Raw genomic sequence first — 72,089 nt, 5'->3', positions numbered from 1 at the left:
TATATATATATATATATATATATATATATATATATATATATATATATATATATATATATATATATATATATATATATATAACACATATAACTTAACTATATTAATATTTCTATATATATAAAAAGAAAATATATAAATAAATAATGAAACTTATAATTTATTAAATATATAAATTACATCACTAATAATAATACATACAATTGTTCGATTTCAATTACGTGTGTTAATATATATACAAATGATATAGGTTCGTGAATCCGAAGCCAACCTGCATTGTTCAGTTTCGTCGTATGAATATTTTTACTACAAAATATTGTAGAGTGAGTTTCATTACTCCCTTTTTAAATGCTTTTACAATATATATTTTTGGGACTGAGAATATATGCACTTTTATAAATGTTTTACGAAATAGACACAAGTAATAGAAACTAGATTATATGGTTGAATGATCGAAGCCGAATATGCCCCTTTTGCTTGGTAACCTAAGAATTAGTAAACCAGTCTACTAATTGACGTAAATCCTAAAGATAGATCTATTGAGCCCAACAAACCCCATCCGTTGTAGCGGATGCTTTAGTACTTCGATGTTGTTTTATCATGTCCGATGGATGTCCCGGAATGATAGGGGATATTCTTATATGCATCTTGTTAATGTCGATTACCAGGTGTTCAATCCATATGAATGATTATTTTTGTCTCTATGCATGGGACGTATTTTTATGAGAAATGGAAATGAAAATCTTGTGGTCTATTAAAATGATGAAAATGATCGATTATGATAAACTAATGAACTCACCAACCTTTTGGTTGACACTTGAAAGCATGTTTATTCTCAGGTATGAAAGAAATCTTCCGCTGTGGATTTGATCATTTTAGAGATATTACTTGGAGTTATTCATGACATATTTCAAAAGACGTTGCATTCGAGTCGTTGAGTTCATCAAGATTATTACTAAGTCAATTATAGTTGGATATATTATGAAATGGTATGCATGCCGTCAACTTTCGATGTAATGAAAGTTTGTCTTTTAAAAACGAATGCAATGTTTGTAAAATGTATCATATAGAGGTCAAGTACCTCGCGATGTAACCAAATGTAATGTATTCGTCCAGATGGATTAGGACGGGTCCTTTCATTCTTAACTCGTTATAATACATATTAGCCATACATATTTTCATATTCATATTTTATATTTATAATTCATGACTGTTAAACTCTTTTGTTTACAGATATATCTTAATCGTTTACTTTTCTTTTTTTTCTCCGGCGAGTCTTTCTTCCTCCTTCATTGTTGTTTTATTTTAATTCACTCTTACTATCTACACCTTCTTTCCCTTTCTTCTCAGGTACTAAACTCTTCAACTGTAACGACCCGGATTTTTCCGTAATTATAAATATGAGATTAATATTTACATACATAAATGTTTCCAACATGTTAAGCAATCAAACTTGTTAAGACTTGAATAACTGAATCGGATTTTATGTAAACGTTTAACCACCCAGTTCGTTCGACGATTCACGAATGTCATAACTTGTAAAATGATATAATGGGATATATATGGACATATGTATATATCTAACTTGATAAAATAATATTTAAGTACCTCATTAAGTATATTAACAATGAGTTAAATACATAAAATGAGACTACTAACTTAAGGGTTTCGAAACAATATATATATATATATATATATATATATATATATATATATATATATATATATATATATATATATATAACGATTAACGACGAAATAACAACTTAATTAAAATGTATATATATGTATTAATACACTTTTGAAAGACTTAAATACATATATCAAAATACTTATACTTAACAAAGATAGTTATAATTGTATTCCCATTCGTTTTCATCAAGAATTTTACTCGTATTCATACGGTATTTTCACCCGTATTATACCCAGCTTCTAGATGTACATACTATTGGTATATACACATAATGATCAGCTCTTAGCAGCCCTAAATGATTTAGGAAACATGTGGGAACCATAATCTAACAACTAGTATGACTTATGTACATGAAAAACAAAACTGGAAACCTTATAATTGTGTAACATCCCAACCCGTTAACCAACCAAATACGCGTAAAAAAAAAATTTTGTATACTCAGTGTAGTGCGCGGCGCGCACAACCCTCTGTGCGCGGCGCGCACAGAGGCCTGGACAGTTCTGATCAACTTGTTCGTTTCACGCGAAAAGATCTTCGACTTCCCGACACAATTAGACCAAACGGTTTTCACAACACATTATAATAAGTAAAACTAACACGTTTTGATAATAAACAAGTTTTACGACACCGGGTCCACATCGGCCCGTTTTACGAGTTAAGTACGAAATACAATTTTCGACCCCAGTTTCTAACACAAAATAAAAGCCGAGCATGGCGATTGGGGATACGCTACCCAATCCTAATCCAAATCCAAAGCAAGTCCACTAATCCTCGCGCTCACCCGAGCCACCGTCTCCAAAGCAAATCTATAAAAAAGGTAAATAACGAGAGGGTAAGCTAACGCTTAGTGAATGCAATAAATATACATATACATATATAATATACCTACTTGCATACACTTACACAAATACCTCATACACGCTAGCAAGTTACATAGCATACCTTCGCAAGTATAACTCTAAATTCTTCAAGACCACAAGCTAGCACCACAACAACATATATATAACTCGAATAATATAAAATGTTACAATACAACACGTCACCATGGTTAACCGATTACACAAGGGAATGGTACTTCGAATTTCCCACCGGTATTCATAACAACCGTTAGTGTACAACGAAATATATCACTAATTCCTAGGCCATTCGGACAACGAAATATCCGTTCAAAGCAATCGTCAGTATACAACGAAATATATCACGAACTCTTGGTCGGATTGGACAACGAAATGTCCATCGTTAGTGTACAACAAAATATATCACTAACTCTTGGGCAATTTGGACAACGAAATATCCATCGTTAGTGTACAATGAAATATATCACTAACTCTTGGGCAATTTAGACAACGAAATATCCATCGTTAGTGTACAACGAAATATATCACTAACTTTGGTGGTATAGACAACGCATACCCGGCCCCTCCCCCGCCCTAAAAATAGATACATTATATACGCACATGTATAATCATTCCACTCACCTTGTTGCCTAGATGAAATGCTACCGAATAATCCGCAACTCGCCGATGAAATGTACCTATTCCATCATCACAATTACAACAACACACTTAGTGTGGATTTACAAACCAACTCAATTCGACCCTTAGTGCAAATTCGACCAATTGCACTTACAAACCCAAAACGCGCCCAAACTAACCAATAATCACTAACACAAGTGAAAATGGTCTTATTATGCCAATTGAATCCAATCTTAAGTGTTAAACACTTATCATTCTCAAAATCAACCAAAACCCCAATTTTGACTCATTTCCAAAATTAGTCTTTCAAATACACAAAATGGGTTCTAACACTTCCATAATCACTAATCCTAGTGATTAAACCCAAATACAAGTCGTAATCTTGGCCAGTTTGTTCACCAACACAAAATCCACCAACAACAACCAATAACCCAATTACTAGCATCAATAAACTCACTTCATGAGTTTAAATGGGTTTCCTAACAATTTTAAGTTCAAACCCTAACTTTGAATATCAAATCAAACAATGAAATTCGGAGTTAGAACTTACCACAACAACCAAAACGTAGCTAGGAACGAGGTGAACAACTTTAAAACCCGAGACTTAGATCAATTCAAGCTCCTTCTTCTCCAAAACCCCAAATCTCTCTCTAGACTTCTCTCTCTCTAAGAATGGATGAGAGTGATGAATGGATGTGAAAATGATCCAAAGTTGGATCCAAACCAACTGATAAAGCTCACAGATCCGGCCTCAAGTGAAATGACTAAATTGCCCTTCATTAAACTCAAAATTAGAAAAAGTAGAATTCTGTCGCTGGGCAAGTGCGCTGAGTGCACACCTAAAGGGTGCGCGGCTCGGACTACAGTGCTGAACCGATTCTGACCTTTTTGATTTATACCACGCTTCACCCATTATACGCACATCATTTTAACTCTAAGTACCATAAATATTTGGGTGTTACAACTCTCCCCCACTTAGAATCGATCACGTCCTCGTGATCCTCGTCACTTAACCGTCCGGATCTACACTCCATGGTCCTCAACATAATTCCAAATTCGATCTCCACCACATTACGCATTAATCCGAAGATTATTCCAATAACTAAAAACACACTTGTACGCGTTCCGAATGAAATGTCCCGTTCTTATTGATTAAAAACGTTCCATATTAATTGATTTCGTTGCGAGGTTTTGACCTCTATATGAGACGTTTTTCAAAGACTGCATTCATTTTAAAACAAACCATAACCTTTATTTCATCAATAAAGGTTTAAAAAGCTTTACGTAGATTATCAAATAATGATAATCTAAAATATCCTGTTTACACACGACCATTACATAATGGTTTACAATACAAATATGTTACAACAAAATAAGTTTCTTAAATGCAGTTTTTACACAATATCATACAAGCATGGACTCCAAATCTCGTCCTTATTTAAGTATGCAACAGCGGAAGCTCTTAATAATCACCTGAGAATAAACATGCTTAAAACGTCAACAAAAATGTTGGTGAGTTATAGGTTTAACCTATATATATCAAATCATAATAATAGACCACAAGATTTCATATTTCAATACACATCCCATACATAGAGATAAAAATCATTCATATGGTGAACACCTGGTAACCGACTTTAACAGGATGCATATATAAGAATATCCCCATCATTCCGGGACACCCTTCGGATATGATATAAATTTCGAAGTACTAAAGCATCCGGTACTTTGGATGGGGTTTGTTAGGCCCAATAGATCTATCTTTAGGATTTGCGTCAATTAGGGTGTCTGTTCCCTAATTCTTAGATTACCAGACTTAATAAAAAGGGGCATATTCGATTTCAATAATTCAACCATAGAATGTAGTTTCACGTACTTGTGTCTATTTTGTAAATCATTTATAAAACCTGCATGTATTCTCATCCCAAAAATATTAGATTTTAAAAGTGGGACTATAACTCACTTTCACAGATTTTTACTGCGTCGGGAAGTAAGACTTGGCCACTGGTTGATTCACGAACCTATAACAATATATACATATATATCAAAGTATGTTCAAAATATATTTACAACACTTTTAATACATTTTGATATTTTAAGTTTATTAAGTCAGCTGTCCTCATTAGTAACCTACAACTAGTTGTCCACAGTTAGATGTACAGAAATAAATCGATAAATATTATCTTGAATCAATCCACGACCCAGTGTATACATATCTCAGTATTGATCACAACTCAAACTATATATATTTTGGAATCAACCTCAACCCTGTATAGCTAACTCCAACATTCACATATAGAGTGTCTATGGTTGTTCCGAAATATATATAGATGTGTCGACATGATAGGTCGAAACATTGTATACGTGTCTATGGTATCTCAAGATTACATAATATACAATACAAGTTGATTAAGTTATGGTTGGAATAGATTTGTTACCAATTTTCACGTAGCTAAAATGAGAAAAATTATCCAATCTTGTTTTACCCATAACTTCTTCATTTTAAATCCGTTTTGAGTGAATCAAATTGCTATGGTTTCATATTGAACTCTATTTTATGAATCTAAACAGAAAAAGTATAGGTTTATAGTCGGAAAAATAAGTTACAAGTCGTTTTTGTAAAGGTAGTCATTTCAGTCGAAAGAACGACGTCTAGATGGCCATTTTAGAAAACATACTTCCACTTTGAGTTTAACCATGATTTTTGGATATAGTTTCATGTTCATAATAAAAATCATTTTCCCAGAATAACAACTTTTAAATCAAAGTTTATCATAGTTTTTAATTAACTAACCCAAAACAGCCCGCGGTGTTACTACGACGGCGTAAATCCGGTTTTACGGTGTTTTTCGTGTTTCCAGGTTTTAAATCATTAAGTTAGCATATCATATATATATATAGAACATGTGTATAGTTGATTTTAAAAGTCAAGTTAGAAGGATTAACTTTTGTTTGCGAACAAGTTTAGAATTAACTAAACTATGTTCTAGTGATTACAAGTTTAAACCTTCGAATAAGATAGCTTTATATGTATGAATCGAATGATGTTATGAACATCATTACTACCTTAAGTTCCTTGGATAAACCTACTGAAAAAGAGAAAAATGGATCTAGCTTCAACGGATCCTTGGATGGCTCGAAGTTCTTGAAGCAGAATCATGACACGAAAACAAGTTCAAGTAAGATCATCACTTGAAATAAGATTGTTATAGTTACAGAAATTGAACCAAAGTTTGAATATGATTATTACCTTGTATTAGAATGATAACCTACTATAAGAAACAAATATTTCTTGAGGTTGGATGATCACCTTACAAGATTGGAAGTGACCTAGCAAACTTGAAAGTATTCTTGATTTTATGTAACTAGAACTTGTAGAATTTATGAAGAACACTTAGAACTTGAAGATAGAACTTGAGAGAGATCAATTAGATGAAGAAAATTGAAGAATGAAAGTGTTTGTAGGTGTTTTTGGTCGTTGGTGTATGGATTAGATATAAAGGATATGTAATTTTGTTTTCATGTAAATAAGTCATGAATGATTACTCATATTTTTGTAATTTTATGAGATATTTCATGCTAGTTGCCAAATGATGGTTCCCACATGTGTTAGGTGACTCACATGGGCTGCTAAGAGCTGATCATTGGAGTGTATATACCAATAGTACATACATCTAAAAGCTGTGTATTGTACGAGTACGAATACGGGTGCATACGAGTAGAATTGTTGATGAAACTGAACGAGGATGTAATTGTAAGCATTTTTGTTAAGTAGAAGTATTTTGATAAGTGTATTGAAGTCTTTCAAAAGTGTATAAATACATATTAAAACACTACATGTATATACATTTTAACTGAGTCGTTAAGTCATCGTTAGTCGTTACATGTAAATGTTGTTTTGAAACCTTTAGGTTAACGATCTTGTTGAATGTTGTTAACCCATTGTTTATTATAACAAATTAGATGTTAAATTGTTATATTATCATGATATTATGATATATAATATATCTTAGTATGATGTATATACAGTCAAATGTCGTTACAACGATAATCGTTACATATATGTCTCGTTTCGAAATCATTAAGTTAGTAGTCTTATTTTTACATATGTATTTCATTGTTAATACACTTAATAATATATTTACTTATAATTTAACATAATTAACCAAGTGTATCAATATCTTAATATGATTCATATGTACCTAGTAAGACGTTGTTATAACGATAATCGTTATATATATCGTTTTCGAGTTTCTTAAATTAATAGTCTCATTTTTATGTATATAACTCATTGTTAAAATAGCTAATGAGATACATACTTATAATAAAATCATGTTAACTATATATATAACCATATATATGTCATCGTATAGTTTTTACAAGTTTTAACGTTCGTGAATCACCGGTCCACTTGGGTGGTCAATTGTCTATATGAAACCTATTTCAATTAATCAAGTCTTAACAAGTTTAATTGCTTAACATGTTGGAAACACTTAATCATGTAAATAACAATTTCATTTAATATATATATATATAAACATGGAAAAGTTCGGGTCACTACAGTACCTACCCGTTAAATAAATTTCGTCCCGAAATTTTAAGCAGTTGGAGGTGTTGACGTATCTTCTGGAAATAAATGCGGGTATTTCTTCTTCATCTGATCTTCTCATTCCCAGGTGAACTCGGGTTCTCTACGAGCATTCCATCGAACCTTAACAATTGGTATCTTGTTTTGATTAAGTCTTTTAACCTCACGATCCATTATTTTGACGGGTTCTTCGATAAATTGAAGTTTTTCGTTGATTTGGATTTCATCTAACGGAATAGTGAGATCTTCTTTAGCAAAAAATTTCTTCAAATTCGAGACATGGAAAGTGTTATGTACAGCCGCGAGTTGTTGAGGTAACTCAAGTCGGTAAGCTACTGGTCCGACACGATCAATAATCTTGAATGGTCCAATATACCTTGGATTTAATTTCCCTCGTTTACCAAATCGAACAACGCCTTTCCAAGGTGCAACTTTAAGCATGACCATCTCTCCAATTTCAAATTCTATATCTTTTCTTTTAATGTCAGCGTAGCTCTTTTGTCGACTCTGGGCGGTTTTCAATCTTTGTTGAATTTGGATGATTTTTTCGGTAGTTTCTTGAATTATCTCCGGACCCGTAATCTGTCTATCCCCCACTTCACTCCAACAAATCAGAGACCTGCACTTTCTACCATAAAGTGCTTCAAACGGCGCCATCTCAATGCTTGAATGGTAGCTGTTGTTATAGGAAAATTCTGCTAACGGTAGATGTCGATCCCAACTGTTTCCGAAATCAATAACACAAGCTCGTAGCATGTCTTCAAGCGTTTGTATCGTCCTTTCGCTCTGCCCATCAGTTTGTGAATGATAGGCAGTACTCATGTCTAGACGAGTTCCTAATGCTTGCTGTAATGTCTGCCAGAATCTTGAAATAAATCTGCCATCCCTATCAGAGATAATAGAGATTGGTATTCCATGTCTGGAGACGACTTCCTTCAAATACAGTCGTGCTAACTTCTCCATCTTGTCATCTTCTCTTATTGGCAGGAAGTGTGCTGATTTGGTGAGACGATCAACTATTACCCAAATAGTATCAAAACCACTTGCAGTCCTTAGCAATTTAGTGATGAAATCCATGGTAATGTTTTCCCATTTCCATTCCGGGATTTCGGGTTGTTGAAGTAGACCTTATGGTTTCTGATGCTCAGCTTTGACCTTAGAACACATCAAGCATTCTCCTACGTATTTAGCAACATCGGCTTTCATACCCGGCCACCAAAAATGTTTCTTAAGATCCTTGTACATCTTCCCCGTTCCAGGATGTATTGAGTATCTGGTTTTATGAGCTTCTTTAAGTACCATTTCTGTCATATCTCCAATTTTTGGTACCTAAATTCTTTCAGCCCTATACCTGGTTTCGTGTTGAGGAATATTAAGATGCTTCTCCGATCCTTTGGGTATTTCATCCTTTAAATTTCCCTCTTTTAAAACTCCTTGTTGCGCCTCCTTTATTTGAGTAGTAAGGTTATTGTGAATCATTATATTCATAGATTTTACTCGAATGGGTTCTCTGTCCTTCCTGCTCAAGGTGTCGACTACCACATTTGCCTTCCCCGGGTGGTAACGAATCTCAAAGTCGTAATCATTCAACAATTCAATCCACCTACGCTGCCTCATATTCAGTTGTTTCTGATTAAATATGTGTTGAAGACTTTTGTGGTCGGTATATATAATACTTTTGACCCCATATAAGTAGTGCCTCCAAGTCTTTAATGCAAAAACAACCGCGCCTAATTCCAAATCATGCGTCGTATAATTTTCCTAATGAATCTTCAATTGTCTAGACGCATAAGCAATCACCTTCGTTCGTTGCATTAATACACAACCGAGACCTTGCTTTGATGCATCACAATAAATTACAAAATCATCATTCCCTTCAGGCAATGACAATATAGGGGCCGTAGTTAGCTTTTTCTTCAATAACTAAAATGCTTTCTCATGTTCATCCTTCCATTCAAATTTCTTCCCTTTATGCGTTAATGCAGTCAAGGGTTTTGCTATTCTGGAAAAGTCTTGGATGAACCTTCTGTAGTAACCAGCTAGTCCTAAAAACTGGCGTATGTGTTTCGGAGTTTCGGGGTTTCCCACTTTTCAACAGTTTCTATCATTGCCGGATCCACCTTAATACCTTTTTTGTTCACTATGTGACCGAGGAATTGAACTTCTTCCAACCAAAATGCACACTTTGAAAATTTAGCGTACAATTCTTCCTTCCTCAATACTTCTAACACCTTCCTCAAATGTTCACCGTGTTCTTGGTCATTCTTTGAGTAAATAAGTATGTCATCAATGAAAACAATGACAAACTTGTCAAGGTATGGTCCACACACTCGGTTTATAAGGTCCATGAACACAGCTGGTGCATTAGTTAAACCAAACGGCATGACCATAAACTCGTAATAACCGTAACGTGTTCTGAAAGCAGTCTTTGGAATATCATCTTCTTTCACTCGCATTTGATGATACCCGGAACGTAAGTCAATCTTTGAATAAACAGACGAGCCTTGTAGTTGATCAAATAAGTCGTCGATTCTCGATAGTGGGTAGCGGTTCTTGTTGGTAAGTTTGTTCAACTCTCGGTAGTCGATACACAACCTGAATGTACCATCTTTCTTCTTGACAAACAAAACAGGAGCTCCCCACGGTGATGTGCTTGGTCGAATGAAACCACGCTCTAAAAGTTCTTGTAATTGGCTTTGCAGTTCTTTCATCTCGCTGGGTGCTAGTCTGTAAGGAGCACGAGCTATTGGTGCAGCTCCTGGTACAAGATCTATTTGAAATTCAACAGATCGATGTGGAGGTAATCCCGGTAATTCTTTCAGAAATACATCGGGAAATTCTTTTGCAATGGGAACATCATTGATGCTCTTTTCTTCAGTTTGTACTTTCTCGACGTGTGCTAGAACAGCATAGCAACCTTTTCTTATTAGTTTTTGTGCCTTCAAATTACAAATAAGATGTAGCTTCGTGTTGCCCTTTTCTCCGTACACCATTAAGGGTTTTCCTTTTTCTCGTATAATGCGAATTGCATTTTTGTAACAAACGATCTCTGCTTTCACTTCTTTCAACCAGTCCATACCGATTATCACATCAAAACTCCCTAACTCTACTGGTATCAAATCAATCTTAAATGTTTCGCTAACCAGTTTAATTTCTCGATTCCGACATATATTATCTGCTGAAATTAATTTACCATTTGCTAATTCGAGTAAAAATTTACTATCCAAAGGCGTCAATGGAAAACTTAATTTAGCACAAAAATCTCTACTCATATAGCTTCTATCTGCACCTGAATCAAATAAAACGTAAGCAGATTTATTGTCAATAAGAAACGTACCCGTAACAAGCTCCGGGTCTTCCTGTGCCTCTGCCGCATTAATATTGAAAACTCTTCCACGGTCTTGTCCATTCGTGTTCTCCTGGTTTGGGCAATTTCTAATAATGTGGCCCGGTTTTCCACATTTATAACAAACTACATTGCATAACTTGCTCCGACACTACTTGCTCCGCCATTACTCGTTCTGACACCATTTGTTCCTTTCATTCTGTTAACCCCTGGTCCATAGACCTCACACTTCACCGCGCTATGACCATTTCGTTCACACTTGTTTCAAAATTTGGTGCAGAACCCCGAGTGATACTTTTCACACCTTTGGCATAGCTGCTTCTGATTGTTGTTGTTGTTGCGGTTGTTATTGTTGTTGGGATGATTGTTGTAGTTATTGTTGTTGTTGTTGTTGTTGTTGTTGTTGTTGTTGTTGTTGTTGGGCCGTTTGTTGTAGTTGCGATTAATGTTGCGATTGTTGGGATAATTGTTGCGATTATTATTGTAATTGCTGTTGTTGTTGTATTGGTGATTCTTATCACCGTTTTCCTCCCACTTTCTTTTGACTTGCTTTACATTGGCCTCTTCAGCAGTCTGTTCTTTAATTCTTTCTTCAATCTGGTTCACTAGTTTGTGAGCCATTCTACATGCCTATTGTATGGAGGCGGGCTCGTGTGAACTTATATCTTCTTGGATTCTTTCCGATAATCCTTTCACAAACGCGTCGATCTTCTCTTCCTCATCTTCGAACGCTTCCGGACACAATAGGCACAATTCTGTGAATCGTCTTTCGTACGTAGTAATATCACATCCTTGGGTTCGTAACCCTCTAAGTTCTGTCTTGAGCTTATTGACCTCGGTTCTGGGACGGTACTTCTCATTCATCAAGTTCTTGAATGCTGACCACGGTAGTGCGTAAGCATCATCTTGTCCCACTTGCTCTAGATAGGTATTCCACCATGTTAACGTAGAACCTGTGAAAGTATGTGTAGCGTACTTAACTTTGTCCTCTTCAGTACACTTACTTATGGCAAACACCAATTCGACCTTCTCGGTCTACCGTTTCAATCCGATTGGTCCTTCGGTTCCATCAAATTCCAAAGGTTTGCAAGCAGTGAATTCTTTGTAGGTGCATCCTACACGATTTCTTGTACTGCTAGATCCAAGGTTATTGTTGGTATGTAGCGCAGCCTGTACTGCGGCTATGTTTGTAGCAAGAAAGGCACGAAATTCCTCTTCGCTCATATTCAAGGTTTGTCGAGTAGTCGGCGCCATTTATCTCAAATAGTCAAATGAAACAAGTTAATCATACAGAATATTAAGAGTAGTCAATAGTATCTCGTAGCATAATATGAACTCATTTATAAAAGCTTTTTCTTCATATTAGCATTTTATAAGTTTAAATTCGGGTAGTACCTACCCGTTAAGTTCATACTTAGTAGCTAATATACAATTCAACTACTACAATTCTATATGAAAAACTGATTATAATAATATTTTGCGTTCAAACTTTTACACAATATTTTACAAACTTACAATACCGCTTATTTTACATATAGCATGAAATATAGCACACAATAAATTTGATACAAGATGGTTGAAAAGATAATTCTAGCTAGTACACAAGTCGTTCAGCAAAGGCAATAAAGACACGTAATTCATACGTCCAGAAACAAGTCATGCATTCTGGTTTTACTAGGATTACTTTCCATCCTTGGTCTTGTGGAACATAACCGTTATGGCCGTTGATAAGACAGCGTGTTGTAACGTCGTCAAAGGGACGAGGGTTACGTAATGTCCAACAGTCCCGTAACAATCTAAAAACCTCATTTCTTACCCCAATTACCGACTCCGTCACTTGTGGGAACGTTTTGTTTAATAGTTGTAGCCCGATGTTCTTGTTCTCACTTTAGTGAGAAGCGAACATTACTAATCCGTAAGCATAACATGCTTCTTTATGTTGCATGTTAGCCGCTTTTTCTAAATCACGAAGTCCAATATTCGGATATATTGAGTCAAAATAATTTCTTAACCCATTGCGTAAAATAGCATTTGGGTTCCCCGCAATATATGCGTCAAAGTAAACACATCGTAACTTATGGATTTCCCAATGTGATATCCCCCATCTTTCGAATGAAAGCCTTTTATAAACCAAGGCATTCTTGGAACATTCTTCGAATGTCTTACAAACTGATCTCGCCTTAAATAGTTGTGCCGAAGAATTCTGACCGACTCTAGACAAGATTTCATCAATCATGTCTCCGGGTAGGTCTCTTAAAATATTGGGTTGTCTATCCATTTTGTGTTTTTATACTGTAAAATAGACAAGAGTTAGATTCATAAAAAAAATACTTATTAATACAAGCAATTTTTACATATATCATAAAGCATAAGCACACTATATTACATATATTACACCACACAAATACAACTATCTTATTTCGACTTGCTTGTTTCTTCTTCTTCAGTTTTGGTTCGTTTTGCCAAGTTTCTAGGGATATATGATGTTCCCCTAATACGAGCCGTCGTTTTCCACATTGGTTTAGAAAAACCTGGTGGTTTAGAGGTTCCCGGGTCATTGTTACAACTTAAGGACTTCGGGGGTTGACGATACATATAAAGTTCATCGGGGTTGGAATTAGATTTCTCTATTTTTATGCCCTTTCCCTTATTATTTTCTTTTGCCTTTTTAAATTCAGTTGGGGTAATTTCTATAACATCATCGGAATCCTCGTCGGGATCCGATTCATCGGAGAATTGGTAATCCTTCCAATATTTTGCTTCCTTGGCGGAAACACCGTTGACCATAATTAACTTTGGTCGGTTGGTTGAGGATTTTCTTCTACTTAACCGTTTTATTATTTCCCCCACTGGTTCTTCTTTCGGTTCCGATTCTTCTTCCGGTTCCGATTCTTCTTCCGGTTCCGACTCTTCTTCCGGTTCCTCTTCGGGAACTTGTGAATCAGTCCACAAATTATTCCAATTTACATTTGACTCTTCATTATTATTAAGTGAGTTAATGGGACTTGTTCTAGAGGTAGACATCTATCACATAATATCAAACACGTTAAGAGATTAATATATCACATAATATTCACATGTTAAAAATATATAGTTTCCAACAAAATTTGTTAAGCAATCATTTTTCAAGTAAACACGGTCGAAGTCCAGACTCACTAATGCATCCTAACAAACTCGATAAGACACACTAATGCAAATTTCTGGTTCTCTAAGACCAACGCTCGGATACCAACTGAAATGTCCCGTTCTTATTGATTAAAAACGTTCCATATTAATTGATTTCGTTGCGAGGTTTTGACCTCTATATGAGACGTTTTTCAAAGACTGCATTCATTTTAAAACAAACCATAACCTTTATTTCATCAATAAAGGTTTAAAAAGCTTTACGTAGATTATCAAATAATGATAATCTAAAATATCCTGTTTACACACGACCATTACATAATGGTTTACAATACAAATATGTTACAACAAAATAAGTTTCTTGAATGCAGTTTTTACACAATATCATACAAGCATGGACTCCAAATCTCGTCCTTATTTAAGTATCCGACAGCGGAAGCTCTTAATAATCACCTGAGAATAAACATCCTTAAAACGTCAACAAAAATGTTGATGAGTTATAAGTTTAACCTATATATATATCAAATCATAATAATAGACCACAAGATTTCATATTTCAATACACATCCCATACATAGAGATAAAAATCATTCATATGGTGAACACCTGGTAACCGACTTTAACAAGATGCATATATAAGAATATCCCCATCATTCCGGGACACCATTCGGATATGATATAAATTTCGAAGTACTAAAGCATCCGGTACTTTGGATGGGGTTTGTTAGGCCCAATAGATCTATCTTTAGGATTCACGTCAATTAGGGTGTCTGTTCCCTAATTCTTAGATTACCAGACTTAATAAAAAGGGGCATATTCGATTTCGATAATTCAACCATAGAATGTAGTTTCACGTACTTGTGTCTATTTTGTAAATCATTTATAAAACCTGCATGTATTCTCATCCCAAAAATATTATATTTTAAAAGTGGGACTATAACTCACTTTCACAGATTTTTACTTCGTCGGGAAGTAAGACTTGGCCACTGGTTGATTCACGAACCTATAACAATATATACATATATATCAAAGTATGTTCAAAATATATTTACAACACTTTTAATACGTTTTGATGTTTTAAGTTTATTAAGTCAGCTGTCCTCGTTAGTAACCTACAACTAGTTGTCCACAGTTAGATGTACAGAAATAAATCGATAAATATTATCTTGAATCAATCCACGACCCAGTGTATACGTATCTCAGTATTGATCACAACTCAAACTATATATATTTTGGAATCAACCTCAACCCTGTATAGCTAACTCCAACATTCACATATAGAGTGTCTATGGTTGTTCCGAAATATATATAGATGTGTCGACATGATAGGTCGAAACATTGTATACGTGTCTATAGTATCTCAAGATTACATAATATACAATACAAGTTGATTAAGTTATGGTTGGAATAGATTTGTTACCAATTTTTACGTAGCTAAAATGAGAAAAATTATCCAATCTTGTTTTACCCATAACTTCTTCATTTTAAATCCGTTCTGAGTGTGGTTTCATATTGAACTCTATTTTATGAATCTAAACAGAAAAAGTATAGGTTTATAGTCGGAAAAATAAGTTACAAGTCGTTTTTGTAAAGGTAGTCATTTCAGTCGAAAGAACGACGTCTAGATGACCATTTTAGAAAACATACTTCCACTTTGAGTTTAACCATGATTTTTGGATATAGTTTCATGTTCATAATAAAAATCATTTTCTCAGAATAACAACTTTTAAATCAAAGTTTATCATAGTTTTTAATTAACTAACCCAAAACAGCCCGCGGTGTTACTACGACGGCGTAAATCTGGTTTTACGGTGTTTTTCATGTTTCCAGGTTTTAAATCATTAAGTTAGCATATCATATAGATATAGAACATGTGTATAGTTGATTTTAAAAGTCAAGTTAGAAGGATTAACTTTTGTTTGCGAACAAGTTTAGAATTAACTAAACTATGTTCTAGTGATTACAAGTTTAAACCTTCGAATAAGATAGCTTTATATGTATGAATTGAATGATGTTATGACCATCATTACTACCTTAAGTTCCTTGGATAAACCTACTGAAAAAGAGAAAAATGGATCTAGCTTCAACAGATCCTTGGATGGCTCGAAGTTCTTGAAGCAGAATCATGACACGAAAACAAGTTCAAGTAAGATCATCACTTGAAATAAGATTGTTATAGTTATAGAAATTGAACCAAAGTTTGAAATGATTATTACCATGTATTAGAATGATAACCTACTATAAGAAACAAATATTTCTTGAGGTTGGATGATCACCTTACAAGATTGGAAGTGAGCTAGCAAACTTGAAAGTATTCTTGATTTTATGTAACTAGAACTTGTAGAATTTATGAAGAACACTTAGAACTTGAAGATAGAACTTGAGAGAGATCAATTAGATGAAGAAAATTGAAGAATGAAAGTGTTTGTAGGTGTTTTTGGTCGTTGGTGTATGGATTAGATATAAAGGATATGTAATTTTGTTTTTATGTAAATAAGTCATGAATGATTACTCATATTTTTGTAATTTTATGAGATATTTCATGCTAGTTTCCAAATGATGGTTCCCACATGTGTTAGGCGACTCACATGGGCTGCTAAGAGCTGATCATTGGAGTGTATATACCAATAGTACATACATCTAAAAGCTGTATATTGTACGAGTACGAATACGGGTGCATACTAGTAGAATTGTTGATGAAATTGAACGAGGATGTAATTGTAAGCATTTTTGTTAAGTAGAAGTATTTTGATAAGTGTATTGAAGTATTTCAAAAGTGTATAAATACATATTAAAACACTACATGTATATACATTTTAACTGAGTCGTTAAGTCATCGTTAGTCGTTACATGTAAATGTTGTTTTGAAACCTTTAGGTTAACGATCTCGTTGAATGTTGTTAACCCATTGTTTATTATAACAAATGAGATGTTAAATTGTTATATTATCATGATATTATGATATATAATATATCTTAGTATGATGTATATACAGTTAAATGTCGTTACAACGATAATCGTTACATATATGTCTCGTTTCGAAATCATTAAGTTAGTAGTCTTATTTTTACATATGTATTTCATTGTTAATACACTTAATAATATATTTACTTATCATTTAACATAATTAACCAAGTGTATCAATATCTTAATATGATTCATATGTACCTACTAAGACGTTGTTATAACGATAATCGTTATATATATCATTTTCGAGTTTCTTAAATTAATAGTCTCATTTTTATGTATATAACTCATTGTTAAAATACCTAATGAGATACATACTTATAATAAAATCATGTTAACTATATATATAACCATATATATGTCATCGTATAGTTTTTACAAGTTTTAACGTTCGTGAATCACCGGTCCACTTGGGTGGTCAATTGTCTATATGAAACCTATTTCAATTAATCAAGTCTTAACAAGTTTGATTGCTTAACATGTTGGAAACACTTAATCATGTAAATAACAATTTCATTTAATATATATAAACATGGAAAAGTTCGGGTCACTACACCGAAACGTGCAATACATACAACATCCGAAATCCATAACGATCACTTGGAATACGCGAGACCGCCACGTACTCTTCCAACTTCTCTAGGCAATCCTTCTCTAAGAGTCACCATTAATAAACAAATCGTCACCCACGATCTATTAAAATTCACAAATCCAAGCATAAGAATTTGTTAAATCCCTCCAATCGGGAAAACTCAACCGATCTCGTACCGAGATATCAATCCCTGGACGTACTCTCACCAAGTACAATGCTAAGAACAACCAAGTCTTAACCTAAGGTCAACGACCCAAACGATGAACACCAAGCAAAAACGAGTCCTTACGGATAACACTTACCCCTAGCATCCCCCGTAGTGCGCAAACACGGCTAGTACGCAACTATCGTACATCGTAAGCAAGCGACCAAAACCGCTAACGTCCAAATCGACTAAGGCATCACATGTTCAAATCATGTGAGTAAAACATGGCTATTACTCACAATCATACGCACAAACACGGCTATGTGTATAAATATGGAATGTGGACAACACATGAATGGTACTCCCATTCTGATATGGTTATACCACGATTAACCAATAATACAAGGGAATGGTACTTCGGATTTCCCATCGGTGTTCCCAACAACCGTTAGTGTACAACGAAATATAACACTAACCCCCGAGGTGTTCCAAAATGGCTATGCAACACTATTACCAACGTGTGAGTAAAAATCGGCTATTATTCACCACCATGTGCACAAAATGGCTATGTGCACAATTCATACGGTCAATTAACATCATAAACCTACAAGTAACGGTTCTTTCCGAAAACCGCTCACCATCAATCACAACCAAGAGTGGTTAGCTAAGAGCTAATCCTTCCGGATATCACTCATCACCTATCGCTAGTCAAGCGCGGTCAACCTAGAGATAACCCCAAATAAACACATACACGTCAGCACCTCGTAGTACACAATAATGGCTATCGTGTAACTACCACCCAAAGTATACGATAATGAGGCATCGTACCCTTTCTCAAAGTCCCATTATGCTATTTCCAAAGGTAACCAAACGGCTAACACAATCGAGCCAAGAACCACCCATATTGCGCATAGGCACAACAATAATTCCCTAGAAGAGAATCCGGCACGCACATCCCTTAACCGAGGGATCTTACCTTGCTCGTCGAACGCGTAAATTATCTCCTAATGAGATTTACCACATCACCACCTCGGTGATAATTTAAATCCAAAAACCATAAGTACAATTTATTCCAAATCGTACTTTTACCACAATCGACCAATGTAGGTCTCAACACTAGCTTCGAATCCCTACGAGCATCGTCTAAATATCACTACAATAGAACACCTTCGTGCGAGAGTACAAACTCCCCCACTTAGAACTCCGCTCCGTAACCACATCACCGAACAATAGCATCCCGTGGAACGACCACTTATCAACATACACAACCAATATCCTCATTGGTCATAGTCCTCGAATTCTCATGGATTCGTTTTCAACAATAAATCCCGATGATAAACACATGCTCACTCTCACGGAAGGAGTGACCACTAATCCAACAACTAATGCGCCATTTGCATTATCATAACCCCTAAAAGAGAGACGAGGTACACCCGTCTTGCATAGTTCCTAATACGCACGTCATCAAACCTTGCTCCAACTTTGAGCATACGAAGGTTTTTAACCTATCCTTAAACACTTCAAACGAAGAGTTTACCACAAATTTCGCAACTTAAACCTTGCAATGCTCCGGTTGCTCTAGCTTGTCAAATTTCCACCTAGTCACTCATGTACTTAAGGGTTACTCCCCAGTGCCCTAAGTACAATGTAACCGCAACACCATCGGAGTCGATCACCACGCTAGTAGGTATGAAAGAGGCACCTAACGTTGCGTCCCGTAGATTCCATTACTAACATTCATCTAGGCCAAACACTTGATCTCAATGGTTCGTCCACCCGACGAACCTCATGGTTCATCAACTTCAACACGAAAGCGAGCAAACTCTAACATTCGAACACCAAAGCCCATTTCCATGGCTTGGTAGAAATGCTTTCCGAAACATTAAGGAATACTTGGTTGCACCAAGTCTTACGCCCTTCGCCCGACAACCAAACGTCACTATAGGGTACTTCCATTAGGAACTTCACCCATAACAATAAAACGCGCAACACAACGCACTCAACAAAACCGTACACATCGGCACACAATAAATATTCAAAGGACATATTTATTAAAAACGAAAAGTGCCTTAACGTCCCCTTACGGCATTTGCCGCCGCCAACTCGAGACAATCCGGCTTGCAATGTCCCTCTTTATGACAATAGTAGCACATTCCGTCATCACTTCTCGGTATCGTGCACTCCCATAGCTTGTGGCCCCTAACACCACAATTGAAACATCTAGGCGCACGAGAACTCGTAATTCCTTTCTCTACATTTCCCATGCTCACACTTGCACCCTTAGCCTTCTTACTTGGAGCACCATACGAATCAACCCTTCTCTTACTCGAAGGTTCACCAATTATCGATCGCGAATGCGATTCAAAGCCCCTAGTCACGGTGAATAACTCCGCGAACGAGTTCACTTGACCAATGCTAATTTTGTTCCGCAAGTCATCATTCAAAGCTCGACAGAAATCTTCCATCAACATACGATCATTCCCAATATACTCCGGGCAAACACGAGCCTTTGCCATAAAGGTCGTCTTGAGAGTATTCAAATCCATAGAACCTTGTTGCATATTTCGTAACTCATTACGCAAGTCCAACAAATCCGCTCGAGTCCGGAACTCCTCGAAGAATTCCTTCTTAAAATCGTCCCACGATAACCCCTTAAATGCTTCACCGCCAACAATATCAATCTTACCATCCAACCACTCCCTTGCCCTACCCCGCAACAAGCTAGTAGCGAGTCTCGTCCTCTTCTTGGGAGGGCAATCAATAGAACGAAAACACCCTTTGGCATCCGAGATCCATGTTGTGCTTATCAAAGGATCCGGTTTCCCGTCATATATCGGAGGTTTAGTCTTCATGAAGCTCTTACGACAACGCTCCATTTCACCATTACTTTGAAAATCGGAATACATCCTACCCATTTGCTCCACAACGGTGGCCGCAACTCTAGCATTAAACTCAACGTCGTTCGTCTCGATCCCATTTCCCGTCACCATTTTAAGAAATGCAAAGATTAGATCATGAACGTATAGAACCATACATGCAACGTCGCCCCATCTTGCTCAATAATCGTCTTACATAACTTGTTAGACACGATTTGCACCCGTATTAATGATAGCTAGTCACTAATACGCGAACACGTCGCATCTACTCGTTAGTACCACGACCATCTTGCTCGATGATTTTCTCAAACACAAACATAAACACAAAACAACGCATTAGTATATTAATAACATCCGCATATTAATATAAACGTTAGTCCACCTATAAACTAGTTCACTAACCAATTTCTCTTTTCGACCCGTAATCCTACAAGTCCCGCAACAATTTCGCACACATAAAAGTCTAAGTCTAGGCACATATCTCAAGTCACCTAAATCCCTTAGACCATGCTCTGATACCACTTGTAACATCCCAACCCGTTAACCAACCAAATACGCGTAAAAAAAAATTTGTATACTCAGTGTAGTGCGCGGCGCGCACAGAGGCCTGGACAGTTCTGATCAACTTGTTCGTTTCACGTGAAAAGATCTTCGACTTCCCGACACAATTAGACCAAATGGTTTTCACAACACATTATAATAAGTAAAACTAACACGTTTTGATAATAAACAAGTTTTACGACACCGGGTCCACATCGGCCCGTTTTACGAGTTAAGTACGAAATACAATTTTCGACCCCAGTTTCTAAGACAAAATAAAAGCCGAGCATGGCGATTAGGGATACGCTACCCAATCCTAATCCAAATCCAAAGCAAGTCCACTAATCCCCGCGCTCACCCGAGCCACCGTCTCCAAAGCAAATCTATAAAAAAGGTAAACAACGAGAGGGTAAGCTAACGCTTAGTGAATGCAATAAATATACATGTACATATATAATATACCTACTTACATACACTTACACAAATACCTCATACACGCTAGCAAGTTACATAGCATACCTTCGCAAGTATAACTCTAAATTCTTCAAGACCACAAGCTAGCACCACAACAACATATATATAACTCGAATAATATAAAATGTTACAATACAACACGTCACCATGGTTAACCGATTACACAAGGGAATGGTACTTCGAATTTCCCACCGGTATTCATAACAACCGTTAGTATACAACGAAATATATCACTAATCCCTAGGCCATTCGGACAACGAAATATCCGTTCAAAGCAATCGTTAGTGTACAACGAAATATATCACGAACTCTTGGTCGGATTGGACAACGAAATGTCCATCGTTAGTGTACAACGAAATATATCACTAACTCTTGGGCAATTTGGACAACGAAATATCCATCGTTAGTGTACAACGAAATATATCACTAACTCTTGGGCAATTTGGACAACGAAATATCCATCGTTAGTGTACAACGAAATATATCACTAACTTTGGTGGTATAGACAACGCATACCCGTCCCCTCCCCCGCCCTACAAATAGATACATTATATACGCACATGTATAATCATTCCACTCACCTTGTTGCCTTGATGAAATGCTACCGAATAATCCGCAACTCGCCGATGAAATGTACCTATTCCATCATCACAATTACAACAACACACTTAGTGTGGATTTACAAACCAACTCAATTCGACCCTTAGTGCAAATTCGACCAATTGCACTTACAAACCCAAAACGCGCCCAAACTAACCAATAATCACTAACACAAGTGAAAATGGTCTTATTATGCCAATTGAACCCAATCTTAAGTGTTAAACACTTATCATTCTCAAAATCAACCAAAACCCCAATTTTGACTCATTTCCAAAATTAGTCTTTCAAATACACAAAATGGGTTCTAACACTTCCATAATCACTAATCCTAGTGATTAAACCCAAATACAAGTCCTAATCATGGCCAGTTTGTTCACCAACCCAAAATCCACCAACAACAACCAATAACTCGATTACTAGCATCAATAAACTCACTTCATGAGTTTAAATGGGTTTCCTAACAATTTTAAGTTCAAACCCTAACTTTGAATATCAAATCAAACAATGAAATTCGGAGTTAGAACTTACCACAACAACCAAAACGTAGTTAGGAATGAGGTGAACAACTTTAAAACCCGAGACTTAGATCAATTCAAGCTCCTTCTTCTCCAAAACCCCAAATCTCTCTCTAGACTTCTCTCTCTCTAAGAATGGATGAGAGTGATGAATGGATGTGAAAATGATCCAAAGTTAGATCCAAACCAACTGATAAAGCTCACAGATCCGGCCTCAAGTGAAATGACCAAATTGCCCTTCATTAAACTCAAAATTAGAAAAAGTAGAATTCTGTCGCTGGGCAAATGCGCTGAGCGCACACCTAAAGGGTGCGCGGCTCGCACTACAGTGCTGAACCGATTCTGACCTTTTTGATTTATACCACGCTTCACCCATTATACGCACATCATTTTAACTCTAAGTACCATAAATATTTGGGTGTTACAAATTGACTACATGCTCCACGTTTTTTTATCACATAACCAACACTTGCATTTTTCAATTTTAATTCATCCATCTGATCTCTCTCTTGTTCTATCTTCATGTTCTAAGTGTTCTTCATCATCTCCATCAAAAACTAGATCAAAATCCAAGCTTTAATCATCATAAAAACAAGTATTCAAGAACACTTTGAAAATCCTTTCAAGTTTGCAAGATTACTTTCAAGCTTTCTAATCCATTCCAAGTAATCATCCTAGATCAAGAAATATTTGTTAATCTCAGTAGGTTTTTATTTTAAATCAAAGGTAAGAATCATATTCAAACTTTGATCCAATTTCTATAAACACAACTATCTTAATTTATGTGGTAAACTTACATGAACTTGTTTTCATTCCATGATTCTACTTCAAGAGTTTCCATGCCATCAAAGATCCTTTCAAGCTCAAGATTATTTTCTATTTTTACAGTAGGTTTACCTTCTAAACTTGAAGTAGTAACCTTGTTCATAATCTTGTTTGATTCATAATCATATAACTATCTTATTCGGTGTATATAACCGGTAATTACTAAAACGTAGTTTAGTTAATTCTAAACTTGTTTGCAAATAAACTTAATCCTTATAACTTGACTTTTAAAAACACTTGAACACATGTAACATATCTATATGATATGCTAACATAAGGATTTAAAACATGTAAACACGAAGAACACCGTAAAACTGAACTTACGCCGTCGTAGTGAAATCGGGGGCTGTTTTGGGTTGGATATTTAAAACCTATCATAAACTTTGAATTTAAAGTTTGTTTTCTCGGAAAATGTTATTTCGTATGAACATGATAATATATCTAAAAATCATGGTTAAACTCAAAGTAGAAGTATGTTTTTCAAAATAGTCATCAAAATGGCGTTTTTACGACAAAAATGACTACCTCTTTCTAAGTTGAAATTGTAATCTGTAACTCCGACTATAAACCACCATTTTTACAGTTTAGTTTTAGAAAATGGAGTTCATTACAAAATCATAGTAATTTGATTCACTCAAAACCGATTTGTAATGAAGAAATTATGGGCAAAACAATATTGGTTAGAAATGGCTAAATTGACTACGGGATTTAATTAACAAAATTTATACTAACCATATCCTAGCTAATTTTTCCTATATCCTACATGTATTTAAACATGTCATGAGTATTTTCTTGTAATATACCAGTCTTGGTTAATTTCGAGACAATATAATATAATCTTGATTAGTTAAGACAATAGTTATACAATACGTTCGGATAGATCGTAAGACACCATGTACACAATACTTTTGGGTTAATTCTAAGACAATACGCGTACCTTGGGTCATGATTGAGTCTATAACAATACGTATACAATACGTCTTGATTAAATTCTAAGATCATATATTGGACTATTGAATTATTGGACTACTAACGTTGGACTACTAACGATGGACTACTAACTTGACAACTTAAATAATCACACATGATTGAAAATATGATTGAAAAAATGATTCACGAACCTATAACAATTATATATATATATATATATATATATATATATATATATATATATATATATATATATATATATATATATATATATATATATATATATATATATATATATATATATATATAATTGTTATAGGTTCGTGAATCGTTTCGAGGCCAAATCTAATTTTCAACAAATTGAAAATCGTATCAAGTGAGTTATAGTCCCATTTTTACTATCTAATATTTTTGGAATGAGAATACATGCAGTTTTATAAATGATTTACAAAATAGACACAAGTACTTGAAATTACATTCCATGATTGAATTATTATACCGGATATCACCCTTTTTGCTTGGTAACCTAAGAATTAGTGAACTGGCCACTAATTGACGCGAATCCTGAAGATAGATCTATTGGGCCTAACAAACTCCATACATGTTATGGATGCTTTAGTACTTCGATTGTTATTATACAGATGAGTGTTCCTTTATGTTTGGGTATATTCTAGATGCATTTTGTTAATGTCGGTTACCTTACAAACTGGTTTATTTTCTAAAAACCCATTTTCAATGCGTTCATTACCATTGAACGTAAAATCCTAGGAATTCACCTGGAATTCATTAGGTCACCTGAACCAAATCGAGTGTCAACCGTAAGAACGGTGGTTGCATAGCATGGTCGAAGACAGGACCTTGTGCCAGACCGAAAAATTATAGGGTGATCTTTACTATTGCTCCTACAAAGGATAGTAACTGCATCCGACACGTTTTTGACCATAATTATCTGCATGTCATTAGACATTGCCTTAACAGTTGCTTGTTCATCGCTTTCCTTTACAACCGGACGGTAGTTTATTGAAAGGTAATATACGGGACAAGTAAACTGGACGTGTGCTTTCCTAATACAAGGTTAGCAAGTGGGTGACACAAAACCACAAGTTTTGAGCTAAAATTTTAAAATCTGAAACTCACAAAACCCACAAAAATATTTTACAAACATCGATGGTGGGTCAAATCAGAAAACTTATCTAGGGTAAAAGCTAGAATGAATTTTCAAAAGATCAAATGTTTTCATAAAGATCCAATTTCCTTAAAGGATCTAAATTTTCATAGTCATGTGGGACTGTAAACCACATCGTTACTATCATTGTTTATACCGTCGTATCAAAATCACTTATGTATAAAGTGTGAGAATAAAAAAGTGATTCGAGTGAAGTGTGATTTAATTTCAAGTTCTGTATTGCTTGAGGACAGGCAACGTTCAAGTGTGGGGATATTTGATAGTGCTCTAAATGAACATATATTTAGTAGCAATATCCTTCCAATATGTAAAGTTTTTAGTTGCAAATGTTCTATTTTCAAGTAATATTCGTTTAAATAAATAAGTGCGAAGACAAAAGGTGAAAACAAAGATTTGAAGACACAAACGTCCAAAAAGCTCAAATGTACAAGATACAATCCAAGTGGTTCAATTTATTGATAAGAAACGTCTAAAAATGACAAGAACGCAATTCGCGGAACACAAATTACACGATATTAAAATATACGAAAAGACGTTCGAAAAACCGAAACTGAGACATAAACCGGGCGTAAACGTACGAAACAATGGAGCCAAAATTATGAGTCAACTATGCACATAAATATTATATAATATTTAAATAATTATATAAATTATTTATATATTATATATATATTTATAATATGTCGACAAGTAAAAATCCAAAAGTTGGTGAGCTGACCCAGGGAACTCCGCACTCGCGGAGCAGCCAAAATCAGAATTTGCCTATAAAAGGCACGAACTTCTGCCGAGTTCTTTACACACAAAAAATCAATCTCTCTCTGATATATATAATATATATATATATATATATATATATATATATATATATATATATATATATATATATATATATATATATATAAATTAGTTTAGTTTTATATTAGATAAGTTTAGTTAATGTAACGGTTAATTACGGGTTTTGAAGTCGAAGTTCTGTCCGTGTAACACTACGCGATAAATAATCAATGTAAGCTATGTTCTCCTTTTTAAATTAATGTCTCGTACTTAAGTTGTTATTATGCTTACTTGAGCCGAAGTAATCATGATGTTGGGCTAAATATTAAGACGGGGTTATTGGGCTTTGGACCATAATTGGGGTTTGGACAAAAGAACGACACTTGTGAAAATGAGACTATGGGTTATTAATGGACTTTATATTTGATTAATATAGAGATTTACAATTTGACGTAGTTATATATAACCACATACGCTTGATCGGGTACGGTAGGCGGGATATTTATAAATACTAATAATTGTTCATTTGACCGGACACGGGGAATGGATTAATAATCAATGGACTCATTAAAACAGGGGTGGATTACATACAAGGGTAATTGGTGTAATTGTTAATAAAGTATTAAAACCTTGGATTACACGCAGTCGATAACCTGGTGTAATCATTAAATAAAGTATTAAGACCTTATTACGGTTTAAATCCCCAATTAGTTGGAATATTTGACTTCGGGTATAAGGTTAATTTGGCGAAGACCCTCGCACTTTATAATTATGACCGATGGACTATTATGGACAAAACCAGATGGACTTATCGAATAATCCATGACAAAGGACAATTAACCTAGGGTAATAAATAAAAATCAAAATGTCAAACATCATGAGTACGAAAGTTTAAATAAGCATAATATATTTTATTTCCTCGTACTTTTATTTTTTTTTATTTTAATTATTGTTATTTATTTTACGCACTTTAATTATTGTCATTTACTTTACGATTCGCTTAAAATATAAAATCAACAAACCAGTCATTAAACGGTAAAACCCCCTTTTATAATAATAATAATTGTAATATATATATTTTGTACAAATATAGTTATATAAAAATATAGTGTAAAATAAGCCGTCTCCCTGTGGAAGAAACCGGACTTACTAAAAACTATACTACTCTACGATTAGGTACACTGCCTATAGTGTTGTAGCAAGGTTTAGGTATATCCCATCTGTAAATAAATAATTAAAACTTGTGTAATTTGTATCGTATTTTGTATTAAAAATATATAGTATTTCGTACCCCACGCTGCACACATCAATAAATTAAAGGTTATGGTTGTTTTTTAAAACGAATGCAGTATTTGAAAAACGTCTCATATAGAGGTCAAAACCTCGCAATGAAACCAATTAATATGAAACGTTTATAATCGATATGAACGGGGCATTTCATCTTTTCTCTTTTCCTAGTTCTCCCATCTGTCTGTTTTGTTCTCGACCACCTTCGACCCATCTTTCTGTTTCCATTTCTGCTCCCCTTCTGTTTGCCTCTTCAAGCTACGCTGTAACCATTCTTGACCGTTGCCAACTCCGGCCACCGGCATCTCGCCGGTAGTTCGGAGGGTATTCTCCTCGCCGGATCTGCATCTTTCCCATCACTCCGGTGAGTTTCGCTCCCGTGTTTCTCTTTTTTTTCGTTTTTCCCTTGTCGTCCATCCTTGTTTATCTCCAAACTATATACATAATTGGACATATATACAAATTTACAAAACATTATAAGCTTATTGAATACTACTATAGTAAAATATCATAATACAATACATATTATATCAAGAAAATAAACAAAATCAATAACCAATGGAAAACCACCATGCTTCTAGCCGAGTGGTATCCAAATTCCTTGTGTTTAGGGCTAGGGTTGAGGTCATGAGTTCGAATCTCGCTCAGCTCACGCTCTTAATTAATCTGCCTGAAATATGGAGCTCTAGGTTGACCATGAGGGGGGTTTTATCCCAGATCCATTCAGGATCCAAACCCGATTCGTCTGCCCCCTCGGAATGGTTTAAGGATCGGGTTCTTGCAATGCGATTCGGGTTTCATCCCGAAAGTGCGTGCGTACGTGCGTGGAAAATGATCGCAAAGGTGGTTAATTCCCTTCTAGGTGATGCCGACAACTTGTCTTTCGAAAAAAATAAAAAAATAATAACCAATGGAAAAACTAAAACTATCTATATCTCATTAGTTATATTGTATATTTTTCTAATCAAAACTTGTAATATAAGTTGTACATAAATTTTATTGATTTAACGTATATACACGCGTATATTGACTTGAACATGAAAGTTAACTTAAGATGGTTACGGTTTAAATAATGTGGAGTGAAAGAAATTAGGAAAAACATAAAATTAAAGATTAGAATTTTAAATCCGAGTAAACATAATTTGACTTGAAAGTTAGAGATATATACTCAAATCATATCTTGTACATGTATACAATAATATTAATAACTTAATATATATAGTGGACCAATCCATGGATAAGCACTAAATGGGGCACAAACTGGATAAGTAAAATTTCAAATTTTTTTTAAAAAAAAACGATCCTTTAATATGCAAATAGAAGAAAACGAAAAAAATTTTAAAAAGTTTTTGAACAAAATCGTTCGAAAATCGATGATGAATGGTAAACATCGATGATGAATGGTAAAAATTGATGATAAATGGTAAAATTAACCATTCATCTGGTTAATTTATCATTCATTTTTGTTAGCGATGAATGATAAAATTAATCAATGCTAAAAAAAAGCAGATGAATGGTTAATTTAACCATTCATCTGTTTATGATGAATGATAAAAAAACAGATGAATGGTTAATTTAACCAGTCATCTGGTTTTTTTTAGCATTGATTAATTTTATCATTAATCGTAAACAAGATGAATGATAAATTAACCCGATGAATGGTTAATTTTACCATTCATCATCGATTTTTGAAAGATTTTGAACTTTTTTTTTATGAAAAAAATTGATTAGAGGTGCATTTTAATGCAGATTTATGAATGTAAAAAAAATTAAAAAAAATTTTATTTTGCTTATCCGGTTTGTACTCCTTTTAAGCTTATCCATGGATCGTGCCCTATATATATACTAGTTAAAGACCCGCGATTTCGCGGGTTATATGAAATGATGATATTTTAAGACAATCTTTAACCATAAGAACACAAATAAACAATAAAATTTTCAAAGGTTCAAATGTTTAAAAATACAAATATCGCAGGTTTTGTAAGAAATTTTATTATAATGTAGTGATACATTCAATATTTTGTAAATAATTTTATTATAATGGAGTGACACAATGCTGATGTCGATGATGATTTTGATTTCTGTCAGCCTTCGTGTTTAAGCGTATAAAGAGAATAGTTTTGGTTGTTAACAAGTAAAGTGGTTAGCGCGCTCCGCTGCGCGATGACAAATATCTGCTTTCGTCATTGATGTCTTTTTTCTTCTAAATTGAGTAATCGCAGTAAAATGGTGAGAGGTAATAAAAATAAATAGCTAAAATTCTTAGTTTATATAAAAATAGTGATTAATGAAGAGAAATTACGTATATAGTGAAGATTGATTGGTATTTTTTTTTTTAGTACTTAACAAAAAATGTTTTGAAATTAGAAACTGTAAACAATAGTCAGTATTTTTGGGTATCAATGAACCCTAATAACACTATGTTTTCTATCTATTATTGCAATTAAAAATTACGGTTAATCAACTAAAGACAAATACCTCTGCTTTCGTCATTGATGTATGGTTTCTTCTAAGTTGAATATCGCAGTAAAATGGTGAGAGGAAATAAAAATAGATTGAGATTCTCAACGTGTGTCATAACAAAAAAAAAAAAAATAAACATTGTCTTTTACAATACATATGTCATAACTAAGAAGATAATCTAATTGATATGACATACGCAATTATTGGAAAGTTTCATAAAGGGATAATAATTAAAATGATGGCCAAATGAGTGACTTTAAAGTTTCTCAATTTTTTTCTCAGTTTAGGATAAACTCTAAAAACTAAACTCTTCTAAATTTTTTGATTTAAAAACTAAATCTAAATTCAAACTCTAAACCCTAAACCCTAAACTCTTCTAAATTTTTTGATTTAAAAACTAAATCTAAACCCAAACCCTAAACCCTAAAATCTAAACCCTAGAATCTAAACCCTAAACCTCAACCTAAACCCTAAATCTAAACCCAAAACCCTAAACCTAAAATCTAAACCTACACCCTAAACCCTAAAAACTCTAAACCATAGCCCTAAACCCTAAAAACTCGAAACCCTAACCCTAAATCTGAACCCTAAATCTTAACCCTAAACCCTAACCTAAACTCTAAACCCTAACCAAAACCCTAAACCTAATCCCAAAACCCTAAACCTAAACTCTAGACCCTAAAATCTAAACCCTAAACCCTAAATCTGACCTAAACCCTAAACCCTAAACTTAAACCCAAAACCCTAAAACTAAACTCTAAACCCTACAACCTAAATCTAAACCCTAAACCCTAAAATCTCTAAACCCTTACCCTAAATCATAACCCTAACCCTAACCCCTAAACCATAAATCCCTAGAGACAAAAGTGCGTTGATATTTGATAAGCGTCTTGGAATGCTTATGATGGTTGCAAAACAAGAACAATCTGCTGAGTAATGTTTAAAAGACATCAAAATCTAAACCCAAAACTCTAAATGTAAACTCTAAACCTAAAATCTAAATTCTAAACCCTAAATCTAAACCCTAAACCCTAACCTAAACCCTAAACCCTAAATCTAAACCCAAAATCCTAAACCTAAACTCTAAACCCTAAATCTAAACCCTAAACCCTAAAAACTCTAAATCCTAACCTTAAACCCTAACCCCTAAACCATAACCCTAGCCCCTAAATCCTAAACCCCTAGAGATGAAAGTGCGTTATGACTAATTGATAATATAGTTGTGTTTTCATAATTATTATACATCATTGTTTTCTGTGGTTTCCTCTTTCGTCTAGGAAACTCCATCTTCACTAGCAACTTCATTGGTGACTGTGTTACCTTCTTCTTCAGGTGCAGTGCCATGTTTGTCCTCGGGTGGTCTATCTTCATCGCCTTTAGCCTTTTGTAGCAAGCTCCAATACATGATGCTTGCAGTTAATATTAGAATCATCTTAGGGTTAACCTGTCAATAAAAAAATAAAGTTCGTTGTGTAAAATGTTTTCAAAATTCACTAGTTTTAAGTATTTAACATAGGTATTCACAAGAGGTAGCAGTTTTACACTTGGCAAATGCCAATTCTGGTTATGTTGTCATATGGCTTTACATAATTATTTAAAAGTGAAACGGGTTAAATGGGTTGAAAATCGACCATACTTTCATGACACCAATTGCTTGTAAGATAAGAAAATCATATGCCAAGAAACAAATTAAGATAAAGCATGAAGTTGAACAAAATTGTACATAAAAATTAATTTCCATAAGTTCCAATTTGAAACTAACGGACTTCTATGAGAAATTCCCATAAAAAAGTACAAAACTATACTATCAAAAACAGATATTTAGGTACCGAGCTACTGTTATAAACAACTTGGTTCCGAAAACGCCATATCACCCAAGTAATAGCTGAACAGATCACTTGGAGCTTGTGTTTTAATTTTAAAGTGAAAAGATCACTTTGAAACACTCACGCTGGAATCCAACCGGTTGTCGCTGACCAAGAATCGAATGTAGGGAATCGATCCAAATCATGATCATATTCTAATCATCATGAGCAAATTGACATGGTTACAAAACAACAAATGATGTTACAATTCGGAAACAATTGACACTAGTTACAAATTCAACCCAAATGTAATCGTATCAAGGTCTGTAACAAAATGGAAATCGCAATTGCAGTCACCCATGTCTTGATAAAAACGTGTAACACCTGCACAATGAAAAAATAAAATACACAAAAACAGAGTAAAACAACAACAAAGCAGATGATAACTAAATATTATACAATCAGATTATACAATCAGAACGGCACTAAGTCGTACTTTGTACACAAATTGGAGTGACTAAAATTTCAATCTACCTTTTATAATATAAGAGCTTTGACCTAACTAAGTAATATACTTAAATAGATCTTCAAAGTAAAGATTGTTCAAGTTCCATAAAAAAATTATGCAACTGTACTTATGGTAGGTAGGTAGAAGGTTTTCCCTGTTCGGGTTACCCGGAAGGGCGAGTAATCCGACCCCATACTCTGATGTACGCAGCCAAGCACGATTACTCCCTGGCTGTTTCCAACCCTTCCCTGGCCACCACTATATATTCGTCCCAGACGGGATTCGAACCTGAGACCTCTTGCAAGGAACTCAGGGCCCCAAACTTATGGTAGTGAATACATTTGACAAAAAATTATCGACTACCGATTTACCCATTAATATTTATTTATTTATTTTATAGTTTTTGACAATAGAACTTATAGCATCACAAAATATGTGCATGTGGGTCTAAGAAAAACATCTATCTTTATTAGGATCAACATAACAGTGGGCTTGAAATGCTACATTTACAGACTTGTTTAATCAATATTAAAGTGGGTAACGGAGATGGCAATTACCAAAGAAGTTAACTGAAATACAGAAATATAATAAGGTGTCCAGCATCCATCAGTCGAACTTCAGTCAGACCAATTGCAAGACTTTGGCTCACTCAGCCCAAATCTTATATGCATATGAATTAACTCGGTGTAAATCCCTTAGAGCATAAAATGGCAAATGATGATGAGTAAGTTCATTAACTACCTAGTGGTGAAACAATGATGTAAAAGGGTTTATACCTCAACCAAAGATGATTGTCATAGATCTTGTGCTAATGACATGCCCTAATATATGATAAGGTCATAATACTTTTTCCATTTATGGTTGCAAGAAGGTAATTATTTTAATAGATCTAGGGCATCACACAAAGACATCAAACACTGATATAAAACATGGTATAAAGCATTATAGCTCCGTATAAAAGCATACAAACACTGATATATAACCTTATACCGCATCATTATAGTCGGACCACCCGTTTCTATATCTTCCAAAATACACTTTAAAGATGGATCCCATTTGATGTGTTCCACCCACTTTTCAAGCAGATCCTTTTGAGACAGGACATATAAACACATGAGATGATTTGGAAGTAACTTAAGGTAACGACTGACGTAATACATGCATCAAGGCACTACAAAGGGATCCATCCCATGTTCATTGAACTGACAGGTTTGTGTAACCTGTTTAATGGTGGAATAGTATTGTTTTGTACCAAATCTGTGACACCGCACTTGCTTCAGCACCGTGAAAGGTATACTGAAGTTGTTTTGACATTTAGGTACCTTGTGGTTTTGATATTTCTACAGCCAATGCCTTTACACCTGTGTCCTGCAAATCTTTGAGTACTTAACGGCATGTGGCTGCCTTTTAAACTCATAATTGAAGTTGAAGCAGTCCGGTAGCCATTAAAAACACAAAAGAATCAGATTCTTGAAAAAAAAACATATGAAACCAAAATTATTAATGTGTACTTTTATCATACTCGTGGAATACCTGCAAAAGAAGGATCCAAGTTCATACACCAGCAATCACTATCCAATAAGCCGAAACAATATTGAGAGATAATCATCGAGTTCAACCTAATAAAGTCATAGACAAAAATCAAGAATAATTTCCATGAATGTCATTAATAACAATGGTGTAAATCCCAAATAACAGTAACTAAATCATAAATTTGGGTAAGTTCTTTACCTGTGTGACCCATACGTCATACCTGAACAAACGGGTCGGCTTCTACTTCTTCCTTCTTGATCTAGGGAGTAATTTAAAAAATTCGCATTAAAGAAATGTTAACAATAAGTTAACTATGATCATAAATAAAGTATTACTCCTTATTACAATAGTAATCTAAGTTTTCAATAACATTTCTAAATCTTACTTGTTCCTCTTTGAGGCATTTTAATTAAAAAAGAGCAGTTGAAGATAAACAACAATAAAAATCAACAAATTTGTAAGAAAGTTTGAAAATTGCCAGCTACAATAAATGCAACATCAAAAAGTTATAGGCTCACATGGAGGTTCAACCCATTCCAATAAAATAGAACTGATGTATTGGCATTCTTGGATAAATCCTTAGCTTTTCGGCTTCCACAATTTGTGTAAAATAGACACTAAACCTAAATTTGGGTTGAGGTTGAAATGTCCCGTTCTTATTGATTAAAAACGCTCCATATTAATTGATTTCGTTGCGAGATTTTGACCTCTATATGAGACATTTTTCAAAGACTGCATTCATTTTTAAAACAAACCATAACCTTTATTTCATAAATAAAGGTTTAAAAAGCTTTACGTAGATTATCAAATAATGATAATCTAAAATATCCTGTTTACACACGACCATTACATAATGGTTTATAATACAAATATGTTACATCGAAATCAGTTTCTTGAATGCAGTTTTTACACAATATCATACAAGCATGGAATCCAAATCTTGTCCTTATTTTAGTATGCAACAGCGGAAGCTCTTAGTATTCACCTGAGAATAAACATGCTTTAAACGTCAATAAAAATGTTGGTGAGTTATAGGTTTAACCTATATATATCAAATCGTAACAATAGACCACAAGATTTCATATTTCAATACACATCCCATACATAGAGATAAAAATCATTCATATGGTGAACACCTGATAACCGACATTAACAAGATGCATATATAAGAATATCCCCATCATTCCGGGACACCCTTCGGATATGATATAAATTTCGAAGTACTAAAGCATCCGGTACTTTGGATGGGGTTTGTTAGGCCCAATAGTTCTATCTTTAGGATTCGCGTCAATTAGGGTGTCTGTTCCCTAATTCTTAGATTACCAGACTTAATAAAAAGGGGCATATTCGATTTCGATAATTCAACCATAGAATGTAGTTTCACGTACTTGTGTCTATTTTGTAAATCATTTATAAAACCTGCATGTATTCTCATCCCAAAAATATTAGATTTTAAAAGTGGGACTATAACTCACTTTCACAGATTTTTACTTCATCGGGAAGTAAGACTTGTCCACTGGTTGATTCACGAACCTATAACAATATATACATATATATCAAAGTATGTTCAAAATATATTTACAACACTTTTAATATATTTTGATGTTTTAAGTTTATTAAGTCAGTTGTCCTCATTAGTAACCTACAACTAGTTGTCCACAGTTAGATGTACAGAAATAAATCGATAAATATTATCTTGAATCAATCCATGACCCAGTGTATACGTGTCTCAGTATTGATCACAACTCAAACTATATATATTTTGGAATCAACCTCAACCCTGTATAGCTAACTCCAACATTCACATATAGAGTGTCTATGGTTGTTCCGAAATATATATAGATGTGTCGACATGATAGGTCGAAACATTGTATACGTGTCTATGGTATCTCAAGATTACATAATATACAATACAAGTTGATTAAGTTATGGTTGGAATAGATTTATTACCAATTTTCACGTAGCTAAAATGAGAATAATTATCCAATCTTGTTTTACCCATAACTTCTTCATTTTAAATCCGTTTTGAGTGAATCAAATTGCTATGGTTTCATATTGAACTCTATTTTATGAATCTAAACAGAAAAAGTATAGATTTATAGTCGGAAAAATAAGTTACAAGTCATTTTTGTAAAGGTAGTCATTTCAGTCGAAAGAACGACGTCTAGATGACCATTTTAGAAAACATACTTTCACTTTGAGTTTAACCATAATTTTTGGATATAGTTTCATGTTCATAATAAAAATCATTTTCTCAGAATAACAACTTTTAAATCAAAGTTTATCATAGTTTTTAATTAACTAACCCAAAACAGCCCGCGGTGTTACTACGACGGCGTAAATCCGGTTTTACGGTATTTTTCGTGTTTCCAGGTTTTAAATCATTAAGTTAGCATATCATATAGATATAGAACATGTGTTTAGTTGATTTTAAAATTCAAGTTAGAAGGATTAACTTTTGTTTGCGAACAAGTTTAGAATTAACTAAACTATGTTCTAGTGATTACAAGTTTAAACCTTCGAATAAGATAGCTTTATATGTATAAATCGAATGATGTTATGAACATCATTACTACCTTAAGTTCCTTGGATAAACATACTGGAAAAGAGAAAAATGGATCTAGTTTCAACGGATCCTTGGATGGCTCGAAGTTCTTGAAGCAGAATCATGACACGAAAACAAGTTCAAGTAAGATCATCACTTGAAATAAGATTGTTATAGTTATAGAAATTGAACCAAAGTTTGAATATGATTATTACCTTGTATTAGAATGATAACCTACTGTAAGAAACAAAGATTTCTTGAGGTTGGATGATCACCTTACAAGATTGGAAGTGAGCTAGCAAACTTGAAAGTATTCTTGATTTTATGTAACTAGAACTTGTAGAATATATGAAGAACACTTAGAACTTGAAGATAGAACTTGAGAGAGATCAATTAGATGAAGAAAATTGAAGAATGAAAGTGTTTGTAGGTATTTTTGGTCGTTGGTGTATGGATTAGATATAAAGGATATGTAATTTTGTTTTCATGTAAATAAGTCATGAATGATTACTCATATTTTTGTAATTTTATGAGATATTTCATGCTAGTTGCCAAATGATGGTTCCTACATGTGTTAGGTGACTCACATGGGCTGCTAAGAGCTGATCATTGGAGTGTATATACCAATAGTACATACATCTAAAAGCCGTGTATTGTACGAGTACGAATACGGGTGCATACGAGTAGAATTGTTGATGAAACTGAACGAGGATGTAATTGTAAGCATTTTTGTTAAGTAGAAGTATTTTGATAAGTGTATTGAAGTCTTTCAAAAGTGTATAAATACATATTAAAACACTACATGTATATACATTTTAACTGAGTCGTTAAGTCATCGTTAGTCGTTACATGTAAGTGTTGTTTTGAAACCTTTAGGTTAACGATCTTGTTAAATGTTGTTAACCCAATGTTTATAATATCAAATGAGATTTTAAATTATTATATTATCATGATATTATCATGTATGAATATCCCTTAATATGATATATATACATTAAATGTCTTTACAACGATAATCGTTACATACATGTCTCGTTTAAAAATCATTAAGTTAGTAGTCTTGTTTTTACATATGTAGTTCATTGTTAATATACTTAATGATATGTTTACTTATCATAGTATTATGTTAACTATATATATATCCATATATATGTCATCATATAGTTTTTACAAGTTTTAACGTTCGTGAATCACCGGTCAACTTGGGTGGTCAATTGTCTATATGAAACATATTTCAATTAATCAAGTCTTAACAAGTTTGATTGCTTAACATGTTGGAAACATTTAATCATGTAAATAACAATTTAATTTAATATATATATAAACATGAAAAAGTTCGGGTCACTACAGTACCTACCCGTTAAATAAATTTCGTCCCGAAATTTTAAGCTGTTGAAGGTGTTGACGAATCTTCTGGAAATGGATGCGGGTATTTCTTCTTCATCTGATCTTCATGCTCCCAGGTGAACTCAGGTCCTCTACGAGCATTCCATCGAACCTTAACAATTGGTATCTTGTTTTGCTTAAGTCTTTTAACCTCACGATCCATTATTTCGACTGGTTCTTCGATGAATTGAAGTTTTTCGTTGATTTGGATTTCATCTAACGGAATAATGAGATCTTCTTTAGCAAAACATTTCTTCAAATTCGAGACATGGAAAGTGTTATGTACAGCCGCGAGTTGTTGAGGTAACTCAAGTCGGTAAGCTACTGGTCCGACACGATCAATAATCTTGAATGGTCCAATATACCTTGGATTTAATTTCCCTCGTTTACCAAATCGAACAACGCCTTTCCAAGGTGCAACTTTAAGCATGACCATCTCTCCAATTTCAAATTCTATATCTTTTCTTTTAATGTCAGCGTAGCTCTTTTGTCGACTTTGGGCGGTTTTCAACCGTTGTTGAATTTGGATGATCTTCTCGGTAGTTTCTTGTATAATCTCCGGACCCGTAATCTGTCTATCCCCCACTTCCCTCCAAAAAATCGGAGACCTGCACTTTCTACCATAAAGTGCTTTAAACGGCGCCATCTCAATGCTTGAATGGTAGCTGTTGTTGTAGGAAAATTCTGCTAACGGTACTTGTCGATCCCAACAGTTTTCGAAATCAATAACACATGCTCGTAGCATGTCTTCAAGCGTTTGTGTCGTCCTTTCGCTCTGTCCATCAGTTTGTGGATGATAGGCAGTACTCATGTCTAGACGAGTTCCTAATACTTGCTGTAATGTCTGCCATAATCTTGAAATAAATCTGCCATCCCTATCAGAGATAATAGAGATTGGTATTCCATGTCTGGAGACGACTTCCTTCAAATACAGTCGTGCTAACTTCTCCATCTTGTCATCTTCTCTTATTGGCAGGAAGTGTGCTGATTTGGTGAGACGATCAACTATTGCCCAAATAGTATCAAAACCACTTGCAGTCCTTGGCAATTTAGTGATGAAATCCATGGTAATATTTTCCCATTTCCATTCTGGGATTTCGGGTTGTTGAAGTAGACCTGATGGTTTCTGATGCTCAGCTTTGACCTTAGAACACGTCAAACATTCTCCTACGTATTTAGCAACATCGGCTTTCATACCCGGCCACCAAAAATATTTCTTAAGATCCTTGTACATCTTCCCCGTTCCAGGATGTATTGAGTATCTGGTTTTATGAGCTTCTCTAAGTACCATTTCTCTCATATCTCCAAATTTTGGTACACAAATTCTTTCAGCCCTATACCGGGTTCCGTCTTCCCGAATATTAAGATGCTTCTCCGATCCCTTGGGTATTTCATCCTTTAAATTTCTCTCTTTTAAAACTCCTTGTTGCGCCTCCTTTATTTGAGTAGTAAGGTCAGTATGAATCATTATATTCATAGATTTTACTAGAATGGGTTCTCTGTCCTTTCTGCTCAAGGCGTCGGCTACCACATTTGCCTTCCCCGGGTTGTAACGAATCTCAAAGTCGTAATCATTCAACAATTCAATCCACCTACGCTACCTCATATTCAATTGTCTCTGATTAAATATGTGTTGAAGACTTTTGTGGTCGGTATATATAATACTTTTGACCCCATATAAGTAGTGCCTCCAAGTCTTTAATGCAAAAACAACCGCGCCTAATTCCAAATCATGCGTCGTATAATTTTGCTCGTGAATCTTCAATTGTCTAGACGCATAAGCAATCACCTTCGTCCGTTGCATTAATACACAACCGAGACCTTGCTTTGATGCGTCACAATAAATCACAAAATCATCATTCCCTTCAGGCAATGACAATATAGGTGCCGTAGTTAGCTTTTTCTTCAATAATTGAAATGCCTTCTCTTGTTCATCCTTCCATTCAAATTTCTTCCCTTTATGCGTTAATGCAGTCAAGGGTTTTGCTATTTTGGAGAAATCTTGGATGAATCTTCTGTAGTAACCAGCCAATCCTACCAATTGACGTATATGCTTCGGAGTTTTTGGGGTTTCCCACTTTTCAACGGTTTCGATCTTTGCCGGGTCCACCTGGATACCTTCTTTGTTCACTATGTGACCGAGGAATTGAACTTCTTCCAACCAAAATGCACACTTTGAAAACTTAGCGTACAGTTTTTCTTTCCTCAATACTTCTAGCACTTTTCTCAAATGTTCTTCGTGCTCTTGATCATTCTTTGAGTAAATAAGTATGTCATCGATGAAAACAATGACAAACTTGTCAAGATATGGCCCACACACTCGGTTCATAAGGTCCATGAACACAGCTGGTGCGTTAGTCAATCCAAACGGCATAACCATAAACTCGTAATGACCATAACGCGTCCTAAAAGCAGTTTTTGGAATATCATCCCCCTTTACTCGCATTTGATGACATCCAGAACGTAAATCGATCTTCGAATAAACTGACGAGCCTTGTAGTTGATCAAATAAGTCGTCAATTCTCGGCAGTGGATAACGGTTTTTGATGGTAAGTTTGTTCAACTCTCTGCAGTCAATACACAACCTAAATGTACCATCCTTCTTCTTGACAAACAAAACAGGAGCTCCCCATGGTGATGTGCTTGGTCGAATGAAACCACGTTCTAATAGTTCTTGCAGTTGGCTTTGCAGTTCTTTCATCTCGCTGGGTGCGAGTCTATAAGGAGCACGAGCTATTGGTGCAGCTCCTGGTACAAGATCTATTTGAAATTCAACAGATCGATGTGGAGGTAGTCCCGGTAATTCTTTCGGAAATACATCGGGAAATTCTTTTGCGACGGGAACATCATTGATGCTCTTTTCTTCAGTTTGTACTTTCTCGACGTGTGCTAGAACAGCATAGCAACCTTTTCTTATTAGTTTTTGTGCCTTCAAATTACTAATAAGATGTAGCTTCATGTTGCCCTTTTCTCCGTACACCATTAAGGGTTCTCCTTCTTCTCGTACAATGCGAATTGTATTTTTATAACATACGATCTCTGCTTTCACCTTCTTCAGCCAGTCCATGCCAACTATTACATCAAAACTCCCTAACTCTACTGGTATCAAATCAATCTTAAATATTTCGCTACTCAGTTTAATTTCTCGATTCCGGCATATATTATCTGCTGAAATTAATTTACCGTTTGCTAATTCGAGTAAAAATTTACTATCCAACGGCGTCAATGGACAACTTAATTTAGCACAAAAATCTCTACTCATATAGCTTCTATCCGTACCCGAATCAAATAAAACGTAAGCAGATTTATTGTCAATAAGAAACGTACCCGTAAGAAGCTCCGGGTCTTCCTGTGCCTCTGTCGCATTAATATTGAAAACTCTTTCGCGGCCTTGTCTATTCGTGTTCTCCTGGTTCGGACAATTTCTAATAATGTGGCCCGGTTTTCCACATTTATAACAAATTACATTGGCATAACTTGCTCCGACACTACTTGCTCTGCCATTACTCGTTCCGACACTATTTGTTCCTTTTGTTCTGTTAACCCCTGGTCCGTAGACCTCACACTTCGTCGCACTATGACCATTTCTTTTACACTTGTTGCAAAATTTGGTGCAGAACCCCGAGTGATACTTTTCACGCCTTTGGCATAGCTGCTTCTGATTGTTCTTGTTGTTGCGGTTGTTATTGTTGTTGGGATGATTGTTGTAGTTGTTGTTGTTGTTGTTGTTGTTGTTGTTGTTGTTGTTGTTGTTGTTGTTGTTGGGCCGTTTGTTGTAGTTGCGATTGATGTTGCGATTGTTGGGATAATTGTTGCGATTATTATTGTAATTGCTGTTGTTGTTGTTGTATTGGTGATTCTTATCACCATTTTCCTCCCACTTTCTTTTGACTTGCTTCACATTGGCCTCTTCAGCCGTCTGTTCTTTAATTCTTTCCTCAATCTGGTTCACTAGTTTGTGAGCCATTCTACATGCCTATTGTATGGAGGCGGGGTCGTGTGAACTTATATCTTCTTGGATTCTTTCCGGTAATCCTTTCACAAACGCATCGATCTTCTCTTCCTCATCTTCGAACGCTCCCGGACACAATAGGCACAATTCTGTGAATCGTCTTTCGTACGTGGTAATATCAAATCCTTGGGTTCGTAATCCTCTAAGTTCTGTCTTGAGCTTATTGACCTCGGTTTTGGGACGGTACTTCTCGTTCATCAAGTGCTTGAATGCTGACCACGGTAGTACGTACACATCATCTTGTCCCACTTGCTCTAGATAGGTATTCCACCATGTTAACGCAGAACCTGTGAAGGTATGTGTAGCGTACTTCACTTTGTCCTCTTCAGTACACTTACTTATGGCAAACACCGATTCGACCTTCTCGGTCCACCGTTTCAATCCGATCGGTCCTTCGGTTCCATCAAATTCCAAAGGTTTGCAGGCAGTGAATTCTTTGTAGGTGCATCCTACACGATTTCCTGTACTGTTAGATCCAAGGTTATTGTTGGTATGTAGCGCAGCCTGTACTGCGGCTATGTTTGAAGCAAGAATTGCACGAAATTCCTCTTCACTCATATTCAAGGTGTGTCGAGTAGTCGGTGCCATTTCCTTCAAAATAGTCAAATGAAACGAGTTAATCATATAGAATATCAAGAGTAGTCAATAGTATTTTGTAGCGTAATATGAACTTATTTATAAAAGCTCTTTCTTCATATTAGCATTTTATACTCTTTAATTCGGGTAGTACCTACCCGTTAAGTTCATACTTAGTAGCTAACATACCATTTCAACTACTACAATTCTATATGAAAAACTAATCACAAAAAAAAAATATATCATATTCAAACCTTTATACAATAACTTGCAAAGTTATAATACCGCTATTTTACATATAGCATGAAATATAGCACATAAAACTTTGATATAAAGTAGTTGTGAAGATAATTCTAGCTAGTACACAAGTCGTTCAGCAAAGGCAATAAAGACAAGTAATTCATACGTCCAGAAACAAGTCATGCATTCTGGTTTTACTAGGACTACTTCCCATCCTTGGTCTTGTGGAACATAACCGTTATGGCCGTTGATAAGACAGCGTGTTGTAACGTCGTCAAAGGGACGAGGGTTACGTAATGACCAACAGTCTCGTAATAACCTAAAAACCTCATTTCTTACCCCAATTACCGACTCCGTCACTTGTGGGAACGTTTTGTTTAATAGTTGTAGCCCGATGTTCTTTTTCTCACTTTGGTGAAAAGCGAACATTACTAACCCTTAAGCATAGCATGCTTCTTTATGTTGCATGTTAGCCGCTTTTTCTAAATCATGAAGTCCTATATTCGGATACATTGAGTCAAAATAATTTCTTAACCCGTTGCGTAAAATAGCATTTGGGTTCCCCGCAATATATGCGTCAAAGTAAACACATCATAACTTATGGGTTTCCCAATGTGATATCCCCCATCTTTCAAACGAAAGTCTCTTATAAACCAAGACATTCTTGGAATGTTCTTCGAATGTCTTACAAACTAATTTCGTCGTAAATAGTTGTGCCGAAGAATTCTGACCGACTCTAGACAAGATTTCATCAATCATGTCTCCAGGTAGGTCTCTTAAAATATTGGGTTGTCTATCCATTTTGTGTTTTTATACTGTAAAATAGACAAGAGTTAGATTCATAAAAAAATTACTTATTAATACAAGCAATTTTTACATATATCATAAAGCATAAGCACACTATATTACATATATTACACCACACGAATACAACTATCTTATTCCGACTCGCTCGTTTCTTCTTCTTCGGTTTTGGTTCATTTTGCCAAGTTTCTAGGGATATATGATGTTCCCCTAATACGAGCTGTCATTTTCCACATTGGTTTAGAAAAACCTGGTGGTTTAGAGGTTCCCGGGTCATTGTTACAACTTAAGGGCTTCGGGGGTTGACGATACATATAAAGTTCATCGGGGTTGGAATTAGATTTCTCTATTTTTATGCCCTTTCCCTTATTATTTTCTTTTGCCTTTTTAAATTCAGTTGGGGTAATTTCTATAACATCATCGGAATTCTCGTCGGAATCCGATTCATCGGAGAATTGGTAATCCTCCCAATATTTTTCTTCCTTGGCGGAAACACCATTGACCATAATTAACCTTGGTCGGTTGGTTGAGGATTTTCTTTTACTTAATCGTTTTATTATTTCCCCCACCGGTTCTATTTCCTCCTCCGGTTCCTCCTCTTCCGGTTCTGATTCTTCTTCCGGTTCTTCTTCGGGAACTTGTGAATCAGTCCACGAATCATTCCAATTTACATTTGACTCTTCATTATTATTAGGTGAGTCAATGGGACTTGTTCTAGAAGTAGACATCTATCACATAATATCAAACGCGTTAAGAGATTAATATATCACATAATATTCACATGTTAAAAATATATAGTTTCCAACAAAATTTGTTAAGCAATCATTTTTCAAGTAAACACGGTCGAAGTCCAGACTCACTAATGCATCCTAACAAACTCGATAAGACACACTAATGCAAAATTCTGGTTCTCTAAGACCAACGCTCGGATACCAACTGAAATGTCCCGTTCTTATTGATTAAAAACGTTCCATATTAATTGATTTCGTTGCGAGGTTTTGACCTCTATATGAGACGTTTTTCAAAGACTGCATTCATTTTTAAAACAAATCATAACCTTTATTTCATAAATAAAGGTTTAAAAAGCTTTACGTAGATTATCAAATAATGATAATCTAAAATATCCTGTTTACACACGACCATTACATAATGGTTTATAATACAAATATGTTACATCGAAATCAGTTTCTTGAATGCAGTTTTTACACAATATCATACAAGCATGGACTCCAAATCTTGTCCTTATTTTAGTATGTAACAGCGGAAGCTCTTAGTATTCACCTGAGAATAAACATACTTTAAACGTCAACAAAAATGTTGGTGAGTTATAGGTTTAACCTATATATATCAAATCGTAACGATAGACCACAAGATTTCATATTTCAATACACATCCCATACATAGAGATAAAAATCATTCATATGGTGAACACCTGGTAACCGACATTAATAAGATGCATATATAAGAATATCCCCATCATTCCGGGACACCCTTCGGATATGATATAAATTTCGAAGTACTAAAGCATCTGGTACTTTGGATGGGGTTTGTTAGGCCCAATAGATCTATCTTTAGGATTCACGTCAATTAGGGTGTCTGTTCCCTAATTCTTAGATTACCAGACTTAATAAAAAGGAGCATATTCGATTTCGATAATTCAATCATAGAATGTAGTTTCACGTACTTGTGTCTATTTTGTAAATCATTTATAAAACCTGCATGTATTCTCATCCCAAAAATATTAGATTTTAAAAGTGGGACTATAACTCACTTTCACAGATTTTTACTTCGTCGGGAAGTAAGACTTGGCCACTGGTTGATTCACGAACCTATAACAATATATACATATATATCAAAGTATGTTCAAAATATATTTACAACACTTATAATATATTTTGATATTTTAAGTTTATTAAGTCAGTTGTCCTCGTTAGTAACCTACAACTAGTTGTCCACAGTTAGATGTACAGAAATAAATCGATAAATATTATCTTGAATCAATCCACGACCCAGTGTATACGTATCTCAGTATTTATCACAACTCAAACTATATATATTTTGGAATCAACCTCAACCCTGTATAGCTAACTCCAACATTCACATATAGAGTGTCTATGGTTGTTCCGAAATATATATAGATGTGTCAAAATGATAGGTTGAAACATTGTATACGTGTCTATGGTATCTCAAGATTACATAATATACAATACAAGTTGATTAAGTTATGGTTGGAATAGATTTGTTACCAATTTTCACGTAGCTAAAATGAGAAAAATTATCCAATCTCGTTTTACCCATAACTTCTTCATTTTAAATCCGTTTTGAGTGAATCAAATTGCTATGGTTTCATATTGAACTCTATTTTATGAATCTAAACAGAAAAAGTATAGGTTTATAGTCGGAAAAATAAGTTACAAGTCATTTTTGTAAAGGTAGTCATTTCAGTCGAAAGAACGACGTCTAGATGACCATTTTAGAAAACATACTTCCACTTTGAGTTTAACCATAATTTTTGGATATAGTTTCATGTTCATAATTAAAATCATTTTCTCAGAATAACAACTTTTAAATCAAAGTTTATCATAGTTTTTAATTAACTAACCCAAAACAGCCCGCGGTGTTACTACGACGGCGTAAATCCGGTTTTACGGTGTTTTTCGTGTTTCCAGGTTTTAAATCATTAAGTTAGCATATCATATAGATATAGAACATGTGTTTAGTTGATTTTAAAAGTCAAGTTAGAAGGATTAACTTTTGTTTGCGAACAAGTTTAGAATTAACTAAACTATGTTCTAGTGATTACAAGTTTAAACCTTCGAATAAGATAGCTTTATATGTATGAATCGAATGATGTTATGAACATAATTACTACCTTAAGTTCCTTGGATAAACCTACTGGAAAAGAGAAAATGGATCTAGCTTCAACGAATCCTTGGATGGCTCGAAGTTCTTGAAGCAGAATCATGACACGAAAACAAGTTCAAGTAAGATCATCACTTGAAATAAGATTGTTATAGTTATAGAAATAGAACCAAAGTTTGAATATGATTATTACCTTGTATTAGAATGATAACCTACTGTAAGAAACAAAGATTTCTTGAGGTTGGATGATCACCTTACAAGATTGGAAGTGAGCTAGCAAACTTGAAAGTATTCTTGATTTTATGTAACTGGAACTTGTAGAATATATGAAGAACACTTAGAACTTGAAGATAGAACTTGAGAGAGATCAATTAGATGAAGAAAATTGAAGAATGAAAGTGTTTGTAGGTGTTTTTGGTCGTTGGTGTATGGATTAGATATAAAGGATATGTAATTTTGTTTTCATGTAAATAAGTCATGAATGATTACTCATATTTTTGTAATTTTATGAGATATTTCATGCTAGTTGCCAAATGATGGTTCCCACATGTGTTAGGTGACTCACATGGGCTGCTAAGAGCTGATCATTGGAGTGTATATACCAATAGTACATACATCTAAAAGCCGTGTATTGTACGAGTACGAATACGGGTGCATACGAGTAGAATTGTTGATGAAACTGAACGAGGATGTAATTGTAAGCATTTTTGTTAAGTAGAAGTATTTTGATAAGTGTATTGAAGTCTTTCAAAAGTGTATACATACATATTAAAACACTACATGTATATACATTTTAACTGAGTCGTTAAGTCATCGTTAGTCGTTACATGTAAGTGTTGTTTTGAAACCTTTAGGTTAACGATCTTGTTAAATGTTGTTAACCCAATGTTTATAATATTAAATGAGATTTTAAATTATTATATTATCATGATATTATCATGTATGAATATCCCTTAATATGATATATATACATTAAATGTCTTTACAACGATAATCGTTACATATATGTCTCGTTTAAAAATCATTAAGTTAGTAGTCTTGTTTTTACATATGTAGTTCATTGTTAATATACTTTATGATATGTTTACTTATCTTAGTATTATGTTAACTATATATATATATATATCCATATATATGTCATCATATAGTTTTTACAAGTTTTAACGTTCGTGAATCACCGGTCAACTTGGGTGGTCAATTGTCTATATGAAACATATTTCAATTAATCAAGTCTTAACAAGTTTGATTGCTTAACATGTTGGAAAAATTTAATCATGTAAATAACAATTTCATTTAATATATATATAAACATGGAAAAGTTCGGGTCACTACAGAGGTAACCCAATATAAAAAGATCATACATAACTTGGCGTAGCAGTTTGGATTAGGCGGATAAGCAGATATGACGCTCATAATGGCATTACATACCCCTTTACTCTTGCAACATTAGGTGCAGTTTGAGAGTCATTATTCATCACCAATGCATCATCGAAAAAATTAAAGAAAATATATAAGTGAGAAGTAGTAACACTGTCATGTTTAATTAAGAAGAACATACCGCGATGTTACAATAGTAGCTTACCTATTAGTTCTATTGTTCTAAGCCTCTTTTGGCAGCTATATGCAAAGGAGTTCCAGCATGATGCCCTGAATAAACTTTTTCACATAACAACTAAATCATAACTACTAATAATCGTGTATGCATCATACAAAAATTTAAAATCTGCGACTCTAATCAACTTACCCGGACAATAAGCGTTAGCAGTAATTCGATTCACGTTTTCACAACATTGAACATGCAACTGTTATTATCAGATAAAAGGTGTAAATGTTAACGACGATCAATATAGCCCTTTGAAACATATATCAGAAGATGATAGGCTCCATGACTAAAAATGCACTACATTTATATTAATTGACTTACTAACAAGATAACTCAAATGTCACTTACCTGATGGGATTCACCATATCCAGAGAGCGTGTCATTTTATCTTCTACCAGAAATCTGTCATCTGATCTTTGCACACTTTGATGGTCTTGGACATCAACAACTACTGATTTGTCATTGTACATTAACCCATGAGCCACTCCTTGTAATAGAATGCCAATTTGTAGGTCCCAACATCTAGAATCTGATCATATAATTTCTTAATTTTCTTTAGATTCGCTTTTTTACTTCCATCGTCCCTAAGATAATCAACTTCTTGATTATATCACTCATCCAAATGCAACATATGAGGGTGAATTTTGTTGTCCCACAAATCAAAACCAATGTTGTACCCGTAGAGATGGGAGTATCAATAAAAACTTGCAAAAGACGCCTGGACGCTACACGTTCTTTCTTTTGCAAATAATATATATCACAATTAGGTAGAGATGACTGCAAAACAGAATTGGATATTACAAATGTAAATCAATCTTTCATATCATTTGAACTTAGACTTAGGTTGAGGTTCTAGATAGTCGGTTGAAGAACAATTTACAAAACAGCTCAACATATACGAATTTTGGATATGATAATTAAAAGAAATTGTGATGTTCTGCAATGTTGAAGATGAAAATCAAATGCTATACAACATATCGATTGATTTCTGGAGATGGATTAAGGTTAAACAAAGTGGTGAAGTGACACTTCCTAGACAACCGCTTAAGTATTTCAATACAAAATATAGATAAAAAAACCCGTATATAACATAAATAAGTAGCTTATAATATGAAGATGTACCTCATAGGAGCTGTAGAAGTGCTTGTTTGTGCAGTTGTCCAAAAGTACTCGTACAACACGTAAAATTTCCAACACAGCTTCCCTTGGGAATGGAGGGTCAGATTGCAAGAAATCATCCTCAACTTGCAAATCTTTCCTGGGTTTTATGTATTTCTCGAAGAAAGTATCGAAGTGGTTAAATAGTTCGAGCCAGTGATGAAAGTCTCCCTGCATCAGCAAAATGGTCACGCTCAACCAATATACAAGCAAAAAAATAGAACTTAAATAGAATTTCAAATATACCGTGTCAAAATCCCAGAAGAAGCCTTTCAAAGACTCTTCGATACTTTCAAGCGGAGCAGCAATCACCCCATTAATGAAATACTTGATTTTTGGAGGCTAATACAAAGTAAATATAAACAATGTATCAATAAACATCAAATATATCATCAAATTCACACTAATTAAACATTGATGTTGCAAATATATATCATATATACAACTCATTTAAACGACTTTAAATTATAAAAAAGAAATCTTTTCCCACAGCATAAACACACATCAGTTTCAAAAGTTCATAGAAGACAGAACTACATGACTCTTTAAATAACATACAAACACATTATTTAATCATACAGAATTACATGTAACATACACTAATGTTCAAATAGTACAAATGTATCAACATCAGTTTCAATTTTTCTTTATTTGAAAAAACCCCCTAATTTATAAAATAAACCCTAAACTACAACACTCAATTACATATGTTGAATAATATAATCATCTACCTTACTAAATCGGTAAGATAAGTCCACGTGGCAGCACCAGAATCCTCTTCACAAATCCTAATTTTCTCCTGATTTTGAATTAAAAAATTCAGTATTTTTCTAAGACTGACATGTGTCCTATTTAGTATTACAAAAGATGATTAATTAATTAAAAATAATGAGGGGTTACGATTATTTTTATCCATCTCTCTCTTCCATATCTTCAAAACCTAAACACCCCCAACCAGATTTGGCGATTGATGGTGTCGTTTTCTCGCTGTATCAAGCGCCGCCGCAACCACCATTAAAACCACAACGACCTGCTAAACACACCCGTACAAATATCGCCACGATTAACTCATGTTTATTCGTTTGTTGCGGTTGAAATAAATGGCTAGGGTTACAATCAACCTGTTGAATCGATCAAGTAAGAATTTTCAAAAATCTTATAATCATATTAATCGACTCACACTTCGTCTATTAGGGTTCCGAATCGGTTTCATCCCCAATTCAGCAATCAATTCAGATTATTCATTCAAATCGATTTAGGTATGCAATTTTCAAAAATCTAATTATTGTTAGTAACATAATTATAAATAAACTGTCGATTGAGTATTTTGATATCTGAACTTTTTATTTTTTTATAATAAAAACCGTTATTGAAAAGTGTTATTTACATAAGATTTTGATTACTGTAAGTCTCCGATGATCATATTACTGTTTTAATAACATTTATAATATTATCTATGAGATGTGTTTGTATAGTAATTTTGATAAGATTTATAATAGTTGTGTTATATTATATGTTTTGATTTTGATATAATATAACTTTGAATTTGAATTGTTAATTATATGTGTTCTTTGTTAATAACTGTGTTAAGTTTGATACTTTGTAAATATTCGATAACTTATACTACTTTATATGTATGTGTTGCCTTCGATATATAAAGTATTATCTATTCTTTCTGCATTGAATTCGACATTTTTATGATATCACTGCATGCCATTTTGTTCATAAGAAGTGTATAGTTTTTATCTTGCATGCAAATTGAGGTGTATTAGCTTCTGATGAGTGGTTTCGAGATGAAGGGACCCTCACTATATATGTCCAAGGCGATTTATATGCGATTTAAAATAACTGCAATTATCTAATATTATTTTCTGGCTTCGTATGTCATCCAGGTAGGCTCATGTCAGTCATCCAGGTAGGGTTTGAAATGGATCATAACGTATCCATCTCTTCCTCACATCTCTTCCTCATATCGAATCCATCTCTTCACACCGGCGCATCTGCTACCGCCTCAACCACTATTTTCCATGACCGCGGCTGCTACAGGTATCGTCGTCACTTCTCCCATTTCTTTATTTGTTTTCATGTACTTTCATTTTCTGTCGCAGAGTTTTCCTTTCAATTTCGTTGTTCTGATTTTTCCCGTTTTTCTATTTTGATACATCGACCAACAACTGCGATTTTGGAATTCCTGGTAACCTTTTGGGTTTCCTTTTTCTCTGTTTATTGCCATTAACATAAGTGGTTAATGTTTGAATTGTTTTCATTGTATGCAGGAAGATCTTCCTCTAGCATCATCAGCTTTTTAAACAATCGTAAATTACAGGTACCTATGTTAATGGTACTTATATTTTTTATATTTTGGTTTTAGGATCTTCAAGATAGTACTGTGAAAAAAGAGTAGCTGTGTTTAAGAGCTAAGGGATTAAGGATTCTTGGTCGGATCTTTCAGGTGCATTGTCATGTATGTTTTTAAGATTTTTACTGGTTGGTTAACCCCAAAGTTATGATTACCTGACCTCATTATGGTTTACTGCGGCTAACCTGCAGTTTGGTTAATAGTGAACCTCAGTAGTCAGAATTCAAAAACTTTATAGGTGTGCTGATTATATAAGAATGGATCTGAGTTGATCCTTATTGGATTGTTCACTTCGTCATTCTGGTTCAGTTTCATTTACGTGGTCAAATTTGTTTTGAGCAGCCCATTTTTGTAGTTAGTAAATAGTTGGTATTCGGTGTCGATTTTGAGTCATTCATTACTAAGTGGGCTGATTTGATCTACAATAGCCAAGGGCTAACCATTTTTTAGTATATGTGTATTATATTTGATTTTAAATTATTTAACTTGAATTTCAAGGGATGACTGGTCACCATTCACTTCTAATAGATCTTTCTAATCTTCTCGAGGTTTAATTAAATTCGAATTTGAATTATGAATTTAAATTATGGAAAATGACATATGCATATAAGTAAACTGTAACTTTCATGGATATATACATATATACATATAAGTACAGAGTTACTTATATGTGAGTCCCAATATTTGTCTACAAAAAAAAAAAAAAAAAAAAAAAAAAAAAAAAAAACTGTAACTTGCAACTGTGCAGGTAAGAAAGCAATGTGCAGGTATATTCATTCGAGGTTAAGTCATTATGTGACAAGGCAAAATAGATTTTGATGCAAGAAAGCAATGTGCAGGTATATTCATCTCATTGTTATATAGAATGCATCATTTATAGTAAAAGAATCTTATACACTTTTTTTATTTAATTTATTTCATTTTATTATTATTATTATTATTATTATTTTTTGCAGCATGTTAAAAGTCCTGTGACAATCGAGTGCAGATACGGTAGTGCTAACGTATGGAAGACATTTACGGATCTATTTGATTAATTTTCGCTCACTGCATTGGTTAGTAAGCATTATGTCTCTTTTAATTCATCATAATATGAATGTAGTTGATAATGCTAAAAACGAACATATATTTCATAGAATTATCCTTCAAGAAAGACAAGCTTTTAGTTGCAATTGTTCTATTTACAAGTGATATTCGTTTAAATAATAAAAGGTGAAGACAAAAGACAGATTCGACGATTTGAAGACGCAAATGACCAAAAAGCTAAAAAGTACAAAGTATAATCCAAGTGGTTCAAATTATTGCTGAGAAACGTCTAAAAGTTACAAGAGTACGAGCCACAAAACGCAAAGTACAAGATATTAAATAGTACGAAAGGACGTTCGAAAATCCGAAACCGGGACATGAACCAACTATCAACGCGCGACGCAACGGGCCTAAAATTACATGTCAAGGATGTACAAGAATATAATATAATATATATATAATTATATAAAATTATATATATTATATTATATAATATTTAAATACGAGCAGCCCACGTTTTGGAATCATATGTGTGACGACCCGGAAATTATCGATCAAATTTAAACTTAATCTTTACATGAGTTCAACACGATAAGCAAAGTCTGTAATATTGAAATCCCATAAACTTTGAACTGTGTTCATGCATACATTTGACCTTTGAACTATTTATATAGATTTAGTAAACCTTTGACTCTTCTCGACGATTCAAGAACAACTAATTGTAAATAGATATATGTGTATGTATATATAAATAATAAGTTGAAATATAATTTGAAGTATTATATGTTATGGTTATAAAAAAAATTTAATTAACAAAATAAAAATAGGATATTATAATAATTATTATTTAAAATATATCTCTCTATATAAATAAAGTATATTAAAAATAAATATTAAATGATTGTAATACTCGTTTGATGTTTTGATTGATATTAAGTAAGTTAAATTTAAACTTAAGTAATTTTAAAATAAAAGGTGATCCGAAAATGTGTTATATAAATTATAGGCTTATTAAAAGTACATTTAGCATCTAATTATTTAATTTTAACACTTTTTATATTTTACCCATAAATGGGAGGGACAGTTGATGTACTTTTTATTTAACAAATTTAGGATCGAATTTTATACCATAATGACCAAAATAAATAAATACGATTAATCTAAAAATTTAGAATTTTTCCGAAGACTTTTTATTCGTCCATAATTAACAACGGAGCCCAAAATCCAGTCCGGGGAAAAGTGTCGGCATGAGGCTGCTATTATGCTCACTGTTCTCCCACATGCTTAATTATCTATATTATATTATAAGTAAATATTTAATAATATATTCTAAGTTATATATAGGTACATATACATGTACTGTGAAGAGGAGAAACATAACATCCCCTTGCACCATCCTCACAGTCACCTTTCTTCACCACCTCACACACCACCTTGCACCACCGCCGGCCACCACCATCATAGCCTTGAACCACTTCAATCATCATAATTCGATACCACCTTTCTTCACCTATTAATTTCTTCGTGAGCCATAACAATTAACCACCGCCAATAACCTTGATCGAGCTTCTTTTCTCTCGCCACCATAACAACCATGAACCACCACGACCCAAGATCATACTCTCTCTCATACATCTCTCTCTATATATATATCGCTATTTTTTTCTGTTTTGAAACCGGAAACAAACCTTCACCGGTCACCACTCTCATCAACCGCCGCCACCTTCATCACCACAAAACCACCACAACACACTGCTACACACTGGTTTCTATCCCTGATTCTATTTTGTTATGATGATGATGCACGATGAAGAGGAGGGTGACGGAGATACGGTAAGATTGTAATCGAGTTGATATATATAAAGCTAAACGATTTAATGATGATGTTGATGACGATGTATGAAGAGAATATCGCTGTCATGTATATGATGTTGAGTTTAGGAATGCTTGGGTTAGATGTTAACGAAAATGAATGATGGTGAAGAAGAAATAGAAATAGATTAATACAGATTATATATTCAGTAAATAAGATTATTTCAGAAAATCAAGGTTGGTCGAATGGTTTCGTTGGTTTGATGTTTAACCATAGGTCCCTGGTTCGATCCTAGGCTGCTCAAAGTTTTTTTTTTTTAAATAACCTGTTGAACTATGATGGGCTCCTGATATAAACTTGGGCCGTGAGGGTTTGTGAATAATTGGGCCGAAATCTAGCTTATGTTCTTGTTGGGCCGTATGTATATGATAATATCAAAAGAGGATGAAGAACGTACTTAAATATTGATGATGATGATAGAAGTTTGATGAAAATAAAAATTGGTTCGTTAATAATAAATATTTACTCAAATGAATTATTAAAAGAAAAACACTATTGGTTCATTGGTTGGGTTAGAGGTCTGTTAAGAGATCAAGAGATCATGAGTTCGAGCCTGGGCAGAGGTGTTTATTTTTTTTCTAAGACTTGATACATGAAGGTAGTCTTTTTATCATTTTTTATTATTATTATTATTGATAATTATTATTATTATTATTATTATTATTATTATTATTGATATTATTATTATTATTATTATTATTACTATTATTTTTATCACTTTTATTATCATAATTATCATTATTAACATATAACATTTTTTTATCATTTTATTATTAGTATTATCTTTATTATTAAAAGTATTATTATTTTTATTATTATCATTACTATTAATATTTTTAACGAACAAATGTTATCTATATAAAATTATACTACAAGTCAACTAAATTACAATCAAAATCAGAATTATAACCGAAATGTTCCATACAACAACCAACAAGGTCCTAGCAATCAACAAGTATCCAACAATACTTACAATCAGCAAAGACCTATTTTTTCAAATAAACCACCACAAACCGATGATAAAAAGTCAAATTTAGAAGATATGATGTCGAAGCTAGTTGAATCTCAAACGCAGTTTTTCATATCTCAGAAACAAACCAATGAACAAAATGCTCAAGCATTTAGAAATCAACAAGCTTCAATCCAAAATCTGGAACAAGAAGTGAGCAACCTAGCAAGGTTAATAGGAGAAAGAAAACCGGGGAGTCTACCTAGCGATACAAATGCTAACCCCCGAAATGAAACAGCTAAAGCCATTACCACAAGAAGTGGTATTACACTTAAACCACCTGAAATGCCTGTAATTTCTGATGACTCTATTCCTACTACACAGGCACCACAACCTGAGCAAGAGAAGGAAACATAACCGGTAGTTGAAAAGGTTAATGAAGATAACACAGTTAAGGCTAAACCTTATGTTAAACCATACCAACCACCACTTCCTTACCCGAGTAAAATGAGAAAAGAAAGACTTGAAGCCGAGCAATCCAAATTCTTGGATATGTTTAAACAAATAAATATCAACCTTCCTTTCATTGATGTGATTTCAGGAATGCCAAGATATGCTAAATTCCTGAAAGATCTAATCACAAATAGAAAGAAAATGGAAGAACTCTCGGCTGTTACTATGAATGCTAATTGTTCTGCAGTGCTGTTGAATAAGATACCAGAAAAACTCTCAGATCCAGGAAGTTTCACAATTCCATGTTTTCCGGGTAGTCTTAGTTCATTAGAAGCATTGGCAGACTTAGGTGCTAGTATAAATTTAATGTCGTATTCACTATACGCTAAACTAGACCTCGGAGAATTGAAACCAACAAGAATAAGCATACAACTAGCCGATCGATCAGTAAAATATCCTAGAGGGATAATGGAGAATATGCTAGTTAAAGTTGGTACTTTAGTATTTCCAGTAGATTTTGTTATTCTGGACATGGAAGAAGATTCTCGAGTTCCTCTCATATTAGGAAGACCATTCTTAAACACGGCTAAAGTAATAATAGACGTGTTTGGTAAGAAACTGACCCTAAGTATAGAGGACGAGAGTGTTACCTTTTCTGTTGATAGAGCCATGCAACAACCGTAATCTGCAGATGATACATGTTATTATATTCAAACTATAGATTCACATGCAGAATTGTTAGAAGAATTTCCAGAATTACAAGGAACAGGAGAATGTTCTTTAGGAGAAGAAACTGAACCAATTGATGAAGCTGAAATGTTAGCTGCACTTATGGCGAATGAATATGAACCAACAACAGAAGAACTTCAAATGTTAAAAGAGGAAGACAGATATCAATACAAATCATCGATAGAAGAACCACCGATATTAGAGTTAAAGCCACTTCCAACCCATTTGGAATACGCTTATTTACATAGTGAATCTGAATTACCTGTAATAATATCGTCTTCTCTTACGGAAAATGAAAAATCTCAACTCATTTCTATGCTAAAAGCTCATAAACCAGCTATTGCATGGAAGATTCATGACATTAAAGGCATAAGTCCTTCGTATTGCTCACATAAAATCCTTATGGAAGAAGGTCATAAAACATATGTACAACGCCAACGAATACTAAATCCTAATATGCAAGATGTTGTTAAGAAAGAAATTATTAAACTGCTCGATGCAGGTTTAATTTATCCAATTTCTGATAGTCCATGGGTAAGCCCAGTTCAGTGTGTACCTAAGAAGGGAGGCATAACTGTCATCACAAATGAAAAAGATGAGCTCATTCCTACTAGGATTGTAACAGGATGGCGTGTCTGTATTGATTATAGAAAATTAAATTACGCCACCAGAAAAGATCACTTTCCCTTACCTTTCATTGATCAAATGTTGGAAAGATTAGCCGGAAATAGTTACTATTGTTTTCTTGACAGTTTCTCCGGATATTTTCAAATTCCAATCGCACCCGAGGACCAAGAGAAAACCACATTCACTGCCCTTATGGTACTTTTGCTTACAAACACATGCCATTTGGACTTTGCAACGCCCCTGCAACCTTTCAAAGGTGCATGATGGAGATTTTTCACGAAATGATAGAAGAATGCATGGAAATTTTCATGGATGCCTTTTCAGTTTTTGGTGATACATTTGAATCATGTCTAGTTTATCTTGAACGAATGCTTATTAGATGCGAACAATCAAATCTAGTACTTAATTGGGAGAAATGTTATTTCATGGTTAAAGAAGGCATCGTTCTTGGTCATAAAATTTCAAAGGAAGGAATTGAAGTGGATAGAGCTAAAGTAGATGTAATTGCTAAACTTCCACATCCCACCAATGTTAGAGGAGTTAGGAGTTTTCTAGGGCATGCTGGTTTTTACCGACGTTTCATAAAAGACTTTTCTAAAATTGTCACTCCTATGAATAAACTCCTAGAAAAAGATGCTCCATTCATCTTTTCGGATGAATGCATAAAATCTTTTAATATTCTTAAAGAAAAACTCACTAATACGCCGATCATGATAACTCCAAATTGGAATCTACCATTTGAACTCATGTGCGATGCAAGTGATTTTGCAATGGGAGCCGTTTTAGGATAAAGGATTGAAAAATGATTTCAACCTATTTATTACGCTAGTAAGATGTTACAAGGAGCACAAACGAATTACACAACTACTGAAAAAGAACTCCATGCTATTGTCTTTGCTTTTGACAAATTTCGTTCACGGTGGTCTATACCGACCATTCTGCTCTTAGATATCTATTTTCAAAACAAAATGCCAAACCACGATTAATCCGTTGGATCTTACTCTTACAAGAATTCGCTATTGAAATCTGAGACAAAAAGGGAGCAGAAAATCTAGCCGCTGATCATCTTTCTCGTCTTGAAAATCCTGAATTAGAAGTTCTAAATGAATCGGCCATACAAGATAACTTTCCTGATGAATATCTTTTGAAAATCGATTATAATGAAATTCCATAGTTTGCAGACTATGCAAACTACTTAGTATGTGGATTCCTTGAAAAAGGGTTGTCGTACCAAAAACGAAAGAAAATCTTTAGTGATATAAAACACTATTTCTGGGAAGATCCACATTTGTTTAAAAGTTGTCCCGATGGAATAATACACCGATGCGTATTCGGAGATGAAGCTAGTCAAATCTTAAACCATTATCACACAGGACCAACAGGAGGGCATTATGGGCCTCAACTCACAGCAAGAAAAGTCTACGATACTGAATTCTATTGGCCTACAATTTTCAAAGACGCACACCTTCTTTGTAAATCCTGTGAGGCTTGTCAAAGGGCTGGATAAATAAGTCAACGTGAAGAAATGCCACAAAATTTCATTCAAGTATGTGAAGTATATGACGTTTGGGGTATTGACTTTATGGGTCCATTTCCAAAATCTCATAATAATCTCTACATTCTCGTTGCCATTGATTATGTATCTAAATGGGCGGAAGCACAAGCTCTCCCAACTAACGATGTACGAGTTGTAGTCAACTTCTTAAAACGTCTTTTTGCTAGGTTTGGAACACCGAAAGCTTTAATAAGTGATCGGGGTACTCATTTTTGTAATAATCAACTTGAGAAAGTTCTTAAAAGATATGGAGTAATTCATAAAATCTCCACTGCTTATCATCCACAAACAAGTGGACAAGTTGAAAATACCAACCGAGCATTAAAACGTATTCTAGAAAAAACCATAGGATCGAATCCAAAGGAATGGTCCATGAAATTGGAGGATGCACTCTGGGATTTTAGAACCGCCTAAAAAACTCCAATTGGCACCACACCTTTTAAACTCGTTTACGGAAAAGCATGTCACCTTCCAGTAGAAATTGAGCATAAAGCATTTTGGGCTTTGAAGACGTGTAATCTTGATTTACATGAAGCCGGACGTCTACGATTAAGTCAACTAAACGAATTAGAAGAATTAAGACATGATGCATATGAAAATTCGTTAATCTATAAGGAACGAACGAAAAAATGGCATGATAAAAGAATCAGAAGTTCAAAAGAATTTAAGGAAGGAGACAGAGTTCTTCTTTTCAATTCACGATTCAAGCTATTTCCTGGAAAGTTGAAATCAAGATGGTCTGGACCATTCATAGTCAAAAGATTTTTCCCATACGGAACAGTAGAGTTGATAAATTCAAATGGGATTGAATTTAAAGTTAATGGTCACAGAGTTAAACATTACATAGATAATCCAATGGAAGTTGAAGATGAAGTTAATCACAATTTCGATACCACAGCTAACTAATTGTGGGAAGATTCGAATCTTTTAAGGGTAATATGAATTTCTGTTAGAGTTAGATGTTCTATTTTCGTATAGTTCTCGAAAATGGAATCCGAATGGTCTTTCCCTAGCAGACCCTAAAGAACTAGTCTTCTCCCCCCATTCTGAATTTTTATTTCTTTTAGGTTTTACGAGATGAAGAATTCCTTTGATCTGAACCATGGCTACTACTACACGCTATGATTACTAAACGTAATAATAACATCTTCCCGAGTGAGCTGGTATCATTCATAAGAGGCAAAATGGACGAAGTGAGGAAAGATCATCATAAGACACATTTTGGTAAAGGAAAATCAAAATCCGCAACAAAAAGAAGAGCACGACACCTTGAAAGATGTCATAAATGCGGAAAATGGTTACACGAAGGTAAATGTTCGAACAATCAAACATATTCAAATACCGAATTTGTTACTCTATGCAGAGAAGGACCGTTCATATGTTTAGAAGAAAAGTTATTGAAAAATCGAGGCTACGCTTATGTAGCTATGGAAAACCAAATCACACGACTCTTCTATGAGTCAGCTAAAGTAGGTCTCTGAGAATTCTATCTCACGGGTAAGTATGTATAGTTTTATTTTTATTTTATTGATTTTAACCTTTTGATAATAAACGCTGAATCGTTCGCTATAAAGTATTAAATTGATATTCAATAAAATTAGGTATGCGAAACCGAAATTATTGATATCATACAAAAATTTAATTCATCACTGCGAAATTTACCATTTATTCATAAGGTATAAATATCTTTAATCAATCAATTCAAAATATTTCAGAAATTCATCAGGAGTAAAACTAGGTAATATAGCCGAAATTACTTTACCCAAAAAGAGGGACGTATATTTTTGTTAATATTTGATTGATTAAAGTGGGATAAAAGACCAAAAAAAAATTTATTTTTATTTTTATCTTGTTTAAAAAAAATTAATATATAACTATATTTTCAAATCTAAGATTGTAAAAATATTAGTATTTTAATGAAATTTTATTTTATGCATTTTAAATTTAAGTTTGGTGTGAATTTAAAAACAAAAATTTACTTTATTTCATTAAGTTAAAAAACATTAAAATATTCAAAGTATGCCAAAAACATTAAAATATCCAAAAAAAACTTAGCTTTTAAAACAACGCTTTAAAAAGACAAATTTTTAAAATTTTGTCGAGGGACGAACTAGGTCAACGTACCGAAACGCCCTCAATATAAACAAAATTTTAAAATTTAATCAGTTTTTGTTTTATAAGTAAAAGATTTAGATATAAAAAAATAAATAAATAAAATACCTGGACCCCATGCGATCGCATGGGACTTACACTTCACCACCATGCGATCGCATGGAGCTGAATATCTGGTCAGGAACAAAAGGCCAGCGAACTCTCTGCCTTTTCACAAATAACACATACACATACACGAACATTTACACATAAATTCACCCAAAATCACCAATTTTCAACCAAAATTCATCAAATTTCTTGCTATAATCCGCTCTAATCATGCGTTTGTTCAAAAGTTTTTCAAAGAAGGTAACGATTTCACCCTAAAACTCTTTAAATTCGAATTTTAGTGTTCTTGAGCTAAAATTTACCTAATTTGATTTCGATGATTTCTAGCTTAATTAGAGTTAAATTGTTAGTATATTATCCTTGTATAACCTAGATTGATGCTATTTGTCATGATTTGAAGCCTTAAACTTCAAAATTTTTAGAAATCTAGGGTTTGTGTTCTTGAGCAATTTGGGGCTTTTTGATATAAACAGGTTATGGCCGATTTTTTGTTATGAATTATTGCTAAATTAAGTAGTGTAACATGTTTAGGCTGCTAAATGATCCAAACTTTGATCCTAAACATGATTTTTGAGCATCAAAGTGGACTTTTTAAGTCTAAAATTCATGAACTTGATTAAATTGATGTAATTGCCATTTAAACTTGTTTAATTGCTAGTAATGATTATTTTGACATATTATTTGAGTTGAATGCTTATGAACTTTGTATACATTTTCATATATGCTTATTTGAAAAATTGCAGAATTGATAAAAATATGAAAATGAGTATAAGTTTAATATGGATTAAACATGTTATTGTAATTATTTTAATTTGTTATTTTGCTAACACTAATGCATATTTGGATGCACAAATTTTGTGTTTAATGTGTTTTGCAGATAAATACAAATACGGATAGTGCATCATCATCTTGGCAACCTGAACAAGAACCAGATCAAGAACCACAACCGGAACCACAACCTGAACAACAACAACATTATGATCAACACGTGCCATACTATGAGCCGGAGCCACAATTTTTTAACGCCTACGTAATATTTCCCGTTTATCATGTAATAGAACACTCAAGAATTCATGAACAGGAGTTACACCCCAATCTAAGGTTTGATAGCAGTTGGAGAGATTACCCGACGTACCAAAGTAACAAATTTAAGCTTTGGACCAAAAATGTAGAAGTACCAAGGGTAATAGATTGGGAGCCTTTGAAAAGGGTCAACCTAGCTAACTCAGTTAGGCAGTATCTAATCCAAAGGTATGGCAGCTCTTCTTTTTCCGATTGGGAACATTTATTTACCACTCGTAGGCCTATATATAAGGAGTGGTATGTTGAGCTAATGAGTACTATAGCCTTAAATAAGGATGTAGATAGGTTAGACGATAAGAGTTTTCTTAGGTTTTTACTTGGAGGTAGGATGTACAGGATGTGTATGATAGACATGGCTAGAGCTTTACAGATTTACACCCCCACTGAATTATTATCACCTGATTGTACAGCTTTAATTTATCACGGTGAGAGGGTAGATAGAGATTTTGACGCTAACGCCGTATGGAGGCGTATGTCAAATTTTAATGTGTTTACGCGGGGATAATAAAGCTGAGCTTCGTATAATACATAGATTTTTAGCTAACTCGATTACACAAAGAGGTAAAAACAAGGAGAAAATGACTCTAAACGATTTATTTTACCTTAAGTGCATTCGAGACACTAGAGGCTTTGTTAATATTCCCTACTGTGTTAGTTTTTATTTGTCAAAAGTTGTGGAGGGAATACAGGACGGGGGAATAATAGGAGGAGGCATTTTTGTTACTCTCATTGGAGAGTATTTAGGTGTGGATAGTGTATTGACCCGTCCTAATCCATCTGGATGAAGTCTTCAACAGTTGGTCCCATTGCGAGGTTATGACTTCTATATGCCATGAACGACTCCATGTAATATGAGCAAATGCACAGCGGAAGATTTCTTTCAAACCTGAGAATAAAATGTTTTAAAGTGTCAACCAAAAGGTTGGTGAGTTCATAAGTTTATCATAAAACAACAAAATTCTGTAATTTTGATAGACCACAAGATTTAAATGTTGCATGGTACAAATGGGCCCGAATCCTATACCCACCTGTAATGTACATGCGATATCTTTTAAATACAGTACACCTTTCTCGTGTATGAAATCATCTTTCATAAATCTTAGTACCCGTACACATATCTCGTGCACAAAAATAACATATACATAACCTGTGTATAAAATCATTCTCTCGATACATAACATTCACTTTTCATTTCTTTCATAGCTTGGCTTGGTAACCGACCTTAACATATAATGCGCATAATAATATCCCCAAAACAGAACATCTCGTCTGTATAATAATCATATAAATTTCGAAGTACTAAACACCACGCCCACTAGCCCTTCCATCTAGTGAACATTCTGGGTGGGGGTGTTAAACTCGGTAGCTACCTTTAGAATTCGCGTCAATTAGGCGTGCACTAATTCTCAAAATTAGTGATGTTCCCTAATTCTTAGGTTACCAAGCAATAATAATCAGAGGAAAAATATTCATATCAATTGTGGCAATTATCACGTCCACATAATTCAATGGTGGCAATTATCACGTCCACATAATTCATTAGAGGAATGTTTTACTTATGTCTATCTCGTCAAACATTTATAAAAGCATTTCATGTATTCGCAGTTCAAAATGTATTTCAAAAGCATTTAATAAAGCAGTTATAAAATCAGCGCATGTATTCTCAGTCCCAAAAATGTAAAGAGTAAAAGGGAGCATATGAACTCACTATACGATATTTTATAGTAAAAATATTCATACGACGGAATTGAACAATACAGGGTTGGCCTCGAATTCACGAACCTATATCAATTATGTATATTAACACATATAATAACAACTAACAAGTTTATTAATAGTTTACATATCATATTACTAAATAAGTTATTTTTATCCTATATACTTTAAGTAGTAAATATTTATTTCTATAATACATTTATTCATATTAATATAGTAAATACTTATTAATGTAGTTTAATAATATATTTTTTATCATTTATCAATATATATTAAAATAGGAATTTATTTCTAGATTTATATATGATAAGAATATATATATTTACATTATTAATATATTTCATTGATAGCTTACTTAATATCATTTGAACAATAAAAATTTAGTAATATGTAATATTAATATATTTGTAATGTATTTTTGTAAAATAATATTTATTTGTAATAATAAAAATAATAGTGATATTAATAATGATAGTAATAATAATAAGAGTAATAATAAATACTACCTCACAAGAAAAGCTCCAAAAAGAAATAAAGTGTCTCATCACGGGCTCGAACCCACGACCTTTCGCTAAACACCCACACCACTTCCTAAACCACTCCTCCATTCCTGTTTTCCTAACTTTAATTACCCCTATATTATATTTAATCCGATTTAGATTCATTTCGGCCCAACCATTTACTCAGGCCCAAGACTAATTTTTGGTCCATCTTCCATATCCTTATCAGCCCAATATAACAGCCCATTCCCTTTAACTGATTCGTGACATGTGGGTAATTTAAAGCAGAATAGATTAGCATTCCTTTTTGTTGTGGGTTCTTGGTGTTAGGGAATTTGGAAATAGGAAAACAAAACTCATTATCATCGTCTACCTCCATCCCCTTTTCTAGTTGCTACTTTCTCTTCTTTTTTTATACATCATCATCATTTTTTTATCATCACAACATAATCATCATCCTCATCTTATTCAAGAATCACCATCATCACCATTTTTATCAGTCATCACCATTATTTTTACGTTAGCATTATCATAATCTAATCATAATTCTTAATCTAATCACTAATCTAATCTTCATCTTCATCATAGTCATAATCATAACCATAAATTATGAATCATAATCATAAATTATAATCTTTCTATTCCTCGTTCGTTCGTTAACCTCATTATCATACGCGGTTGTCTTCAAATAACAGCATCAACAATAGTATAGTAGCTGCCCAACAAAATCGCCTAAGTTGGGTCACGGCCCAACAACCCAATTTAATCATTCGATCCAAGAGAAAAAGAAAGAGTTCACGGCCCACCAGCAAGTTAATCAATTTCATTTTAGTAAACATTATAATATAACTGTAAATCATGTGCAAGTGGGGACTAGTTTTCATGTCTCACTCGAATAGAACAAAGATGAGGATATTAGTTAATTGCTTTTAACACTAGATAGTGGGTGAGTGGGGTTATATGTATGATACTTTCGGCCAAAGGAAAAGAAAAGAAAAGTAATTCACAAAAGCATATTGAATTATTATTGCAGAATATACTTCGCATATATAGTGGTTGAGTGGTGTTTTTATATAGGATAAAAGCCAACAGATCTGTTATATTAGGGAGCAACTTCCTTTGATCAATACAGAAATAATGGGTTTTGGGTTTTGGTTGCAATAGGGGGGTTTAACAAACTGTTGTAGCGAAACAGATATGCAGTAGAAATCATGAATTTGCAAGAGAGAGAGATGAGAGAAGTAGGAATTAGTTCGGTGGTGATTATCGTTTAACGAAAGAAATAATCATGGGTGGATTTTGGGTTGAATTGGGTTGCTTGGATCAGAAAACAATAACGGTTGCAGTAGCAATGTTACAAGGATTGCTATGATGGTGGTTGTTTTCAAGAGATAGATATAAGAAGATGAGAGATAGAAGATGGTGGTCGATTGTTGATTAAAAATGGTAATCAGTTTAGATAAGAATGGTGATTTAATTGGCTTGAAGAAGAAGTGGTGGTGGCATGGGTTGTCGAGTTCACCGAAGAAGAAAATTAGAAGGTATGTATATATCTAGTATGTATGTGTATGTATATATATCGTTATAAAGAATGAGCTTGAGAGTGAAAGTGAATTAGTAGTGAGGGTGTTGATGAAATTGTGTTCTCTTCGTTCATATTTGTATGTATTTCAATTTGATAGGACGTGTAACAAAACGCAGCCAGGGTTCTTCAAACAAGAAGAAGAAAACAAGAAGAATTATGACATGTAACAAATTGGTACATTTTTCTGTTACTGATTTCTATTCAAATTTGTTTTATTCTTGTGATTGAATCTTGATTTGTACTAGACTAGTGTCAGAAAAACAAATTACATACTGTAGGATTGTAACGTGAAACAGATTCGTACGCTTTAACTAATATTAACAGCTAACAATCTTTGTATCTGTTTGTTTAATTTTTCCCATTGGATTGCAGAAGAATTTTATATGGAATGGTTGTTGTTGACTTTTGAATGATTGTAGTGGGAGCCAAAGGATCATTGAATTGATTTATACAGCTGTTATGGTCGACACATGGAATCATTTCAGGAAGAAAATAAAATCAAGATATGAAAAGCAGATAGAGACTCTCAACTGATTTTGTTTCTGTGTTTGTGATCTGAATTCGACGTTTAATAATATCATAGAAAGGAAACAAATTTATGTACAGTCTTGATAGATATATGCAACTGAATTTGTATTCGTACGTATGATCTGTGATATTAATCAAAATACGTAATTATTTGTATATATATGTATATAACTGTATTTTATATATGTATATGATTTTATATATATCTAATTGTATATATTTGTGTATATATATATAATTCATAAATTTTGGTAGTTTACAAATATATTAATACTATTAATAATACTATTAATAATATTATAATTTTAATAGATTTAATTAATAATGATAATAAAAATGATAATAATAATCTTATTAATGATACTGATAATAATACTAGTTATAATAATGTTAATATTATTAATGATAATAATAATATTAATAATGTAATAACTTATACATATCAATTTTATATATATATTACATTAGAAATAATAATATCAACAATACAAATATTAATTTTAATATTAACAATAATAATAATAATGAAAGTAATGATAATAATATTAATATAACAATTATATTCAAACTTGAAATTTTATATTTTAATATATTACCATTTATTAATTATATCATATTAACTAATTATATAATATATTGAATCTTTAATTTATTAATTATATATATTACTATATATATATAATATTACTAATGTATAGAATTCATATATATATGTATCTCAATCAAATCTATATATTATTTCAATTTATATTTTAATTTATTATATATATATATATATATACACATTTATTTTTTATATTTAAATAGATATACATCTTTTTACGAGTAGTTATTCGTGAATCGTCGGGATTGGTCGAAAGTCAATTGCATAAATGAAACAGTTCAAAATTTTTGAGACTTAACCTAACAGACTTTGCTTATCGTGTCGAAATCATATAAAGATTAAGTTTAAATTTGGTCAGAAATTTCCGGGTCGTCACAGATAGGGAACACGGGGGTCCAATGATGGTAGTTGAGGAACAAACCGATACTATAGGTTTGCAGGTTTATCAGGGTGCAAAGGTACTAAAACGGAGGTACAATATACCAATACCATATCATGGCACCCATCCACAGGTAGAGAGGGGTTCGGATGAGGAGATGGAGGAAGCAGATGACATCAGGGATGTCATTAGGGATAGTTTTACTGACGTTTTCCGGCGTATAGATGAGGTGGAAATGAGTAATGAGGATAGGCATCATCAGTATGAGCAGTGGCAAGCCGCGAATGCATATGAGACTTCCAGGCGACGCCAACATGATATCTGGCAAGTTCATCAGCACCAAATCATGAGCCAGCTATCATATCAGGTACCAAATAACTACATCCTGACTCGACCTGCTTACTATCCACCACATCAGCCCGACATGCGACCACCCTTTGACCTGTACGAACCCAATCAAGCCTACCAGGACACCTATCACCAACCATGGAACCCGAGCGATGATATGAACTGGAACCCCTATCCAAATCAATAGTGTTCCATTGGTGGTTTCTTATCTTTTATTATTTTTATCTATTTATGTTAAACATTTAACATTTTGATACTTTTATGTATTGTTTAACATTTTTATTATTTTGTACTAATATTTCATTTATAATTTGAAAGTGAGATATTAAGTCCCATTTCAAATTACCATGCATGTTTATATTTGTATTGTATGTATTATATCTCATGTACACAACAGGGTAAAACATTGCATTTTCAAAGACTGGCATTAAGTTCAGCAAAAGCAACTAATTTTGATGACAAGATGCAAATTAAAAGTGATATAATAACTGTGGGAATGAACAAATGATGTGCACCCTTTATCATTCAAACAAACAACAATATGTTTGGAAACTTTGGTAAAATTTAATCATTTTTCTACGCTAATCACCCTTAATAATTTAAATTGTTACTGATTTCTTGCAAATGATGGCATTGCAAGACCTTAAGTGTGGGAAGGGATTAAATTCTTTCGGTTTTAAAATTTTGACTTATACACTTAGTTTAATAGCCACCATTAAACTTTACTTGTAACGTAGTAGTTGTATTAGAATCTAGTGCTCTCTGATAATAAAGAACAGCCCTAGTCTTATATACTGACTACCCACTTCTAGTAAAAATTTTAAAAAATTTTAACTAAATGAACTCAAAATCATGTTTATACATATTTATGAATGATAAAACTAGGTGTTAACACCGAAATTATTGTTACCTCGGAAAGGACATAAATTGAGAAACAACCCAAAACGCTTGAATTCATTTAAAATGGAATAGAAGAGAATAAAAAGGCAAAGAAAGAAAAATAAAAGCTAAGTGTGGGAAAAATTTACCAAGTTAATTAGAACATATATCACATATTTTTGTACAAATAATTGAAGATACTTTTGTTTTGGATAATATTAATCAGTTCTACCCAGTTTATTGTAATATAAATAGAATTTATAAGGAAGTACAGTCTTCCGAGAAAAAAATACACGCTTCTTGATTTAGATCAGGAAGTTGTCGTCCAGACAAGTTGTAGAGACTACGAAAAACCTTGAAAAATTTTCTCGAAAATCAGCTGGAAATCCACGGACCTCAGCATCAAACAGGGTCACCAAGTGGTTAGACTTATCCTAACCATGAGAGGATAATGGGGGCACCATGCAAATTAGCTTATAAGACTAATGAATCAGATCCCCAGAAAGGATAATCTCCTTAAAGATCAAAAATCAGCTTTTAAGCCTGATATTACTCAATCCTTGAGATTGACCTTAAATATTGAGAATTCAAACTCATGGAATTCGATGATATCTAAACTCGAGCTTGAACGGGAAAATATTTTGATCAAATTACAAACCGATTTGTTTTCTGAAAACCCTATTTTCAATGCGTTCGTTACCATTGAACGTAAAATCCTAGGAATTCACATGAAATTCATTAGGTCACCTGAACCAAATCGGGTGTCAACCGTAAGAACGGTGGTTGCATAGCAAGGTCGAAGACAGGACCTTGTGCTAGACCAAAAAATTATAGGGTGATCTTTACTATTTCTCCTACAAAGGATAGTAATTGTATCCAACACGATATAGACCATAATCAAAAGCATGTCATTAGACATTGCCTTAACAGTTGCTTGTTCAACGCTTTCCTTTACAACCGGACGGTGGTTTACCAAAAGGTAATATACGAAGCAAGTATACTGGAGGTGTTGCTTTCCTAATACAAGGTTAGCAAGTGGGTGACACAAAACCATAAGTTTTGAGCTAAAATTTTCAAATCTGAAACCCACAAAACCCACAAAAATATTTTGCAAACACCGGTGAAGGGTTATTCTGAAAAACTTATCTAGGGTAAAAGCTAGATTGAATTTTCAAAAGATCAAATGTTTTCATAAAGATCCAATTTCCTAAAGGATCTAAATTTTTATAGTCATGTGGGACTGTAAACCACATCGTTACTATCATTGTTCATACCGCCGTATTAAAATCACTAATGTACAAAGTGTGAAGAATAAAGAAGTGATTCTTGTAAAGTTATATTCAAGTTCTATATTGCTTGAGGACAAGCAATGCTCAAGTGTGAGAATATTTGATAATGCTAAAAACGAACATATATTTCATAGCATTATCCTTCAACAAAGACAAGCTTTTAGTTGAAATTGTTCTATTTACAAGTGATATTCTTTTAAATAATAAAAGGTGAAGACAAAAGATAGATTCGACGATTTGAAGATGCAAATGACCAAAAAGCTAAAAATTACAAAGTACAATCCAAGTGGTTCAAATTATTGCTGAGAAACGTCTAAAAGTTACAAGAGTACGAGCCGCAAAACGCAAAGTACAAGATATTAAATAGTACGAAAGGACGTTCGAAAATCCGAAACCGGGACATGAACCAACTATCAACGCGCGATGCAACGGGCCTAAAATTACAAGTCAACGATGCACAAGAATATAATATAATATATATATAATTATATAAAATTATATATATTATATTATATAATATTTAAATACGAGCAGCCCACGTTTTGGAATCATATGTGACCAGTATAAGGCGGCCATGCGATCGCATGGCCAGGAAGGCCAAAATCCATGCGATCGCATGAAGTACTGTAGCAGCCCAAGTCCTATAAATTGGAACGTTTTCTGCCGAGTAATGGACACCATATATCCATCTATCATCATACTCTCTCAATATATTTATATTTATATAATTATAATTTTAATATTAAGTTAATAATAATAAGGTTATAGTGGCGAATGTTTTAAGTTTGTAAGTCAAAATTCTGTCCGTGTAACACTACGCGATTAATACTCATTGTAAGTTATGTTCAACCTTTTTAAATTAATGTCTCATAGCTAAATTATTATTATGCTTATTTAAGCCGAAGTAATTATGATGTTGGGCTAAATATTAAAGACGGGGTTATTGGGTTTTGGACTATAATTGGGGTTTGGACAAAAGACTGACACTTGTGGAAATTCGACTATGGGCTATTAATGGGCTTTATATTTGTTTAACTGAATGATAGTTCGTTAATTTAATATAGAGATTTACAATTTGAGGTAATTATAAATAATCACATATACTCGATCGGATACAATGGGAGGGATATTTATAAATACTAATAATCGTTCATTTAACCGGACATGGGAATGGATTAATAGTCAATGGACTCATTAAAATAGGGGTGGATTACGTACAAGGACACTTGGCGTAATTGTTAACAAAGTATTAAAACCTTGGGTTACACGCAGTCGATATCCTGGTGTAATTATTAAACAAAGTATTAAGACCTTGTTACAGTTTAAGTCCCCAATTAGTTGGAATATTTGACTTCGGTTACAAAGTTAATTTGACGAGGATACTCGCACTTTATATTTATGACTGATGGACCATTATGGACAAAAACCAGATGGACGTATCAAATAAACCAGGATAAAGGACAATTAACCCTCGGTAATAAACTAAAATCAACACGTCGAACATCATGATTACGGAAGTTTAAATAAGCATAATTCCTTTAACTTATATCTCATCGTACTTTTATTTACCATCATTTTATTTATCGTACTTTAAATTATCGCACTTTTAATTATCGAACTTTTATTTATCGTCATTTACTTTACGCTTTAAATTAAGTCATTTGTATATTTAATATTTTACATTAGATTTTAATTGCGACTTAAGTTTCAAAATCGACAAACTGGTCATTAAACGGTAAAAACCCCACTTATATATATATATATATATATATATATATATATATATATATATATATATATATATATATATATATATATATATATATATTTATACAAATATAATTTAAAATAAATATAGCGTAAAACTTAGTGAGCTCCATGTGGAACGAACCGGACTTACTAAAAATTACACTACTCTACGATTAGGTACACTGCCTATAAGTGTTGTAGCAAGTTTTA

At 33.7% G+C, this 72,089-nt stretch overlaps 3 long non-coding RNA genes across 4 annotated transcripts; all 3 read right to left on the bottom strand.

Moving 5' to 3' along the window:
• Nucleotides 1–32,147: 32,147 nt before the first annotated feature.
• LOC139882114 (uncharacterized) lies at nt 32,148–34,139 on the bottom strand. The gene is made up of 3 exons (XR_011771778.1): nt 33,486–34,139; nt 33,267–33,403; nt 32,148–32,585 (listed from the first exon to the last, which is right to left on the bottom strand). It is a non-coding gene; the product is annotated as an uncharacterized lncRNA (long non-coding RNA).
• Nucleotides 34,140–34,241: 102 nt separating this feature from the next.
• LOC139882121 (uncharacterized) lies at nt 34,242–48,159 on the bottom strand. 2 transcript variants are annotated; one of them, XR_011771779.1, is made up of 3 exons: nt 48,096–48,159; nt 34,441–34,865; nt 34,242–34,328 (listed from the first exon to the last, which is right to left on the bottom strand). It is a non-coding gene; the product is annotated as an uncharacterized lncRNA (long non-coding RNA). The 2 variants fall into 2 exon arrangements; XR_011771780.1 differs by having other exon boundaries at nt 34,463–34,865.
• A 1,233-nt stretch (nt 48,160–49,392) lies between these two features.
• Nucleotides 49,393–49,771, bottom strand: LOC139882106 (uncharacterized). The gene is made up of 2 exons (XR_011771777.1): nt 49,675–49,771; nt 49,393–49,545 (listed from the first exon to the last, which is right to left on the bottom strand). It is a non-coding gene; the product is annotated as an uncharacterized lncRNA (long non-coding RNA).
• Between the last annotated feature and the right edge of the window lie 22,318 nt (nt 49,772–72,089).

The sequence above is a fragment of the Rutidosis leptorrhynchoides genome, chromosome 1 (genome assembly GCF_046630445.1).
Source record: "Rutidosis leptorrhynchoides isolate AG116_Rl617_1_P2 chromosome 1, CSIRO_AGI_Rlap_v1, whole genome shotgun sequence".
NCBI classification, from domain to species: domain Eukaryota; kingdom Viridiplantae; phylum Streptophyta; class Magnoliopsida; order Asterales; family Asteraceae; genus Rutidosis; species Rutidosis leptorrhynchoides.
Note: the sequence above shows the minus strand (reverse complement) of the source record. Positions and strands in the feature narration are given on the sequence as shown.